Here is a 67463-nt window from a genome sequence, read left to right on the forward strand (position 1 = left end):
AAAAAACCGAAAAGCACGTTTAGAGTTTTCAAAAGATCACAATAGTTAGACAAAAGAATAGCGGAGAAAAATATTGTCGTCAGATCAGTAACGGATCCAGGAAAGGGAGGGGGTATGCACCTTCCCTCCCCTCAAAACTTAAAAGTTCTAAAAATATCTTAGAAATTGAGGACCCTTTTTTAGAAGATGCAAATATGGTACAAAATACAAAAATGTTTCAACATTCCCAAACCCCCTCCCCCTACTACCACCACCACCAAAAGTTCCTGGATCAGTCACTTGGGTCAGATGAGTCCAAGTTTACATAAATGGTTTAGTTGGTAAACGAAATGTTCGAATGCCTGTTGGTAAACGATTAAAACCAATGTACACTAAAGGAACCTTAAAACATGGAAATGGCAAAAGCTTGATGGTTTGGGGGCGCTTTTTTGGAATTTCTGGATTGAGACCACTATGTCGCATTAAAGGAGAATGTATAATAATAATATACATTGAAGGAATAATTTATAATATAATAATAAATACAAATATAATATAAAATTCTGTAGCACCACATTATACCTTTTGTAGAAGAAAACATGCCTCTGTGGACATTCCAATAGAATAATAATTTAAAACACACGTCAAAACTAGTTAAAGTATCAAAAGCTCAAATCAAATAAAGTTGATGTAATACAATGACCTGTGCCATATCCTGACTTAAATCCTATTAAAGATTTATGGAAACAGCTTGATGACAAAGTACATTTGCGTGGCAATGCAGAAGAATTGTACCTGGTCACAGATAAAACAAAAATAAAGTTTAAATTGAGAAATTTATAAATTCTATGCCTCATAGATGTTTTGAGGTTATTGAAAACAGTGGATATGCTATCAATTATTGATCTTATACGCTTTTGCTGATGTATTATTGATTTATTTAATATATTTGTGTACCTTTAAAGTATCTATAATGATTGCATTTGATTGATATGAAGTATTGTTAGAAATTCCTTTAGCTTTGGAGTTTTTAAATAATATCTTTTTTTTTTTATTTTCTCCAGGATTTTTTCTTGTATTCAGGTGTTTTAATATATTCAACTTACATAAAATAGTTACTTAGAATATGTTTTACTTAAATCAATACTTTTTTGTTTTAAAACTAAAATGGTAAAGGGCCTAATATTATGTTTTTATACATTTCAACAAATGTTCCCTTGGTTATGGAGGACACTGTATATCTAAACAAAAAATTGTCTTATATCAAGTATTGTTTTCAAATCTCCATGAATGCTGAATATGAGTTTCATAACTCTTATTCTAAAAACTCAGCTCCCATTACTTTTGTTGATGTATCAATATTTGAAAAAATTAAATGAAGTATAGAGGTTTTAGTTTCTGTAGAAACTAAAAAACCTTCAAAAGGTTTTCAAAAACATTTGTATAATTGGGATCCACAGACATACAAAATGCCGAGCCGTTGGTATCAGAACATCCTTGAAGCTTTAAAAACCAGGGTGCTGGAATCACAAAATTTTCTTAACTTTTGCGTAGCTCACGGAAACCGTACCCTTAACATACCCCATGTTAAGGGTACTTTAGTCCACTTTTTTCCAACTTTTAGTTTTAACGATCAATTTTCCTCTATTCAAAATATTTTTTCAATTTTTTTAATACAAATTATTGATAAAGATTTAATTCAACCTTTAATTCAAGCTAATTGATTTATAAAAAAGAATAAAAACAGATATACTTTTTAGTTTTTTAATTGACTTAATGTTACCCTGGGGTCAATGTTTCTTTAAGCCATGTATACTTGTTGTGCTGTTTTGTTTCATTTACTTACAAACTACTTAAAAAGTATTTATAATACCTCCGAAATATTAAAACAAATACTTAAAATTTTTTTTGGAAATATCTCCATATTGTTAAAATAAATGTCCTTCAATCTATGTAAAGTAAAATAAAAAAATTGAAATAATACAAAAAACTCTGTATATTGTATTAATTATTGTTTTTGTTCTGTTATAATTAAAACAATAACTAAATTGGTAGGTTGGTAACTAAATTGGTAGGTAAATAACTACTCTATTTAAATATTTAATGTTTATTAATAATTAGAAAGGGTGTGTGTGAGAGGTGTATCCTCATCCTTCTACCCTCGAACGAAGGAGATTTTCAAGTTATAGTTGGTTTTTTTGAGGAACATAATCGGCTTGTAGGTTATTTGTAACATTTCAGTCGGTTGAATTTTAGTTCTGAGGACTTTTTTTGTTGTTGTAGCCAGTTGGTACTTTTTTAGGATTCATCTTCTCCTTCCTTATCATATTCGTTGAACTGCCTCTGGTTGCACTAGAGGTATCCCATTTAACTTTTTTTCGTTTCGTTTAGGATAATTTTGACTGGTATAGCATCTGATTCTTGTGAGTCAGGAGAGACTACTTTTCCTGGTTGAACATTTAATTTCTTTTTGCGCTTTAACATTGAAGGTCCAAGGTCTGCGCGATTGTTATTCAAATGACTGATTAATGTTACAGAAATAAGACTTCGATCAAAAGATGATTGATCTTGAAATGGCAATCAACTAATGAGCGGTTCTTACCGCTCATTAATTGATTGCCACTGCAATTAAATAATGAGCGGTAACAAGGAAAAATTCCACACCTAGAAACTAACAAAGGAAACAAAGTAACAAGGAAAAATTCCACACCTCATTAATTGATTGCCACTGCAATTAATTAATGCAAGGTAACAAGGAAAAATTCCACACCTTGCAAAACCTAATATCACATTTTCACTAGAAGTGTTTTTTATTAGTTGCAGCAATTATTTTAAAAATGATGGAAAGTGTCCTTTTGAAAGTATGGATTTTTTACTTGCAGGTGATTCTTTCCACAAAGTAAAAACGGTTTTCCACTTACTTACTGGTCTAAAATAGGCAACTTACTGGTCTAAAATAGGCAACATCTAGAGGCTGTGTCAAAAGTGATGAATTACGTGGTAAACACATAAATACTATGTTATTTACTTGACACACTTTTAAAACATTCTGACTGATGTGTGATAACAAATTATCCCTAGTTAAAAGTCCTATAGGATCCTTTAAGAATTTGGAACAAAAAAACTTTTAGATTTAAACCCCATTTAATGAAAAAACCCCATTTAATGAAAAAAAGTTAAAAAGTATTTATTGTTATCAAAGTTTTTGGCTTGGTATCCCCAATAAAAACTTTTTTTCCAGATGTGTTTTCAGAATAGAAAGCAGGTCAGCAGTAAATCACTGCTCAAATGTGAAAAAACGCGCTACTTTTAGGACGTTTGAACAAGAGAAGCAAGAAAATCAAGTTTTCTTTTGTGGAATATAGTAAGAGCTTAAGCCATAAAGTAACTCAGTGTTACGGTATTAAGTATATATTATACTATACTTACTAGAAACTAGTAACTAGTATACTTACCTAATATACATATCTAGTATACTTACCTAGTATTACTTAACTAGTATACTTACCTAGTATTACTTAACTAGTATACTTACCTAGTACTACTTAACTAGTATACTTACTAGTAACTAGTATAGTATAGTATATATTTAATACTATAAGTATTATATACTTCTGCGTTATGTTACACAAGAGTAATGGTAGAGCGGGGCATAACGGGAAAGTTATTCATGAAACCTTAGTTAATCTCTCAGCTAAAAATAATTTTTTCTAAAAATTTTTTCAAAATTTTGATATTACTGTGTTTCATTATTAAAAAAAAATTTATTTTCAGAAATAGAAAGGAGCTAGTTGAGCAATTTAAACTAAATCTAACAGAATCTCATGAACGATCTCATGAACAGATCTCATGAACGATCTCATGAACGATCTCATGAACGATCTCATGAACAGATCTCATGAACGATCTCATGAACAGATCTCATGAACAGATCTCATGAACGATCTCATGAACAGATCTCATGAACAGACCTCATGAACAGATCTCATGAACGATCTCATGAACAGATCTCATGAACAGATCTCATGAACAGATCTCATGAACGATCTCATGAACAGATCTCATGAACAGATCTCATGAACGATCTCATGAACAGATCTCATGAACAGATCTCAAGAACGATCTCATGAACAGATCTCATGAACAGATCTCATGAACGATCTCATGAACAGATCTCATGAACGATCTCATGAACGATCTCATGAACGATCTCATGAACAGATCTCATGAACGATCTCATGAACAGATCTCATGAACAGATCTCATGAACGATCTCATGAACAGATCTCATGAACAGACCTCATGAACAGATCTCATGAACGATCTCAAGAACGATCTCATGAACAGATCTCATGAACAGATCTCATGAACGATCTCATGAACAGATCTCATGAACGATCTCATGAACGATCTCATGAACGATCTCATGAACAGATCTCATGAACGATCTCATGAACGATCTCATGAACGGTGCGTCGGATTTTCATAATTTACACTAAATCTAACAGATCTCATGAACGGTGCGTCGGATTTTCATAATTTTTCACTATTTCAAAGATAATTTAACGTACTAAAAAATTTGTTGAAAAAAAAGTTTTTTTTTGTTTAAAATTTTTGCGAAGATATTGCCTCAAGTTTGCGGAGCTTCTCAAACTGCCCCAGCGGGGTAAGTTGAGCAATAGGGTGAGGTATATTAAGCAATCAACAAATAAATGAATATGCATGGTACGAAACTTGGGTGAATCATCAATAAAACTTTTACAAACATTAAGCGTAGGTATGACTTATAAACTTTTTATTTTATACACTTTAATGACGTAATTATGAGAAGAGAAAAATGAAATAGAAAAAGAAAGTGTCATGAAATATAAAAATATTATTTTATGCAATTACCTTGAACTTTGAAGTCCTATTACAAAATTACTAATTTTAAAAATCTATATGAATAATATATCACTAAATTATTTCTTCCAAAGTTGTTTCTTTGTGTTCGATAGTTCAGTTTTATTTATTTTTTCAAAGCTGCTCAATTTACCCCTAATTGCCTAGGTGACACATTAGTTACAGCAGCTTGCAAAAGTTCAGAAACACTAACATTTTTTCAGCTTTTAATGCATAACTTTTCGCAAAATTCATAAATAAGCTGAAATTTTTACTAAATGTGCTCTATATTAATTCAATTTAAAATACAAACCACAAAAGTTGTAAAATTGAACGGGAAACTATCATTTAATTTTTTTTTTGAAAAAGCTTCCGTGCAAAAGTTTAGAAACAACTGAATTTGATTACTATTTATTTCAAAAAAGCTGAAGCTTTTACTAAAATTCACAAAGTAACAATTTTTTTAGCAATAAAATAGTTTTAATAAAACGCTTAGCATTTGGTGGCATATCCATTTGTTTTTAAAACAGTATCACAGCGACGAGGCATCGAATTTACTAATTTCATGGAAACATCCTGAGGAATATTATACCAACATTCTTTAATCGATGCAAATAAATGGTCTTTGTTGGTTGTTTTTCACCAACTAATTACCGGTCGTTGTACTCCCAAAGATGCTCAATAGGATTGGGATCTGGGCTCTGTAAGGCCATTCAAGAACTTTGATTTTTTGTGGTTTAACATATTCTTTAACAGATCTGACACAATGCTTTGGATCATTATCTTGTTGTAAGATCCATTTGCGAATCATTTTATGCAACATTCTTTATGATGTCAAATAAACTCTCTTGTCCATAAGACCTTCTATGTGATGAATGGGATCCACATTGTCATGTCAAACATCCCCAAACCATAACATTTCCTCGTCCGTGTTTAACAGTGGGTAACTGATATTTTGGATTAAATCTGTCTCTTATTGAGCGCCTAACATACCTGATTCTGTCACTACTGAATAGCATAAACTTTGATTCATAAAAAAAAAAAAGACTTTTGACCAGTCATTAACTGACCAACTAATATGATTTTTTGAAAATTTTATTCTGATTTTTAAATTTCTTGCAGATATTAGCGGTTTCTTAACTGAACGACGGCCATACAGATTATTTTGTCGTAACCGATGTTTAGTTAAATTGACGCTACGGTTTGTGCCATGAAACTAATTCATAAGTGAATTAAATTCGACAGCAGACTTGCGAGGATTATTTTTGGAATACCTTACTAATAAATCAAACTTTTTAGTTGTAACTTTAGGTTAGAGCGAGGTTTGCTTTCAATAGTTTTGAGCAGGCGAAATTTTTTCATGATGTGACTTATTCCTGGTTTAGAAAGATTGTAAAGTTCAGAAATCTGCCAGTAAGTCATTTTATTTCCCACAGCATTTTATAATTAATTCCTTTATTTTCTTTGAAACTTCCTTAGCTTTTCCCATGCTTTTAAAATATTGCTAAGTAATTGAATTATAAAATTTTTACCAATATTTTGGCAATCAGTTATACTTCACTGCCTTTAAAATATCTCAAAGTAATTAAATTATTTAATTTCACAAATGTTTTAACCTAAAATTTTACAAAAACATGATTTAATTGCTGGGTTTGATATTGTTTATGGTGGGTGTGGGTCTAATCTTCTATCAAAAAAAAAAAAATTATGCGTAGTTGCATTCGCATTATAAAAAATCAGCAGTAGAAAACATGTTTTAGAAAATAATGTTTCAACTTTAGACCACTATAAAAACTGAAGCCAAAAGATTTGAAAAAAATATTAACAGAAAATACGTTCATAAAAGTGTAGACTGCCATATAAACAAAAAATTTACGTGCGATCTTTACTTACTCTCTAGAAAAAATAATTATTTTTTAAAAAAGATAAAAATTCTGATTTTCTTCATAATATATACATATATTTAGATAAATAATAAATACTTTACAACATAAAAAAACTACTATGTTAGTGATAGAATAAATTGAATCAAAAACATTCAAGTTATTTCCTACGAAGAAGTATTCAAGATAACGTTAGCTTTATCAAAGTCGCTTACGGATACAGCGAAATATGATCTTTGGTTGATTGGAATAAGTGGTGCGATTTGTCATAAAATATGATCTTCCTCGTAGTTAAATATTTGCTCTATTACTGGCCATTTTGAACAGTTTTTGTCACATGCTGCACGATACACTTATGCTATCCCCATCAATTTGAACAGTGAGAAAAATTATTAAATTAAATAACTACTTTTGAATAAAACAATGTTTAAATGTTGTATTTTAGAAGACACCTAACAAAAAATCTACCTTTGTAACTATACCAGGGTACAATATGCTACTATGTTCAGAAGCCACCGAACTGTATTTCTTATACGCAAGTGTTTCATCAATAATAAAATGTACCAAAATAAACAAATGCGCTGATAATAGAAACAATTCACTGATACTAAAAAGTAATAATGAATTCACTGATACAAAAAAATAAGTAAATATTAAAATCAGAGAGTTCTCTGTTGTTGTCATTTAACTATCTGTCAGTATTATATTTTAAATACTGTTATAATATATTATATTATAACATTCACCTGTTCTTGTATTGCCATTCAAAATTCACTTTCGTTATCTTCATTGTTATTTTCAATATTTCATCGTAGTTGTAATAATTGTCTTTATTATTCAGTTCTTCTTTGTTAATCAGCTGATTGCTTGCTGTTTTTCCAGTTCTTTCAATGATCATTCGTTATACTTTTTAGACCATCTTGAAAAAAAAGATTTAATCTGCTGCGAATTAGCACATTGGCGGGGATCTAAATCTTCACGAAGTAAATTCTTCATCTTGGCTAGACTCATTTTCTTAACTGTCTGTCGGCCTTCCATGAAGTATTTATACAGCAAGAAACCTTGAGAATAAGAAAATCAAAAAGTCCTTTGTACTGCTAGAGCCCACCCAACTTCTTAAAATGAAGAAATGATAGGATACTATTCACATGCAGTTTTGAGAGTCACATTAGATATAGTATGCACGTCTCTTGATATCGGCAAATGCAATTGTAAAGATGATTTCATTTTTGAAACAAACGACTTTTTAACTTTATCCATTGCCGATGTTATCTGCGAATAGTGGTGAGTACCAGATGGCATGTGCGTGTCAAACTTGATATTGTCAATAAATGATGCACAACAACCGCTCTCTTGACAGAAAATTAGATTTCATAGTTATCTGTTTTCTCTTGCTTTTGTATTTTTATATTTTTCTCGCTTATAAGACGTTTATCTGTTGGACTATATAAAAGAATGATTTGATAGTCAGATACAAAAGTAATGGCATTATATAGTTGTTCGACACCTTGGCTAATATCAAAGTATCTCCACAATTTCATGTATTCGGCAAAATACTGTATTGAACGATACGAACTTCTTGATTAATTCTCAATTCTTTCTTACCAATAATAATCAGGAAAAGAAAATTGTAATAGCAGACAAAGTTTTCTTATTTGCAATGTGTTTATTTTCTTTGTTATACAAAATTTTATGATTTTTAAATATTTTATTCATTTTTCAAACTATTTTTTATAGAGGCTAAGTTATGATTGCACTTAAATTTTTTTGTATAAGGCGTTAACATTTTTATGAGCATATTTCCAGTTAAGGTTTTTTCAAATCTTTAGCTTCAGTTTTTAAAGCGATTTAAAGTTGGAATAGTTTTTTCCAAAATGTGTTTTACACGGCTGACTTTTTAAGATGCCAATCCAACCTCGCGCAATTTTAGCTTTTTAAATAAAGATTAGACCCACAGCTATGTTCTGATGTAAAAAAATCCATGTTGTTATGTTGGCTTCAATAGTTATGGGTTCCTAAAGTTCGTACTTTTCGCAATTTTTGAACTTTTACGCTATGATTTCTAGACAACGAAAAACTTTTTTTTATCTTTATTTTTTTTTAAAAGTGAAACTTGTGGCTGGCTATCATAAAGAAGTTGACAAAACTTATTAAAGTAAATAGTATTCCAATTATAGCTTCATAAAGTATGACATAATGCAAAATTAGCAAACTGACTAAAATTCGTCCAATTTTTTAAGTCCCATCATTGCCGAACGACAAATATTTAGACCAAAATATTTTAGATTTATCATTGCATCTATTATACAAAGTAAATATGTGTAGAAGAACTAAATCGGTGACAGTATTCGCAACTGCCTGATTCTTAAAGATAATGGCTCTTAAGTAATTAGTAATAAAAAAATGTATAAGCATCTAAAAGGAAAGTAGCAAAAAAATTTTTTTTACTTTTTTAGTCCTTAATAGAAAAAGTGTCCGTGCATCTTACACAACTGCTTTTCAGCAATTTTTTTTACGTGTTAATATTCTAATACCCTAACTTTCATCCGTTAGATGTTTTTTCATTTTATCCGTAGTTTTTGAGATATTATAGTTGCCTAATTTACGCCAATGCTCAACTAGCCCCAGCTCTTCCCTACTAAAAAGGGTTAAAAGTACCAAAATACATATAGGGGGTCATCCATAAATAAAGTCACACTTTAGGGGAGGGTCCAAGGTTAATGGTTTTTTGACGACTCGTACGGAACTTGTTACTAAAGAGTTACAATTTGTGACGAGGGGCACAAGGGGCTTAAAAACGGCCAAAAATTGCGTGACGTAATTTTTGGACAACCCCTAACAGTAATTTAAAAAAACTAACAAACATAATTTTCATAATTCATTAAAAACAATTTTATTCTTTGCTGACTCGCCTCTCCAAACGCCCTGGCTTCGCAGCGGCTGCCTATCCTGGACAGGGGTAAAGACGGACCTGTCGATAGATAGGCAAAGCAACCTTAACGGTCTCTAAAAAATATATATTTTTAGCTTTGTTTTGAAGTCTTAAATAAAAAGTTTGCTTAAAATTAAATTACGGGACACAACTTCATTAAAATTGTGTTTGTGTAGGTTTTATGAAGATATTTACCTTAATAACATATTAAGCATTACGGTTACTCTTCGCAACTTTCCTTACCAGGGAAAACATTGCAAGTAACGAGTTTAACTAGTTTTAAAACCTTTGGTAATTTTAAAACTGGTAAAACAAGAATCCTCAAACATTCTACATAAATTATACATGTTTTACACATGCTTCTTACAATTGCCGCATTAAAATATATCTTTACACTCTTGAATCAAATATTTATTATATACAACATAATAAATTATATATATAAAATCTTGAATCAAGTATTTAATATATGTAATGAATTCAAGAGTGTATAGATGTTTTTTGATGCGGTAATTTTGTCTCACTGTGCAAAAGCATGAATATTTTACGTGTTATGACTTAAAGAAAATTCTTTTTCAACTCTTTAATCAAACATTTATTATATATAGTATAGTAAGTTGTCTATAAAAAACCTTAAATCAAATATTTATAATATAATAAATATTTAATTCTAGAGTGTAAAAATATTTTTGATGCGGTACTTTTGTCTCGCAGTGCAAAGCATGAATATTTTATTTGAGATGTTTCAAAAAGTATTTTTTCACTCATGGATCAAATATTAATTATATATTTAAATAAGCTGTACCCCTAATTTAATTTTAAACAAACTTTTTAGTTTAGATTTCAAAGTAAAGTTAAAAAAAAGTTATTTAGAGACCGTTAAAATTGCTTCGTCTCAAGAATCTAGATGTTTTTAAACATAATGTAAGTATAAAGTTAATAAAACAATAAATCTTATTAAAAAGTTTAATTCAACTTTATATTTAGATTAAAAAAGAATTTAAACATGTCTTTATTTTTTGAAAAAAAAGAAACTTCATCGATCGACAATGGAACACTCTCTCTATATAAAATAACCGCAATGCATTGACGTGATTACGTCAAGAATAACATTTGTTAGCTATAAAAACAATTTGCAACATGCGCAGTGGGCCAGGTGGTGGACAAAACCTAAAAAATAAATGTTTATTACATTCAAAACCATATAACAAAACATATTTGTAATACTCTCGGTAAAATTTTAAAAATTGTTTTGAGTATAATAGTATCTTTTAAAATCACAAAAATCAATTGCGGTTTCATGTATAATGAAAAATTTTTTTTTTTTAAAAAAGCGTGAAATTTTTTTTTATGTAGTTTTTAATATTTTATGACCTAGTTTATATATTTAAAATATTTAACACTATAGCTTTTCGAAAAAAAAAATAAAGTAAAGATCAGCCTTTATAATACACTTATAATCTGGCTTTAAAATAACGTGGTAAATTTTTAACATTTAATACTTTTATTTTGTATAAAAAGTGTCACATAATTTAGGGAACCTACGAGAACCTATATTGAATGCTTGAACTTGTAAATGTAATATGTATACAACCTATTTGAACTATATACATTGCCCCTAACTTCCCCTTTTGGGTTTCTTTAACATTTTAAAATAATGACTTGTAGCTTATGTTATTTGCTTGAAATCAACTTTTATTTCTCGTAAACAAAAACACATGTTATTTTGTTTGTTATTTTATTCAATACAAATTGCACTGTTAACCTAACATTTTTTTTATATAGTTATAATATAAGAATTGGTGATGTTTACGGACTTATACAACAAAATAAACTAGTTTTTATGATATACCATTCTTTTCATTGAAATTAACTGTTCTAGTTTCTGCAGATATTAAACTAGAGGATTCTGAGTAAAAAACTTTATAAACTACAATGTAAAAAGTTGATAGCTGCAAATAATAATAATACTCATTTTGAGAGAAGTAATGAAAACTGGCTAGCTCAAGATTTTCAATACACCTACAGTCCATTAAATGCTACATCATCAGTTAATGAAGTTGGGAAACCATGTGGCTCTTTTGAAAAAGTAACAAAAGAAAAAGAATAAGCTTAACAATGTTTTTTATATTTAGCCATAAATTACTTCAACATGCAACATGCAATATGCAACATGCAACAAAATTGAAACTAATAAGTGAGTTTAAGTACAAAACTGGCACAAAAATTATCATTATTTAAAATAAATACCTATTAAACCTGCTTAGATATATTCATTCGGTGAAGCTTTAGCATTCATAATTAATAGCGATATATCAAAATCAACATACTAGCTTCTAAGAAATGGTGCTGGAAAAACGGCTGCCACATATATCCTTTGTATAATAGTATAGTATCTTCAAAAGCTAAATGCTATTCCAAGAACATTCAAATGGATGGCTATTCAGTACAAATACCGCTAAAAGATTTTCTAAAACACACTCTTAAAAAGCTATGTGGTATACAAAGCATAATGCTAAGGAATTAACTAAACTGACGTTTAGATGCAAGGCTGGTTTTAATGTTGCTACAGGATATAGTGTTTACAAACAGGTAAGTTAAAATGAAAATAGTGACGAATAAAGAGTGCCTGTTGATTATTTGCATAGTACATTTAGAACTTAGTAGACTTTATGATAATAAAAACGTTGTAATATTATTCATCCAGAATGTTCGGCTAATAGATTTAAAATGAAAAAATACATTTTTATATACAAAGATTATAAATAATCTACAGACTTTTTCAAAACGTCGTGGGCATATAATAATATTAATAATAGAGTTTCAAATCTATATGTTCATTTATATTCTCTATATATTTCTATAAATTTATCTATATATTTCAAATCTATTATACAATATCGATAATAGAGTTTCAAATCTAGTGATAAATTTTCATTTTTTCTGAAGTGCGCATTTTTATTTTTAAAGTTTGTTGCATCAATTTTTTTTCAGTTTATTCCACCAGAAGAGTTTGTTATTCAGTTCCACAATATTAGGAAGTTATAGGATTTGAAACTAAAAAATTGCATATCCGCGCTTTTAAAGTTTTATCAAGTTTGTTAAATAATTTTTAGAATTAGCAACTATTTAACTAAAATTTATAATAAAAGTAAATATATCTTAATACAAAGCGATTCTTTGGACATATAAAGGGTTTTAGTAAAAAAAGAAAGATCAAAATAATTTTGTCCACCATATGTCTAATATCCGGCCCACTGTGCATGATTTAAATGCTATTGAAATAGAACAAAGTTTTTTAAAATAATTTTGCTCATTTCGCAACTATTATATCAAGAAATAATTTAATCTAAATGAGATTGAAGGAGTTGTACTCAGGGCCCTGGTTGTACTGCATTATTGTGCAACTTTTCTGCTTTGTAAAACAGCAGATAAGTTGAAAATCAAGACGTCTTTCGTTGCTACCTAATACAAGTCAAGAAAAAAGAAACAAATATTTATGCAAGAAAATATATTTGTATTCAAGATTTTAAATTCAAATATTTTAAAATTTATTTGTAGTTCAGAATTATTTATCTAAAACAAGTTTGCAAAAAAAAAAACAGCCAATTCAAGTTCTATTGATTTTTGACAATTTAAATAGTGTTTGTAAAATGCGATAGTTCTTTATTTGCTGTATTTCTCTTTTATATTACAAAAGAATATTTTTAAAATTTAGTTTTCATCTTCAAGGCTTAGTTAAACTTTTCCGTTAAGCATTGACGGTATGTTAAATAAATGTTCAACAAAAGTTATGGCTCCGTTAAGTGCTATTCTAATTAATCCCATTCCAGTACTTTTACGAAAAAGTTGCACACTGGATTTAAAAAAATACAGACATTTTAATAAATAGGTCAGTGCAATCTAAAATTACCCTTGTTGATTCGTATTTTTCCTTAATACATTTTGGCAATGTTTCTCTTACAATTTATTTTGTTCTTGTTAATAGCATACGCATTTGAGAATGCAAAAATCAGTCACTATAATTCTAGTGACGTGATTTTAAAACATAATGTCATATTTTCAAATAAAAAGTCAAAATCTTGTAAATACATAAAAACACTTGGAACTGACTCTTCCCTTTTTATTATAGTTAAAATTTGTTTTTTTTCAACCCTTTGTATTTGACTCCCAATATTTAAGTTTGGTTGCAGCAGGTTCTAAATATTTTAGAAGAGCTGTAAAAAGGTCGTATTACTCAAAGCCAGTACAAGATTTAAGACGTGCTTAACGATGTTTAAAATTGTCATCTGTAAATTTGAGTTCATTGGTTGTGTGATTGTAGCTCATAGTAATTTTTTTCATTTCCTTATTTTATTTCTTTATTTTTCTTTTTTTTTTTCTTTTTTTTTTTTTATCTATTACACTGTTTAATTTTTGGCTAATAAGCTCAACGAGAAATCGGTTTTTAATTATTGCTTGTTTTTATTATTTTTTTTTTTTTTCGGGGATTAGACATAAATTTCTGTTTTTGAGTTAATGTAGCATAATTGAAGCGCAATATTTTAATGTTATTTGTTAGCTCCACAGTAATATTTTCTTCGATGAAATCAATTTAATCAAAAAGTTTATCACAAGATATTTTATCACTTGGAAATATTTTCTTAAAATCTTTAAACTTATATTATTTGATTACTTCTTTAAAAAATTTTAAAGGCTTATTTGTTATTTTTATTGTAAATACAAAAGTCAAAATGCATTAAAGAGTCCAGTTACAAAAGTCCATTAAAGAACGTTTTTGTAAGTGACATCTTTATTGTTTTGAGAAAAATTAAAAAAAACTAATCACCCAGGGAAGTATTGATAAATGAGCAGTCTTTTTTATTTATATTAAAACAATTAGATTTGTACCTTTTACAATCAAGAATCCGAATATTGAAAAAGCACAATTTTGGAAAAAATGGACTCAGCATAAAAAATATTTTTTAGTCTTTTTTTCCATTGTTATATTAAAGATAAGAAAAATTAAGGCATACTGAAAGACGCAAATATAACTTATATAATTTATATATATTAAGCTTTTACCTTTGCGTCATTCATAATTTTTATAAAATATAATTTATGAATGACGCAAATATAACTAGAAGACTTAAAATAAAAAAGTGAAATGGCAAAAAACTTGAATTCGAAAAGAGTAAGTGAAATTTTTACTGAACCTAAGTTTTCAAAAAAGTTTCATTAGTTCAATTTATACGAGAAACTATCACTTGTTAAAAATTGCAGAGAATGGTTATTTCGTGCTGTGTATATGGTTGCACAAATCGGCAAAACTAAAACAAGGCGTGCTGTTTCACAGGTATGATGAAATATTTATGATGAAACATTTATAATAATAACTTTACTAATAATACACTTAAACTAAATGTTTATTACTGTTATTAATTATATAAGATATTATTAGGCATATTGTTAATTGTAAATTATTGGTTATATATAATGTATTTATTTATATTGTTTTGTGAATATTGTTTTATCATAATAACAGTTATAATAACAGTTGGCATTAGCTATAAATATCTCACTTGCATTGAAATCTGTTATAAATCATTATACAATTTATAATAGAATAATAGTTTCTTATATTTGTTTTATAACAGGTTTTAATACAAGTGACGTGTAAATGCAATACAATATACTGCACAGTTGTTTTTTAGCAAACGTTAAATTGAATGTTTACATATTTTATATAATTTTTAGATTTTTATTAAAAGATGAAAATAGAAGTTGTGGCTAGTAGTAGATCAAAATAGAAGTTGTGGCTAGTAGTAGATCAAAATAGAAGTTGTGGCTAGTAGTAGATCAAAATAGAAGTTGTGGCTCACTAAAAGAAGATAAGTTTGTTCCTAAAAAACATTATGTTTTTTAGTGAGCACTTTCTTGTAGAAAATTTTCTATTACACCCTGTATATGAAATAAAAAAGTTGCACGATTATGCTACATTGCAGGGTCTGTTGTTTGTGATTTGTTACACAGTATTGAGTGCACAATTTGTGCCCAAGCATTAACAACAACTGGAATTATGTCTTCAGTCAATGAACACCTTGGCTATGCTAATAAACTACCAATAAAGCATAAACACAGTTTTATTGTGCATAAAAATAAAGGAAAGTTGATTTTCATCATCAGGTGTTGTCAAAATTTTTGAAACTTGTGAAAAAGCTTTTAAAGTTAGCGTATGTGGCTCAAATTCAACTACAGTTATTCCTGAGCAGAACATCAATGTTCTTATTTTGAGTGTGGTTTTATGTAAACTTTCACCTTATGTAAAAAATTTTCCAACGCTGAATGTTCTCTTTGATCATGATCGTTGTTATGAGGACTTACATGTTGTTCAATTGATAAAAAGAATTTATGCTCAATTTTTAACCATTACACTCAAAACGTAAGGTCAAAAATATAAACGTGAACTTATTCAAGAATTAAAAGGAAGTCTCCAACAGAAATTAAAGAAAATATTTAAAAAACTATTTTAACAAATGCTTATTTTGTTAAAAAGTAGCTTTTTGTTGAAATGCTTTAAAAAATTGACAGGTTTTGATTCATGTCTACTTCTAATTTAATAAAATATAGAATAAAATAGTAGAAGCATTTTTTAATAATTTAAAGGTAGAATCAAAAACATAAAAAATTTTTGGATTCTTTTTTTACTATACTAATACTTCTCTATTTTATTTTAGGTTTTCTCTGTTAAAATATGTTTTTAATTTAGAAAATATTTTATGACTAAAAATTTGCTTTATTAATCATTAGTCAGCAGTTTAGGAAAATTAATTGAATTCAATACTCTCGGGTATTTAAATCAAGTGGATGGGAGTTTGGGAATAAACGGAAGTTTAAACCCAAACTCCCATCCTCTTGTACAAGTTTGAAACTAAATATTTTATAAACTAAAAGCAATTTTTTTCTTAAGTTTTTTTTTTTATTGAAATGATTTTATTATAATTTTTAATAGTTTTTTAAATAATCACAATATAAATTTATTATAAAATAATAAAAGTTAAAAAAAATTAAAAACTAAAATATTGAAACTAAAACTTGTGTTTATTTGTATTAAAAAATAAATGTGCCAAATATAAACAAACTACCAACTTAACAAACCTTAATAAAAAATATTTACAAAACATAAAAAAAAAAGAATTAATATTTTGTTAACAATTACTTTGCTTTTAAGATAAAATATCTTTTAAAATAAAAGTCCATATCTTTTAAAATAAAAGATATGGACCAGTTAAAAAAATTAGTAGCAAAATGATTGAATAGTGTTCCAAAAGATATTACTTAGAGTTTAGAGAATTCCATGCAGAAACATATCAACGAATTCAATTCGTTGATATGTTTCTGCATGGAATTCTCTAAACTCTAAGTAATATCTTTTGGAACACTATTCAATCATTTTGCTACTAATTTTTTCAACTGGTCCATATCTTTTATTTTAATTTACCAAGATTGTGGCTTAACCAAGACCACAAGCTCTCTAATTAAGATCTAGACTATTCGTCCCTTCAGTGTTACCTAGTTCTATCTACAAATGTAATAAATAAAATGCTCTATCTTCTATATAAAATAAATACAAAAATTATATATATATATATATATATATGTATATAAATAAATACAATGTCCTACCTGATATAATATATTATATTATATTAAATGAAACATTGTATTTATTTGTATAAAACTTTTATTTATATATTTATTTTATTTATATATATATATATATATATATATATATAATATATATATATATATATATATATATATATATATATATATAAATATATATATATTAGATAGAAGATTTTATTTATTACATTTCTAGATAAATCAAGGCATGATTTTAATGTTGTTTTCTTTAAAAAAAATTGCTTTCAAATCTTAGCAATATGGAGCATCACCTTGTTGGAAGACAGTTCCCATGTCTTTTGGGAAATTCCCAATAGAATGCATTTAAAAATTCTTCAATATGCCTAAATTTCTTTGAGAAGGTCAAAGCAAGTAGACGTCAATAATGTTACTTTTTAAATAAATTTAATTACTTAAAAAAAGGAAATTAAAATGTTGGTTAGCCTGCAATGCAAACAAAAAAGTTTATCTAAGTACATAGTCTACATTAAATTTACGTTTATACAACAACGTTTGAAAACCAATTTTTTTAAATAAAGATATTAAAATAAAGATGTATAAAAACAAATTCTGATATAATATTGAAACAAAGATGATGGTAATAGTAATATTGATGCTTTAGCGTTATGAGTTTACACTACTCTTTATTTTATTTATAATAGTTTATAATTTAGTAAAACATCAAAATTATGTATAAAAAAAGTTAGATTTAAATAACTTTCACAAAATTTAAAATAAAAATCTATAGAGTCTTGCTTTAAAAGAGTTCAAAGATCGCGCATTCACCACGTGAATGATGCATTCCATTCAATCGCAATACGGTTACTGAAGAACGCTTGTCGAGATAAAGAATGCTTGACATTTTCTTTTCCAATTCTTAGATTATGACCTCTTATTTCTGATGCTGGTCCGTTTGCTCGTAATGACGGTGCAAATTGTTGTGGTTTAAGCCATGTAATGAAGAACATTTAAATTAACTCTTCCGTCTCAATAGAATGCCGACCCCTGGTTTATACAATTTGTTAAATGCATTTTTTGTTATACTAAACTCTATTAAAAATAACTAGCTTTCACTGTAAATTTGGATTAGATCTAATGCTAAAGTAAAAAGGATTTTATTAATTTGAAATATGTTTATAATTTGAACGTGCAAGGTGTATACATTTTTGTGAACCCTTTAATCTTTTTTTTGTTTAAAGTAAGCCTTTGTAAATATAAACTCGAAATACGTTCATAAGTTAAAAGTTTTTTTTTACCTATACTTTTTACTTTTGTTCACTTTTTGTTTAGAGCATTTGTAATATTAAATGGTTTTATTTATTAATATGTTCATAAGTTAAAATTTGAATAAATTTTTTTTCTTCACATTTTACTTTTAATCACTTTTATGTTGTAAACTTTATTTAAAATAATGGTTTTTTTTCCAATTAAATTTGATTGTTAGGAAGGTTGGAGAGGGGGGTATCGAATGTTGACGTAATTTTATAGGAAGAATAACAAGATATCAAACTTCCGAGAATTTTTTGAATTCAAAATCAGCTATTTTAGGGGGTAAATTTACAATATAATAAATCGCGGTCGTTTGCATTGAATATTTTGTATATATAAATGTTATAAATCATATTTAGTTGTGCGGCATTCAGTTGCTCAAATAGAGCTATGAAAAACGATAATCTTTTCGTGGGAAAGTTTAAAAATATTTTGCTTAAATCTTATAACGGAGAACCAGCTTTTTATAGACGTTATTAAAATGACATTTTTGCTGCTTTCACATCCAAAAATCAAGCCAATTTATTCTTGAAGTTTATCAATAATAAACATAGCTCTATTAATTTTACAATAGAAAAAGAAGTTCAATTAATTCCACAAACAACTGTTTTTCATAAGAAAAAATTTCTCGGTACTTTACACAAACCTTTTTAGTTTTACTTCATTTTCATACAAAGTAAGTCTGGTTAAATGTTTAATTGATAGAGCTCATAAAATAAAAAACACTAGTCTTGGTTTTAGTCATGATATTAACAATCTTTTTAGAGTTCTCAAACGCAACCTGTATCCGTCTTGGTTGATCAAGAAAATCCATAGCTCTTATATTAACAACTCATTGTAAGGCATTCTAAATCGGTCACCGTAAGATTAACTTTCACTTTATTGAAAATTTCAAACTTTTATCTCGGCAAAAGATCCTTTTCCTATAGACTTCATATCATTTGTTGTCTAAAAATTTTAATGCCCAGGCTGTATATCCTGTTATAAATAGCGAATTTGCCATTTAAAGACACGAATAATCGAGCACCAAAAAAGGGATAAAAACTCGCACATTTATAAACATATTCATTCAAAAGAAAGCTGTTTTTAGAGTTTTAATCATACTAGATTTTCAATTTCGGATTCAACAACAAATTTATATTAAAACTCAAAGAAAGTATGTTCGTAGAGCGGGAAAAACTCATTGTTAATAAACAAGTGAACCATTCAAAAATGATACTTTAAATCTAGTTTCTTTTTACATTACCGGTTTAATTATTATTTTAAAAATATTTGTTAGATTTTTAATTGCGTTTTTATCGTATTTTTTATTATAAGGTCTTTATTAGTTCAACTTAATTTTACTAACTTGATTTAAGCATTTTAATATATTTCAAAAGAAACTTTGAATACAAATACTATTATGAAACTACATTATTAACAAGCATGTAAGCAAATACGCATTATCTTGAAGCTTTCCTTTTACACCAACATATATCTTAAAACATCTGAAAAATTTTTTCATAAATCATAAGTTTTTAAAAAAGAAGAATTGAAGCAATAAAAAGTGAAACGATCCTTTCTAAGATTGTCAAGGTGGTAATGACCTCCAATTGTTAATTAAGTTTGTCTGCAGCAACCATTAATATTTCAGATAAAGCTAAGAGCTACGTCGTTCACCAATAGTTTTTGCTTCAATTTGTTCTTAAACTCATTAAGAGTTGCAATTGTTTTTAGTTGTGTTTTAATAATTCAGGTCAGGTTTAGGATCGTTACAACTACCCCGCTACTGGTATGATGTAACCCAGTACTACCTGTCCCATGCCCAGCTGCTTTGTAGGGTTTGCTTTTTAAAGCAAAGGCTAAGAGAAACAAACTTCGACTTAAAAATCCCCTGCCTTGGGGCTCTTGATTGAGTAAAGGCTAGAGGTGGTGTCTCGATAAAAATACTCATCTAGATGTTAACCCCATCCAGCTACTGTCTTGTTGAAGGCTTCCTTGACAAAAACTTAAGAAGTAAACAGATTCTATCTGTTGACCAGCTTCTAACCCTTTTTTCATCTATTAGGCTGGTGTAGATGTATTTATATACATTGTTCCCGAACTCTGCAGTAGCTCTCAGAGAGGACGATTCCATCAACAGCTGTAAAATATCAGAGTAATAACATGTTCCATGTTGCGAATGGATGGTGTCTCTTTTTGTAATTTTGGTGTGGATTGTTGAGGCCACATTCGGGGCCCTCTGTTATGGCTTAGGGTTTATTAATAGTAATGAGGCAATCGCTTGGACTATTAGATAGTATATTAAGTACTTACTGTGTTTTGAGTCAAGTTCTTTAACCAATTTAAAAAATGACTAAAGTATCAAAAACTGTAAAACACAAAAAGCCATTGTCGTCACCAAGTTCTCTAAATTTATCATTCACAAATATTCGTGGTCTTCAAAGTAACTTTTCTTCTGTTGAGTCTTATCTTTTGCAAAGTTCACTTGACCTGGTTGCTCTTTATGAGACTAATTTGAGTTTAGCTGTCTCATTTTGTAATCTTCGAGTTGATGGTTATCTTCCTTTAATTCATAAAGACTCCAATAGTCACATTCTTGGTCTAGGCATTAAAGTTGTAAGAATTTAATCATTTGTCGAGAAACTAGGTTTGAATCCACAGACTATTTTTTTATGTGCTTTAGTTTAGCACCACTTCGCTCTATAAACTTTCTCTTTGTTCTATATGGCTCTCTTTCATCTCAAGACTGCACTGTTTTTGGTCTTATTTTTGATCAAATTGATCAAGCTCTTTTTCTTTATCCTTGAGCCAATATCTTTGTTGTTGGTACCTTTAACGCTCACCGCTATGAATGGCTTGGCTTGAGTGTCAGCGACTCTGCAGGCGTTAAGTTCTACAACTTTTGCCCTTCTCAGTTTCTAACACAAATAGTCAACTTTTTAACTTGCTTTATAGACAATCTGAATCATTTACCTTCTCTACTCAACTTGTGTCTTGTTTCTGATCCTAGTCAGTAATCAGTTTCCCAAAATTCACCCTTAGGTGCTTTGGATCATAGTTTGATCTCTCTAAAACTATTATCTCATTCTTCTTCTTTATCAGAATCTCCCTACCATCGCAACTCATACAAATAATTTAAAGCTGACTGGGACTCTTTCCGTGATTTTCTTCGTAATGGCCTTTGGGTTGAAATCTTTTGTCTTACTGCTGACAAATGTGCTTCTTTATATAACATCTTATATTCATGCTGAAATGGAAACTTTTATTCCCTCTTGATAATTCCGAGTCAAGCCTCACTCTTCTCCATGATTTTTTTCTCATTGTGCTGCTATGATTTTAAATCGTAACCATCACTTTCATATCTATCGCCCAAAAATATTTTAGAAAGCTGCTTCTGTTATCCCTATATTGAAAAATTCTGGAGAACGATATGACTCGTCTAACTATTGTCTCATTAGTCTTCTTCCAATCATAAGCAAGGATTTTGAGTCTTTAATTAACAAACATTTAATCTCTCATCTTGAATCTAATGACTTGAATTTCAATCTTCTTGCTCTACTGTTGATTTGTTGAACAGTAATAACCGATAGATTTTATCATGTGTTAGATAGGCGTGGAGAGATTAAGGCTATCGCTCTCAACATTTCTAAAGTCTTTGATAAAATTTGGTATGATGGTCTTTCTCAATAAGCTCTCTACTTACGGTGTACCAGGTAACATCTTTAAAATTATTGAATCCTTTCTTACCAATCGTAGCATAAAAGTTGTCCTCGATGGACAGCGCTCTTCTTTTTTGTAACATCAGGAGTTCCTCAAGGTTCTATATTTGGCCCAATACTTTTTTCAATTTACATTTACGATCACCCTGTAATTCTCACATCTGAGATGGCATTTTTCGCTGATGATATTACCATTTATTCTTGTCTTGATAAGAAGATAACATTCTCTGATTACTTGGAGGGGACATTGGAACTTGAAAAGGATCTCATTTCTGCTACAGAATGAGGCTCTAAGAGGCTGGTGAACTTTAACTCAGATAAAACTCAATTTTTTCATCCAATCGTAATGTTGCTTCTCTTTCTCTTTTCCATAAATAATATAATGGACGCTGTTCTAAAGAGCTAGCGTCTCTAGTGCCGTCGACTAAAGTTCATTTTTGTCTCACTCATCATTCAATTAAGTATCATTCTTTTACTGTGACTATTCCTAAATGCTCCAAAAATTCTTATTCATCTAGTTTTTTTTTCCACAAACATCAGTTCTTTGGAATTTGCTCCTTTCGTCTTGTTTCCTAAATCATATAATCTTTTAAGTCGTCTGTTAATCATTATCTTGCTTTGTATACTTTATATTTCCTCTTCAAACTGTAATAGTGGTTTCTCCAACTGTAATAGTGGTTGCTCGCAGCCTTGTTGGAAGTAAAGATGTTAAAAAACAAAATTGTTTATTTTAGCATTATTAGAGCTTAGGTGTGATTTTTTTTTTATGCTAAACTTGGACCTGTGCTTACAAATGCATGGTTTAACGAATTAGCAATTATTGCGTCGTTAACAATTTCACAATCATTTATAATTAGTTTTTTAGATAAACAATAATATTCATATCATTTCTGCCAATAACCTCTTTCATTATGTTCTAAGTTTTTTGTCATTTTTGTGTTTTAGTAATTGGCTACTATAGTAAAAAAAATTTTGAGTGCTTTACAATCGTCATAAAAAGACGATTATAGTTGTTGTAGTTTGTTTCATTTTCAAAAGTTCTTTTGTTAATGAACTTTTCATACAATCATTGCTTTTCTTTGGAAGATTTTTAGATTCCAGGTGTTATTTAGGGATTTTGTAGAGTTTGTTTTTATAAATTTAGTTGTAATCGGGAATGCTTTATTGTAGTGATATTTAAATATAAATGATAAAACTTATGATAAGCTTCATTAAAACTTTTAGTTTTCAAAACAAATTTCCATTTTGTCATCATAAAAAGCTAATAAATCTCACAAGAGAAGCGTCCTTAGTTAAATAAAGTTTATTATCGTTATTTTTTATAAACGGTATAAAATAAAGAATAATAAAAACATATAATGAAAATGTTATGATAAAAAAATCAAACAAAAAAAAATTTATTTAACTACTTTAATTTGATAAAAATTTAATTTAATTCTAAATTGAATTAAAAAAAGTTTCATTCATTTATGTGACGTTTTTAATTCTCTTCGGACGAGAGTGCATATTTCGCTATACTGAAACATTTTATAAGTGGATCGTTGCCATAAAAAACCTGAAACATTTATTCCTATTTATTTATAGAAACAATTATATTGAATGAAAGCATTTTTAAATTTAATGTCAGTGGTTATGATTTCAATAAACCTACAGCCTATGTGAGCAGCTGTGGCGTATTGGTTAGAGTTCTGGCTCAGGCTCAAAGGTCCGAGGTTCAACGCCGGCTCTAGCCCAATAAGCAACATTGGTACGGAAGGGAGGTTTGAATTTTTAATTAAATGCTCTCAAGCGGTACTCTGTGATAAGACCGTAAAGACTTATGGGAGCACCTAATTAATTAAAAAAAAAAATGTGCAGCAAAACCTAAATATAAAAATGGTTTATGCAGTTAATAAGGTTATTATTGAAAAACTTTTAATAAAGATATAAATGCGCATAGTGCTGAGCATGAAGCACAGAAGACATGCATTCTACACATCTAATAAAAAGCTAGCTAAAATATTTTTTACAATCAGACTGCAGTCCTATAGCCAGGTATATTTAAAAAAAGATTTAAGAAAATCTACGATTGTCCTACGACAATCAATTGATGAAATTATTTGTATTCAAAGGCTTATAAAATTTAACAAATAAATTTAAAACAAACAATGTAATATAAAAAAATAAACTTTATTATTTGTATATATATATATGTACGCAGCTAGACTCCCCCACACACCATAGTTTGGAACGGTAAAGGGGCCTCGATTAGGGTTAGACAAATTCAGGGGGTCAATATGCAAATGGAGGGTCTTTTTGCAATATATATATATATATATATATATATATATATATATATATATATATATATATATATATATATATATATATATATATATATATATATATACAGTCGTGTGACAATTTATAATGGCCACCGACAATTTTTTACATTCTCAAGTTTCTAAGTCTATTATTTTAATTTTTTTTTTGTGATTTATGTACTCAAAAGTAATTTTTAGTTAAGAAATCGGTACTTTTTTGACAAATAAAAAATATTTAACAAATTGGTAATAAATTTTATTATTTAAATATTTCTACAAATATATTCAAGATCAATATTTGTTGATTTCCTCTTTTGCCTCTATAATTGCAAGAACCCTTTTCGGCATACTTTTGATGCATTTTTCAGCCAGTTCCTTCAATTTTTTATTATGGTTCCAATGGTGAATAATTCTATTTATTAAATACACTTTATTTTTAATAGTTTCTTTAGATATTTGCATCTTTAGCAGCGCCCAAACATTTCCCATAGGATTTAGGTCACGAGACTTTCCTGGCTAATCAAGTAATGGAATATTCTGTCATAATAGACATTTTTAAATTGGTTTTGTCGTGTGACATGGTGACTTGTCCTGCATGAAGGTTTTTTTTTACCTGGATCAAACCATTCTGCCAATTGTGGCAACAATCTTTGTTCCAGGACTTTTTTATATTGTAACTGATTCATTATTCCTTCGATAGTATAAAGCCTTCCCACTCCCTTTCCACATATCACTGACCAGATCATCACAGAAGAGGGGTTTTTAACAGTTTGAATGATGAAGTCCAATAAGTACTTTTCCCTTTTTTCTCTTTTTACATATTAACCTTTTTTGTGAACACTTGGAAAGTTCTCTCGTTGCTAAAGCATACCTTAAAATATTATACAAGGATTGTTAAGTGAATCTTTAAAGTTTGATGTAAGAAAGCGGATATTTTAAAATCATTTAAGTTAATTTCACCAAATCATCTTTTGTTAAATTCTTATATTTTTTTGCTCACTTCAGTTTTTTTGCATCATTTTTGGTGTCAGTTTAGGTTTCTTAGCTAGACGTCGTGAAATGTAACCGAGATCGTGGAGGCGACGTTGAACCGTTCTCTTTGATATTTTGACTCCAGATTTGTTCAGCTTTTTAGTTATTTCATTGTTGGTAGCCTGTCTACTAAAGTACTACTATGAATTCAAATGTATTTAGAACGTCATAGTTATGTAATACAATAAATTTTCAATCCAACAACTCAGACCGTTGACCTTGCTCTTGCTTGTTGCATAAAAGGAGTAGAAGGTGCAATTTGTCTTCATTTTTGTATGACGAATATACTTCCTTCATTACTTTGATTGCACGCTCTGCACATTGATTACTTCTGGGAACTTGTAGTATTGATGGCTCTCGCTTCCAGCGATTTTTCAAAGAGCTTAAAGCTTTTTTGCGATGAGTTCAGTACTTTAACCAAGTTATTAAAGTTGTTTTCGTTGTACAGTTGGTCTTTAAACCAATGGTCTGCCCAGCCATACGATATAAATCAACATACTATCTGCAGAGCTGTCCTAGTTATAGGAATTAAAATGAAGGCCAAGATCACTAGTATAGCTCTGGAATTCCACCTTGCATTGCCGATGTTGGGTAATTGCTGAAATCTGATCAATGAAAAATATCCCTTTTCATCAAAAAATTGGAACACTCGAGTGAGATGAAATAAAAATTTCATTTTTCAGCCTGATGTTTCGAGAATTACTTCTATTCCGTTATCAAACTGTTTTTAGTTGTTCGTACTCCTTCAACAGTTGAGGTAGAAATGGATATTCGATGTTCGGCGATTTTTTTACTTCCAAGTTCTTAATCCGTTACCAAACGGAGGATTCTATCTAATACATGGTGTTGACAACTGATAAACTGATATCTTTTGATGCGTTTCTCTGTGAACATTCGTTGCAATATTACAACAACACTATTCTTTTTTCCAGTGTTAACTTTGATGGTATATGCAATAATCATCTGTATTGAATTCCAGGTGAAATTCATCGAGGGCTTTAGAAATTCCTTGAGCAATAGCTTTTCCCCTGCCATCTACCAAGCCCAGGAAATCCAATTTGATTTCTCTTCTTTCATTTTTAAGGACGACGACTTGATAATCGATTCCACTTGGCCTGTAGAGTATCCCACTGTTCCTTTGCTTTCCGCTTAGAGATATTACAATCGCTTGCCCTCAGAAGATAAACATGTTCCATCCACTTTAGTAATATCAAAAATTTCATCAAGGGGTTCGTAGCTTCCCCGCTTGACACATTTATCATAACATTTCAGTATTTTACCAAGCTTTTCTCGTATAACTTGATCAGATACATGAGGAAAATTCAGTTTATTCTTCCACAATTTGGTGACTTCTTTGGAAATTTCTGCTATTCGCTCTTTTCTTCCTTTGATTTTTGGTCCAAGGAAATCGTAACGTGCGATAATTTGCTTTTGGAGAGTCATTCTGCACTTTTCTTCCAGTGAGTATTCTTCCAAAGGGACCATTCTTCTTTTATGAGAGTCTTCATATTTTACAAGATTATTGGTCCAGACATCCTTGTTCTTCTGAATGCTACTATCGCTATGCTTGTACATCACCATGTATCGCTTCTGTAATAACTATAAACTTAGAAAGGCAGCTATATATACACAGTCTAAATTGTTCCAGAATGTTCTAAATTTTTCTAGTATATTCTAAATGGTTCTAGAATATTCTTAATTGTTCCAGAATGTTCTAAATTGTTCTAGAAAATTCTAAACTGTTCTAAAATATTCTTAATTGCTCCAGAATGTTCTAAATTGTTCCTGAATGTTCTAAAGTCGTCTAAAATATTCTGGAATTTTCCAAAATTTTCTAAAGTTCTAAACACTTCTAATCTATACAAGTTCTAAATGATTTTAAGCAAAGCCATACGTATTAGAAGTAGCAGTAACAAGATTAAAAAAATGACGATTTTAATTGCGAAGTGACCTTTTTTTACAACCTGGAGAAATTGAACATATTTTCAATGTTTTCTAAAAAAAGTTCATCGATTTATGACACAGAAAATTTTTTTTTTAAAAAAAGTCAAAAAGTCATAACCCTAATTAATAATATATTTATATATATATATATATATATATATATATATATATATATATATATATATATATATATATATATACAGGGCCGTACCAAGGGTGGGGCCGGCCGGGCCGCGGCCTGAGGCGCCAAAATTGGGAGGGCGCAAATTTTAATAAATTAAAAAAACAATAATCAGTTTATGAAACAAATTTTCACGGCGTTGCTGCTGTTGATAAGAACATTAATTAAAATTCCACCTCGACACAAACTCCTAAATATTAAAGCTCATTTACTGAACAAAAGAGCGTCCTTTAACACTAACATACCTTTGATAACTTTTGAACATTATGATTCTATTATGAATCGAACCAAAAAATTATCTGGTGCTGAATTTAAGAAGAAAAGAAAACAGCGCCAAGAAAGTGACGAGAAACTACAAAATTGTTTCAAAAAGTGGTTGATAACAAACTCAGTGGAAAAACAAATTATTTCAGAGGATATTTGTATTGAAGTTAATGACAGTTCAACAGATCCTATAATTGACTTAAGTTCAGATCATCATTTGGAATTAATTGAAGAGGAGATTTTCATCAGCCAAAGTTAAGAAGAATTTTGCACAACTGATTCAAAACCAACAAGGGAAAATGGAAATACCCAGCTTTCAGGCCCAGTTAAAATGGACGAGGATGAACTTCATTCAGAAATCTCAGAAATTTCAGTGGCCTCAGAAGAAAATTTTCAACACAGGGATCCAGCAACACAGCCTAAAATAACGGACAAAACAAGATGTTTTTTTATTGAGTATGGGCCAGAGCAAGACAGAAGAGAATTTTGAACACGCTGTGTAATTTTGAAAACAGAATGCGACACTTCAGCTCAAAATGGTATGAAAAAGTTTATTCCAATGGTGAAAAATTTGTTCGCACTTGGCTGCAGTACAGCAACAAAAAAGATTCTTTATTTTGTTTTTGCTGTTTGTTATTTTCAACAACAAAAACCAACAATTTCTCAGAAATTTACAAAGGGTTTTGTGACTGGAAAAAACTAAACCCAAGAATTCCTGACCATGAAAACAGCAATGAACACCAAAGATGCTATTCTGATTGGAAAACTCTTGAAAAAAACCTCAAGGAAGGAAAGACCCTGGATTCTGATCTGCAGAGAGTTATCAGTGGAGAGATGAAAAAGTGGAGAGACATCTTGAAAGTGATTGTTGATGCAATTTTGTTCTGTGCCAAGAACAATCTTGCCCTTCGGGGAACAACATAAGACATCGGTCAATAAAACAGTGGCATTTTTCTGAGCTTAATTGAGTTGATTAGCCATTATTATCCATTAGTGGCTGAACACATTGTGTCCGTTAAAGCAAAAAAAAACCACAACATCCTACTTTTCTCCTTGAATTCAAAATGAGCTGATTGAGTTACTTGGGCAGAAAGTCAGGAACGAAATTTTGTCAAACATCAAAGAAGCTAAATACTACTCTATGACTGCACTCCAGATGCCTCCCACAAAGAGCAGATGACTCAGATCATCAGGTATGTTCACATCAGTGATGAAGCCTGCACAATTAAGGAAAGCTTTGTGGACTTTATTGAATCTCACCAAAAAACCGGAAAAAAGTCTTGCAACAGAGATAACTGAAAAATTGGAGAAGGATGGTCTAACCATTTTCGAATGCCGGGGCCAAAGCTATGACAATGGAGCCAATATGTCTGGAAAATACAATAGCGTCAAAGTTCGCATCCATTCTCTTAATGAATCAGCAAGATTTTTTCCATGCGCAGTTCACACTTTAAATCTTGTTGCTGTTCATACTGCTGAGGTTTCCCCACTCATGATTACGTTTTTTGGAAAGGTTCAAGCCATCTTTAACTTTTTTTCAAGCTTCATGTCAAGATGGAAAAAACTGATGAAAAAGTTGGCCATCTCATTAAAGGGAAACAGTGACACAAGATGGTCTGCCAAAAAAGAAGCAATCACACCATTGCACAGACAAATCAAAGGCGTTCTTCAAGTTTTGGAATCCATTATCCACAATCCCATGACAAATGCTGTCAAAGTTAGCAGTGCAAAAGAACTTCTCATTCAAATTGATTTCAATTTTTTGTGTTTGTTGGGTTTCTGGTGTCAAATTCTTTCTCTAATTGACCGGGAAAACAAACTGCTTCAGTCAAAAACCATTTCAATTGACATTGCCGCAAAAAAAAATGAAAGGATTGAAGGCTTCCATTCAGAATCTTCGAGATGTTGAGGTGGACAACATTATCAAAGTCGCCACAGAAAAAACTAACCAGAGTGGAATTGACGGTTGCTTTCCAATCAAGAGGAAGTGCAAAGTGAAGCGGATGGCACTTTATGAAGCTGAAGATGACTCTCACCTTCTCACAGCAAAAACAGAATTCGGATCTCAGTGCAACCTTGTGTTTGACAGCATTGTTACACAAATTGAGTGGCAGTTTGAGGCTATGTCTGCTGTATCCTCTGATTTTGACTTCCTCAGTGGGCATTCACTCTCTAAAAGTTCAGTGGATGAACTCAACAAAAAAGCTTCAAATTTATCTCAAATTTACAAGGCAGATTTAGATTCTCCAATTTCCAGTCAGAAATGGCAAGCTTTAAATATCAAGCTGCCGCAATGATGGACAACTTTTAAAAATCTAGCCCGATCGACATTTTGCAGCTCATTCATAAATATTCTTTGACTGATGCTTATCCCAACATGGCAATTGCTATTCGTTTCTTCCTCACCATACCAGTCACAGTTGCTACGTGTGAGAGAAGTTTCAGTAAACTTAAGCTCATAAAAAACTTTATGAGGTCAACAATGGGCCAAGAAAGTTTGTCAAGTTTGGCTATAACTTCAATTGAAAATGAAGTGGCAAACAACATTGATTTTGATGTTGTCATTAGTGAATTTGCCTCAAGAAAAGCCAGAAAAGTGACATTGAACTAAAGTTTGTGCAACCTTAATGACAAATTTTACTTATAACTTGATATGATAAATTTTGTGATCAATAAATCGTTTTTTTCATTTAATTTTCTTATTTTTTTTTTTTTTTGTGGGGAGGGGGGCGCAATTTTCTTTTCTTGCCCGAAACGAAAAATTGGCTCGGTACGACCCTGTATATATATATATATATATATATATATATATATATATATATATATATATATATATATATATATATATATATATATATATATATATATATATATATATATATATATTTATATATTTATATATTTATATATATATATATATATATATATTTATATATTTATATATTTATATATTTATATATATATATATATATATATATATATATATATATATATATATATATTAAAATAGAAAAATATACCATAAAATCAAGTTATTTATTTTATTAATTTTTCTTGATTTGTTGTTTTTATTTAAAAAGTCATTTTTTTGAAATAAAAGTGTTTATAGTTATTTCATTATCTTGCTATTTCTAATATATATGTTTTGGTCAGGGCTGTCCTAAAAGATGGGGGATAGGGGTGTAGGGGATGTCCCACCCCCTAAAAGCTACTATTGCATTTCAGTAGGCAAGTTTTAAACTTGAGTTAGCAAATTTTTTTATGCAATACAATATTTCTAGGGGTTTTAATAATAAATTTACTAATAAGTATCTTTTATAAGTTACATGTATTATATGGGTTTGTATTAAATAATTACTTAAGAAAACAAGTGTACCCAATAAATCAATAATTTAATCATATTGTTAATTTTTAGATTTTTTTTTTCCATTGTAATGATGGACGGAACTTATTCAACTGTGTGCACAAATAACAAAGTTTGCAAGTCAGAAACGTTAAGTTCTTCATTACCGACTAAACATAGCTACTTTAGCGCAAAACGATTTTCATTTACGTTTTTAAATCAAACCGCATTTAATAAAATAACAGTTAAAAGCGAGCAACATTGTATTAAAAAGTGTATGTCTTCCTTAACCTGTTCATCTATGAATCTTGTAAGAAACTTAACTTCAGACACAACTAGTGTGGAATGTCATTTACTTACACAGCAAGCATATTCCAATAAAGGCGATCTTACATACCAGGAAAATTCTACCCATCTGACCGCAATGGTATGACTTCATTTTCAACTTATTTATTTTACTATTTTAAATAAAAAGATGTCAACATAATTTTTAGTGACTAAACAGAAAGCACTTTATTTAAAGAAATTGTATATAAAACGTATATAATAAATTATACTGACATAATATGCAGTTATAAACTTGTTATATATTATGCACTAGATACAGACATAATAGAAATATGACATAAATCATAGTTTTTTACAACAGTTAAAGTAAAATCATTACAAGAATCAAACCTCGCATCTATCTATCACGCCTGCAAATTTACTTCGCAGTTTTTAGAATAAATACAGGCGTATTGGGTTTTTGCGTATTAAAATGCTTTTCCATTTAATTTTTAGATGGCAAATTTTGACACCTAAAGTCGTTAATTTATATTGCAAAGATAAAATAATAAAAAGAAAAACTAGTATTCGATACTTTATTTCAAATGAGAACAGCTTTAAGTAACTTCCATCTCATAAGTTCGATCACTATATACATTCCAATCAACGCAACACAATATTACACATTTAACATCCCAATTACATATCAAAATATCACTAATTTAACATCCAAATAACACATCGCAATAACTTATCACAATATCACAAAAAGTTTAACAAAAAATAAACATAAAACGGGGCGTAGTGATAAGGCAAATATTATCTTCTTTTAGCCCCGGTCGTGTAAATTTTATTTATATAAAACAGCATTGTATTCTTTTTTTAATGACGAAATAAAATAAAATAAAAAACTAAAAAAAAACTAGTTTTATTAAGTTATTTTATAATTGAATTATGTTCAATCTTTAAATTCAATTTTTAAAAAGTTTTTTTTTTCAATTGACAACTTTATTCAAAAGTTATTTTTTATCATTTAGTGACGCGGTGCAAATTATCCATAAGTTTTATTTAACTCTCTCTCTCTCTCCGCCCCCCGCCCCCAGATATAGACAGACCCACACACACACACACACCCACACACACACACACCAACACACACACACACACACACACACACACACACACACACACACACATATATATATATATATATATATACACATAACTATACACACATATATATATCTATACACACACATATATATACACACATATATATATGTGTGCTACACCAGAACCCTCTATGCTGACGTACATGGAGATACAGACGCTACAGACAAAGCAGCAATTGTATCTATAAAGTTACTTTCTTATGTTGTTTTTAAAAGCGTTGATGGATTGAGCGTTCACTGCTTCTTGCGAAAGCGCATTCCATGGGGCGACAATTCTATTTGAAAAAAAGTTATATCGCTCCTAACAGTTTTTTACCATCTGACGTTCAAATTTATGATTATTGCCTCTAAGAATATACTTATCTTTACTTTTTGAAAATTTTTTCTGTACGAAAAAACTGACAAGCTCGAGTTTACGAGTGATTTTGAATTGCTCAATAAGATCTGCTCTTTTGCGGCGTTCTTCAAGAGTTGTTAAACCGAGCCGTTGGAGTCGATCTTCATAAGACAGATGTTTAATAGTCGACATTGTTTTTGTTGCTCGATGTTGGACTTGCTCGAGAATGGCAATGTCTGATTTTAAATGCGGTTACCAGGCTTGTACAGCAAACTCAAGAAGGGGCGAATGTAAGTGAGATACAGAGTGCGCCATAAATAAAAACTGCAACTCCGAAATGCTTTTTTGAGTCGCCCTAGCATTCTATTTGCTACTGATGCGGCTGACTCTATTTGCGGTCTGACATTAAGGTCATTCGAGACTATCGCACCAAGTTCTCTTTCGACTTCAGTTTTTTCGAAAGGACGACGGGTACCATCGACGTTAGACATTGAGCATGTGTACGTTACATCCGCGCCTAAAAGTTATGTTGCGAAACTACCATTTAGCAAAACCCCGCAACGCAGGGTAAGGGGCCTGAGTTGTAGGGGCCTAAATTTTTTCAAAAGTTGTGCAACAGTTTTTTAATAACTATACTTAGTTTAAAATTATTTTTCTCTCCTGGTGGTTCGGGCCTAAATAATATTTGGTGTGGAAGGGGGCAAAATTTGAAGTTCCGTCACTGAAAGAATTGAAGACAAAGAATTGAAAAAAAAGTAGACTTTCTCGACTGTAGTGTTATTAAAATAAAACAAATTTAAACAAATAAAAAGAACTTAAACAACATTTATTTGCTGTATCTTATTTTAATTGTTTTATTAACTTTAGACTGTAATGAACAAACATTAGGTATTCTCCGTTATCTGCTTTTAGTCTGCTCCTTGTTGCTTCGTATATGTCCCCACCAGCACTAAATAACCTTTCACTTTCTATTGATGACGGAGGTGCTGTAAGATATTTTAATTCCATCTTTTTTAGTTTTTCAAATTGCATTCCACATTTACTCCACCACAAAAATGGACAACCTGTATTTTCGAAAAAAGAGGCAGAGATAAATAGTTGTCAACTTCTTGAGTAATTGCAGACCTTACTGCTTGATTCTTAATTATGTCAGCAACTTCAAGATATATTAGTTCTCTTTCTGCCTCGGAACAACTTTCACTCTGCTTTTTACCAGTTCTCATAAAAGCTACATCTTTAAAACAATCATCAATGCTAATGAATCCAGTAGAGGCTGGATGAATCCAGTAGAGGCTGGAGCTTTTACTATTGGAACATCGAGTCAACAACATCTTGCGCTCCTTGCATTTCTTTCCATGCTTCTTCAATCCACTCTATAATAACATTTTCATATGCTTGTTGATAAAGTAATTTATATCGTGGATCCAAAAATGTTGATACACATAACATTTTATTAAGCAAAAATTTATCAAGTCTTTTAGTAACAGATTTTATTAGTTCATCAATCATTGTCATTATCCCAGCGTATTTATCAATTGATGAAGCTTTTTGTAATAAAACTTTTAATGCAAGAACAGATGGTATAACTTTTGCACAAATTTTGTCCCTCCTACCACATTTTTTTCTTAAGTTTCCAAATGGAGCAAGAATGTAAACAAGTTTTTCGACTATTCCCCATTGATAATTAGTATTGATTTCATCAAACTCTGCTGCATAAGTGGCCAAAGGAACTTTTTGTTCAAACGTTCTTTGTAGGATTTTAAATGAACTGTTCCAGCGAGTTGCAACATCTTGTTTTATTTTGTGAGGTCCAGTACTTAATTGCTGCTGAATTGATTTTAATTTTGCACATGCTATTGGTGAATGATTAAAATAGGTCGTTATTCCTCTGCATAAAGTTAAAATTTCCTTGATGGTTTTTTGGCTAAATATAGAGTCATGAATACATAGCTGTAAAGTATGGATAAAGCATGGAATGGATATCATTCCACTGTTTTTTACTGCAGCCTTCATATTGCTTGCATTATCGGTAATAATAAGATGAATTTTGCTTAACGGGATTTTAAAAGACTCTAAATCTTTTTATAAATAATCTTTTATATGAACACCTGTGTGATTTTTCGGAAAATGAATTACTCGAAGAACAGTAGTTTCTTGGGAAAATTTAGTTGGATCTTTCAATGTCCAGTAATGCTTAAGAATGCGATTTTCGCACTATCCGCTGTCCAAATATCTGTGTTCAGAGACAAATAGTTTGCCGCGGAGACTTTTATTTATATATCTTCAAACAGTTCATCATAAATGCTAGGGATTATGTTTTGGCTGAAATACGTTTTACATGGTAATTTGTAATTGGGGTAAGCATCTTTAATCAGTTCATTAAATCCCGTATCTTCAACAATATAAAATGCCTGAATATCCAAATTGATAAGTTTTCTTATTATTTTATGGATTCGAATAGATCTGTGGTCATCAATATTTCATAGTTTTTTTGTGTTTAAAGCCTGAAAAATGTTACTTTGTACTGTATTGGTGGTAGAAGCAACTGAGGTTTCAGAAATAGACGGAAATGATTGAACCTTTTTTTCCCCCGCAAGTACAAACTCTTTGGAGTGCTTTAAACGCAAATGTTTTACCATTGCTGTAGCTCCATAAGAATTTAAAGATATTCCTCCTCTCGTAACTAAACTATAACATAGTTTGCACTTGCTCATCTGAGGAGTCGTGCTTATTTCAAAAAACTTCCACGCTATACTTTTTTTATTCATAATTTTACTTTCAAATAAAATTTCTATATACATATATATATATATATATATATATATATATATATATATATATATATATATATATATATATATATATATATATATATATATATATATATATATGTATATAAATATATATATATATATATACATATATATATATATATATATATATATATATATATATATATATATATGTATATATATATATATATGTATATATATATATATATATATGTATATGCACACATATATATATATATATGTATGTATATACACACATATATATATATATATATATATATATATATATGTATATATATATATATGTATATATATATATATGTATATATATATATATATATGTATATACACACATATATATATATGTATGTATATACACACATATATATATATATATATATATATATATATATATATATATATATATATATATGTATATATATATATATATATATAAATATGTATATATATATATATATATATATATGTATAAATACATACATACATACATACATAAATACATACATACATACATACATACATACATACAGAAATACATAAATACATACATACATACATACATACATACATGCATACATACATACATACATACATACATAAATACATACATAAATACATACATACATACATACATACATACATACATACATACATACATACATACATACATACATACATACATACATACATACATACATACATACATACATACATACATACATGCATACATACATACATACATACATACATGCATACATACATACATGCATACATACATACATGCATACATACATACATACATACATACATACATACATACATACATACATACATACATACATACATACATGCATACATACATACATACATACATACATACATACATACATACATACATACATACATACATACATACATACATACATACATACATACATACATACATACATACATACATACATACATACATACATACATACATACATACATGCATACATACATGCATACATACATTTATTGATTTAATGATTGACAGATAAATTTTTTGATTGAATGATTGATAAATATGTAGATAGGTTTATTGATAGATTGTTAGATGTACGATATAGCTAAATTTAATTTTTTATTTCCGATTGGCGACGAAACACCAACAAAGCAACAAAATAATTCAGCAAAAGTCAATGGTCAACGCAGCATACATTGCTATGACTGCGCACGACATTGATTCTGATTTTCAAATGAAGCGTTTTTTGGTCACCTTACAACACTTTACAGCAAACATTGATCAAAAAAAGTTGCAAAAACATTAGATGGTTTTACTAAAGACCTAAACTTAGGTCAATATGTGTGCACAGCAATAACAAGCAATGATGGAGCAAATATGGTGAAGAAAGCCGGAATGGATTGTGTTATAAATGATGTGTTCTGGTGTGTTGATCATAAGATAAATTTGATAGTGCAAAGAGCTGCCTTTAAATGTGAGTTGTGGTGAGATTTGAGTGATAAGATGACAAGACTTATGGTTGGCTTTTTTAGTCATTCTCAGAAATTAAAAGATTTACAAATTGCCGAAGCATCGAAAATTCCAGATACCACAATTAAAAAACTAGTTCAAAGTTGCTCAACCAGATGGAATAGTGAGCTCCGTAAATTACAGTCAATCAATAAACTACAGCGTGCCATCAAAATTGTAGCAGAACAGATGTTTCACAAAAGCTAGTTAAAAAAATACCAAATGAATAGTAGATTGAACAATTGAGGACAGTAATTGAACTATTGAAAAAATTTGAAGAATTTTCTAACCTTGCAAGATCAGAGAACGAGATCCCAATAGTCAATGTCATTCCAAAACTTTTTGATCTGGAAAATGAATTGCCGTCAATATCATATGATCCACCCAATCCCATGACGAAAGAGGTTGCTGTTCATTACTTGTTGAAAATGGGTGAGAGGTTTCCCGAATGTGGAGCTACAGTTTTAGAATACGCATATACAAACACGTTGGATCCACGTTACAAAGGATCAGCATTGCATGGTATTAGGCAAAGGTACAACCTGACCGAGATATCCTCGAAGGAAGCTGTGTTTAACATGTGCAAGACCGAACTTAGAAACACCCCCTCATCTAAAACATTACAATCCCTCATTGATGACACACAATAACACAGACACAAATACAGCCTAAAGAAAACACAACAACTGGTTACATAAGAAGGTCTTGAAAAAGTTTGAAGGTCTAAACTTTTGGAAAAGTGGTCGATAACCCGGAAGGAAGGACTTCTTCAAGCTCTGGGCATATTTTGCACCATTGGTAAGGAAGAAGGGGTGAATTTTCTAGAAAAATGATCTTTATATGCGTTTTCACTAAAATTATAGCTGAATGGTCATTAAACAAAATAAAAAAATTAGTGAAATATTGTTTACAGATGTTGCAAGCATAAAAAGGAAAAAAACTGCAGACTTCTGAATGAATAAAGAATGCTACAAACTTGGAAAAAAATTTGCAAACTTACGTGGTTAAATGTTACATGCATTAGTTCTATGATTAAAAAATTATAATGTGACTTTATGAGATTTAAGATAAGTTGTTTTATTTTTTGATTGATTTATTCCTGAAAAAGAACATTGCATTTGTCCAGTAAGTTCTAGTTGATTGTGCACTAGGTTGCTTACTTTCACTTTTGTGTTTTTCAAAACGCTATAATGTAACAGAATATAACTACAATAAAAACTACAAAAGAATAGATTTAGGCTCTACCTTGCCCAAAACAGTTACAAAGTATAATTGTTTTTTAAAATTAACTAAATCCTTAAAAATAAAAAAATAGATGACATAATTGCTAATATCAGCAGATCCAAATCAAAATCATTTTTAAAAGGATGTATTATTATTTGTTTAAAAACTGAAATAAAAGTTAAAAAAATGGCTGTTTAGTTGTAACGTATTTATTTTGTACTGATGAAATTGAAATTCAGACGGAAATCATCTGTCTCTCAACATTTACATTATGAATATTCACAAAAAACTGCATTTGTTTAATCAGAGTATATTTGTTTTAATGCTCCAATGTTTAATCCAAATATACTTCACATAGACAACACTAAAATTGAAAACATCGACTTCTATATCAATAAACTCACAGATGATTCAAATGATAATACTTTAGGAAAAAATTGCACTTTTAAAAATAATACCAAAAGTGTCTCTAATATCATCCCAAATAATAGTGAAAGTACTGATGTACAAAGCACTTATAATGGTTTAAAAGGCATAACACATCTCTCATTAATAGAGAGCCTTTTGATAATGGTATTGTAAATATATCTTTTGTAACCGCGTGGCTCCAAAACGATGTGGTTTTAATTACATAAGTATAGAAAAAAACACATCTTGAAATCAAGTTTTGCCTTCTAATTTTGTTATGTTAAAAGTCAATTTGATATCGTTATGTTAAAACCATTTGGAAAATTTATAAAAAAATTAAAGTTTATTCCCATTTAATTTATTCTAAAAATTTTATTTGTGAATATTAGGGTTCCTTTTATAATTTTTGTAACTATAATTTTAAATTTGCTGAACTTTATTTTAGCTAGTCAGTATTTTTCGTTTCTTCTTTTTTATTGTTCAACGGGAATAATAATTCTGGTAAACTGTTTGTATTTCATCTCTTTTTTTAAACTTGTCTTAAAGGACTTCATATAGTTTTTTGTACACTTTCTGATCTTGGTAAACAATAGTATTTGAGTAGACCATTTGAAACATTTGATTTAAAATTACTGATGCATAAAGAAGAAGCACAATACAATAAAATACAATATAGTCGTTTTAAAAATCTAGCTAGAAAAAGTATAAATATTAAGACGTAGAATAAAAACTTGTTGATATTTTATCAAAATTAGAAGCTACCATTTTTGTTTTTTCCTTACATTGCAAACATAAGTGTGCGGACCACGTCAAATGAATTTGGCTGATGCGAATTTCAGATAGCAAAAATCATTGCAACATAGGGTCTAACACCAAATTTACACCAAACACTATCAACTTCAATTATTTCATCAGGTATTAGTTATCAAATTATGTAAGATTTTTTCTGATTTGGATACCTTATATTTAGATCAACTCTTCTTTTGCATGAAATAGAATCAAATGCGCCCGCAGCATCTTTAAACTTTTTTGTCCGTCCCAAGATCCGTCTTAGCTTTACGTGTCTGAAATAAAATTTTACGTATCAAAAATTTATACAGTGCTCTTCTCTTCTTAAGGGTTTTTTTAAGCGTTTTGATTGTTGTTTAATTGCTCAACTCTTTCAAATTTTTTTATTCTTTGCAGAGCATTAAATTTTTATTCTTTGCAGAGGCAAACTTTTCATCTTATAGTGCAGCCATAGTCATATTCCTTCAGACATCTGGTTTTCATAAAAACTTACATATTCTCTTTTTTCCCCTCCTGTATTTTTTTATCTTTAATTATTTCATTTAAGTCTTCTCTGATCGTTCATTATTATTTGAGGAAACATGAAGAGTAGCACTCTCCTTGCGGAGAGTAATACAACTTTTAACATTTCCCTCAATTAGTTGAAGAAAAGATAATACCTTGTCACACATAATATTACTCTCCATAAGGAATTCAACTTGCTTTTGAGTCCAGTTTGCTTTATTGAAGCTCCAATTTAGTTTATTTCATCCAAGTTTATTTTATCCAGGCCCGGTTTATAGAGTGTGCGGCCTAGTTCTTCGAAACGATCCATTTAGAGAGCCCCTCCCCCCCTCCCCCCCCAAAAAAATAGTAATAATTCTAGAACTTCTTAAGCACGCGTGCTGCGACAAGGGATTTGTACACACTGCACAGTTCTTTTATCAATTGCCCAACCAATTGATATGTGGGGCTCGGGGCCCACCCAAACATAAAACAAAAATAAATAATAGTAGTGAATTCCTCTTTCGTACCTTTGCTCTCCTAACTCAATGCAAGCTTCTATTTCACATCTTTCTCCTCACGCAACCTATCTATAATCTTGAGTGTTTTTTTTTCTACTAATTTTCTTGGCCTTCGATTTTTTAGTTTACTTCACTTTGACATCGCAAATGGCGGACGCGTTTGTTTAAGAGTGAAATGGGAAAAAAGAGAAAAGGAAAAACGAAAGGAAAAATTTTAAAGAACAAAAAAGACAAGTTAAAAGTAAAGTAAAATAACAAAAATATTAAAAGGTATAAACGAACAATGAGATTAAAGAAAAAATAAAACTAGAAAATGAATAAAAAAAGTAACAAATAGATTTAGTAAAATAAAACAAAAATAATCAATTAATAGCGAAGTAACAAGTTAAAAATGAAGAAGTTCTAAAAATGTTCGAAAAAATAATAAAAAGAACTAGTTAAAATATAAATAATTTGCTACAAATTTTTTAAGCTTTTCTGTTTCCGCCAAGAAAAACAAATATAATTTATTTTATAGAGTTTTTGTATTTGCCTTTTCGTTATGTAGTTTTTGTTTTCGTTTTGTAGTTTTTGTGCTTGCCTTTTCTTTTGCGTAATGTTTATTATTATTTGTGCTGTTGTTGCATTTTGAATCCATTTATTTATTTCTTATTAGGGGAAGAATTATTGATTTTAATTATAGCCCCAACTAGAAAGTATGAATCTGGATATGAAAAAAAAGAAATGAAGAGCTTCAAAATTCTCAAAGAGGAGCTCTTGATAAGTTTCTTTTTGAAGAATCTCAAATTTCTACGCCTAATAATGATGAAATTGATAATAATTTAGTCAATGATGTTGAAAATCACTGATTATTGATGTCTCAGCAATTAATGGTTCTAAGAGAGACTTGACTATTGAGAAAGCCCCTATAGATAAATTTGGAAGATGATTCCTATCTTCATTCTACAGTAAAACTTTGCCTAATGGAGAACAGTGTGATATAGAATGGCTTGTGTATTCAAAAGAGCTTGATAAAGTGTTTTGCTTTTGTTGCAAAGTGTTAAAAAGGGGATTCAAATAGGTAAATTGTCGAATGATGATTTCGAGGATTGGTCTTATTTTACAAGTAGAGTAACAAAACATGAAATAAGTGTGGAGCATTAGAAGAACATGGCTACATGGTATGAGTTGCGATTAAGACTCAATCAGGGCCAAACTATTGATAAAACAGCACAACAAGTATTGGAGAAAGAGAAAGAGCATTGGAGAAATATATTAGTAAGAATTGTGTCAGTTGTTAAATTTCTTGCAAAAAGGAATCTAGCGTTTCATGGAAGCAAATAGAAATTATATGAAAGTAGCAATCGAAATTTTTTGGGTTTAATTGAGATGTTGGCTGAGTTTGACTATGTTATTTGAGATGTTGGCTGAGTTTGACCATGTAGTTCAAGAGCATGTTAGACGTATTACAAATGATGAACTTCTTTCTTTTTACCTCGAACATAACATTCAAAATGGGTTGATACTTGAGCTGGCTTCTAAGAGTAAATGTGAAATTATCAAGGAGATAAAAGAAGCTAAATATTTCTCTGTGATTCTTGATTGTACTCCTTATTGCAACCATGAAGAGCAAATTACTTTGATCTTAAGATATTTAGATGTCTCTTTAAATAATGTTGTTGTTTAAGAATCGTTTTTATCCTTTCTGAATGTCAAAGACACAAGAGGGCAAGAATTCTTTGATGTTTTTATTGTTAGGTAAAAAATTTGAAGAGTTAAGATACCACCGAGAAACCATCACATTGCTTGATGAAAGAAAGTTATTTAAAATGGATTGCTACTCGGTTAAATTTTCTCCATCAAGGCAATCTTCCCAATTCATCAAAGAATTGGAGGCTTTAGGTCTTGATATAGACAATGTAAGAGGTCGAGGTTTTGATAACGGATCAAGCATGAAAGGCAAACATCAAGGTGTGCAAAAAAGATTTTTAGATAAAAATCTTCAAGCATTCAATACTCCTTGTGGTTGTCATAGCCTAAATTTAGCATTGTGTGATATGGCCAAAACATGTGGTAAAGCTAAAGACTTTTTTGGAGTTATACAACGGTTTTACACAATTTTTGCAAATTCTACAAAGAGGTGGAGTATTTTGAAAAATAATGTTAAAAGATTGACTCTGAAGTCACTGTCATCTGCTCGTTGGGAGAGCCGTGTTGATAGTGTTCGAGCTATAAGATTTCAAATGGCTGATATTCGAGAAGCTTTTCTTGAACTTGTAGAAACTGATCGTGACTCAGGAGTTAGAAGTTAGGCAAAATCATTAGCAACCAATAAATTTGGGAACTTTGAGTTTTTTATAACAATAGTCATTTTGCATGATGTGTTAACTACTGTGAATATGATTAGCAAAAAATTGCAATCAAAGGATATGATCACTGATACTGCCATCATACAAATGAAAGGGTATATTTTTCATATTTCGTAAAGTATAGAAAAACTTCCGATGCCCTTGTTATAGCTAAAGAGATTGCGGCTGAAATGAAAATTGATTCTATTTTTCCTCAGAGACGAGAAATTTGCAAAAAAAAAACATTTTGATGAAAGTGCTAATGATGATCCACCACCATTACCATCTGAAGAGCAATTCAGAGTAACCTATTTCATTTTCATTGTTGACCAAGCAATTGTTTCATTAACGAGTGATGCGGAAGTTATCGGACAAAATAAAAACGTCAATAACTTATTTATACATAAAAAAACAAACTACTATTATATTTTTTTTAAATAAAGCATTTATCTTTTAATAAAAATATATTATTTTTTATATGAAAAAACACCACCATCTGCAATTGATCTCAATTTTGCTCTGACGCCTTTCATATGCGACTGTAAAAAGTTTAAATTAATTTCTTGTAGTTTTAATTTAATGCGATCGATCAAAACTTGCTCTGTTGAAGCTTGCTAATCTCCCTCGCAAACCTTCTGTGACAAATGTCCCCAAAAATATTCAATTGAATGTGCTTGAGGCACATTTGGGGGATTGGATTCTTAATCAACGTAATAGACATATTGGTCCATCCAATTTAGAGAATCTTTAGAATAATGAGAACTTGCTAAATCTGGCCAAAATAAATAGTTAAAGTCTCCATGATACTTGTGAATAAATGGAAGAAGTCGTTTTTCTAAACATTCATTAATATATATTGATGAATTGATCGCTACAGCCTTGGAAGTGCGAAACAATGGCTCGGACATACCACGGTCAGATATGGCTATCCACATTAATAATTTTTTTGGAAATTTCTCTTTTCCTATAAAACGAACACTTTCTGGGCATGTCTTTTTGTTGTTTGTGTAGTATTTAGAATTTCCAGGCGTATTGTCCCCTGCAAAACAAAAGTATTTTTCGCCATCGATGATTAGAAGCGATTTTGTGTTATAGAGTTGGTTAACTAGTTTCCTGCTTCTTTTCTTTGCCTTTATTTGTTGTTCTATAGTGTATTTTGGAGTCTTTTCACGTTTTCTATATTTAATATTCATTTTTTTTAACTGACGACCAATTGTCGATTGATTTACACCAAATTTAATACCTACTTTTCTCTGACAGACCCCTTTTCGATTGTTGACAAGTCTCGTTAATTCGGCTTTCTTTTCTCTAGTCCAGGATGTCGGACGACCAGGGTGCTTTCTATCAGAAAACGATTGAACAGTTTCAAGTCTTTTTAGGTAATCATATATTGTACTTCGAGCAAATTCTTTCTTTTCAAAATGATTTACGATTTTTTTTTTTTTATATTAGGTTTATTTACAAAAAACATTTTTAGTCGCTTTCGAAAAGATTCTCGTTCAGCTGCATTTAACCTCATTTTAAATAATTGTGTTTCAAATAATAAAGTTTATATTTTATAGAACGTTTATGCCTACGCATAAAACCACAAAAACTAATTGTTATGCTCAAATAATGAAATTAGGATTTGTCCGATAACTTCCGCATCACCCGTTAAATAAAATATTTGAACAGTATCAAAAGTATGGAAATTTTTCGGTTTTTTGTTCACATCGCATTTTTTAGAGGATAATAGTCTAAAAAGTCATTGTACAAATCTTCAGAATGTACTTACGAAGGATGGTCAATCTGGTATTGATTGAGATAAATTACATCTGGAGTTGAAATTGTTTAGAGAATTACTTACTCAAGAAAATATGGAACCCGTTGAGATTTTGAAAATTTTGAAGCAATTTGATTACTTACCTAATGCGATGATTGCTTATAGAATATTGTTGACTATTCCTGTTACAGTTGCATTTGTTACAGAATTGCACTTTTAAAAATGAAAATTTTATTTTATGCATTGAATGAAATTGATTTTTATATTTGTATGGTTATTTATAAAAGAAAAAATTAATTGAAGGGCCTCATTTTATATTTTGGCACAGGGCCCCTAATATCTATGAGACAGCCCTGTTTTTATCCTTTAGTTTTATTTCTCGGTAAATCTAAGGATCTTATCATTAAAATAATTGTTACATAGTTGAAGTTACTAAATAAGAAAAGTTAAAAAAATGTCCTGAAAATATTTTTTGTAAAAGTTACCAAATAAACTTACAATATTGCACTTAAACTCACTTCTTAAACGAATTTCAGTGACAAATAAAGTTACATACCTTTTGACTAATATCTCACATGCTATATCCTGAAAAACTAAAGTTCTGCTTTCTTTTTTTTTGGACATGAAATAATTTTTTTGTTGGATTGAACTCTAGTACTTCTACAATAAAAAAAACTCATATATATTTATTTAAACTCATATATATATATTTCTATTGATTGATTGAAAGGCAAATAAATTACATAAAAGTTAAAGTACAAGCTTCCTTGAAAATTTTAAAAGGTGAAAATATTGGAAAATATTTCTGACGCTCGACAGCTTCTGACACTAGGCAGCTGGTTGACTGGAAACTCATGAGTCATTTTATGAGTTTATTTTTCTTCTTGATCTATTTTCTGTACAACCTTTATTTTCAAATATATTTATTAATAAAACAAAAAGTGTAAAACTTATTTTAAATCATATTTATATTATATGAATGAAAATTTCAGAATTTATAAATAGCAGTGATCATTAAAATAAAAATAATCCTTAAAAAACGGTTAAAAATTTCTAAATGAGAGTAAACGATGACTGTTTTTTTAAAAAATGATAACAACGTTCTGCTTATAAATATAATTTATCCATTTTTCATCAAAGGCAAATTTCAACTAATAAAAAATAAATCACAAAAATTTAAAATTCAAATTTTCAAAGTTTTACACCAAGTTTTACGATCAATATTTTTGATATATATTTAGTCATTTTACATATAGAAGCCAAGTTTAGATTGGGCACAAAGCACTTTTTTGGGACACCCAACTGTATATACATGAGATATACAGTGGCTGCAACAAGAACTTTGAAGTGAGAGGATTAAGATTGACCAGTTGCAGTAAGAGAGGATTTTATATGTATTTTGAAGGTTAGTGGTATGTTGTTAAAATTAAATAAGTTTGAACCATTTAAAAAAATACATTTTTTGAGAAAAAATCTGTTTCGTAATATGGACATACTACAAAATAGATTTTTCGCAAAAAAATAATCTAATTTAATCTTCGAATATTAGCTTTTTGTAACTTGAATTAGAAATAAATTTATTTGAAAAATCAATTATATGGATTTGATGAAACTCAATTGATATGTAATCTGAAAGCGAATTAATCTAAAGTGTTTAGTTGGTTGATGAAATCAAGTGTTTGCTTGATTTAGTCAAATTTTGATTCAAAACATATGTTAGCTGTTGCAGGATTCAAAACAAATGTTCAGTTGTTGCTTAACTCAAAACAGCTTTAGAATTATGTTTGGAACATATCTTACCTGCTTTTAAAATTGTGTTTGCAACATATCTTACCTGCTTTTAAAAGAGATTCTTCACCCGGTTTTAGCTTGTTAAACATTTTATGCAACATGTCAACTTCTACAAATTACTAGGGGTCATGTAGCCGGTTTTTATCTATTTATTGTAATTAATATCAAATCTTACACTTTATATGAAAGTATAAAGTTTGCTACTGATTATCTGTATAAAAACTTTATGTACCCTTCATATTTTGTTTGTGTTCAACAATTATTGATGATTAAAGTTTTTATAAAACTATTATTGTGTTTGTATATATGGTGGGTGCTGCTAGGTGCTGCTGGGTGCAAATTCATAAAATTTTTTAAAGTAAAATACCAAAGTATTATTTTTCTTTATAGAATACTGGATGCGAAAATGATATATGTATGAACAATGCAACTTGTATACCTAACTACATGTTTGATGCCGCATCTTGTAAATGCAGTTCAACACTTATGAGTGGAACATATTGTGAAGAAGGTAACTAAACATAATGATGTTTTATTAAACTTTTCTTTAGAAACGTGTTTTTTTGCATCGCGTTTTTTATATATACAAATTTTATTTTATAAATATTTCCAGTTATTTTTTCGAAAACTAATGTTTTTGAATGAAACTGAATATTTTATATTCTTTTTAAAGTATTCTTTCAATTTTTACTAAAGTAGTTGTTTTTAATTAATCTTGTCAATTTTTTTACAAATAAATTTAAAAATGACGCTCATTATTAAAAATATTTTATACCAACTATAATCAACTAAATCACACTGTTTCAGTTTAAAATATTTTAAGTTTAATTAAATTAATGTTCGTAAGGTAATTCTCAACATAGTGTTAAATTGAAATTACTTAGAAAAAGGGTCCATACTAAAAACAATTTCGTTTGTTTTTACTCTCTAATACAAGACTTAAAATGATAAACAAATAACACTTAACGGTAGTTCAACCATTTCATACAAATAAAGATTGCTATTTAAAACCATCTTTCCTTCCTAAACTTACAACTTTACGAAAGATTGAAAGCATCAATGTTGGTAACAATTTGCATGTATGTATTAAACTATACCATTAAGGAAATTCGATACCTCTTCCCAATGGTTTTGTCAAAACAATAGCTGACATGAAGTTTTTAAATTAATAGAATACTAGAATGTTATACATAATTGGAGAGAACTTCAATACATATTTTCAATCCGAAATATTTTTAGTACTGAGTTTTCGATACATGGATTTGTTAAATAAACGGTGACCAAATTAAGAGTTTTGCATAATATAAAATGTCGTCACTTTGTCAATTCCAATTAAAACTCTTGCAACTTAGTATTAAAAGAAAAGTCTAAGTATATATCAAGTATATATATAAGACGTATCAAGGCGTTAGAGGGGTGTCTACAACACCCTCTAATATAATTAAGTAGATTTTTTTAAAAGAAAATGTTACCTTTTTATTGAAATTTTTATTAAAATGATTAAGGTACCTTGGGTTGGGTGGGTAGAAGTCTACTTGGCATCGGATGGTGATAGTTGCGGACTCCCACCCAATATTATTGTAGAATCTTTTTATTTTCATGTATAAATGCATTCCATGTAGCGTCAATAGAAAGAATTTTTTAGGGATAAAAAATGCATACAAATAGCATAAAGAAGACGCAAGGGGAAATTTCTCAAACAAAATAAATATGTAAAAAAAAAAAAACAACTAATAAATATGTAAACTATATATAAAAAAACTATATAGAAGTATAAACATATATATATATATATATATATATATATATATATATATATATATATATATATATATATATATATATATATATATATATATATATATACATATATATATATATATATATATATATATATATATATATATATTTATATATATATTGTTAGTTGAGGCTAACAACTTACACTGAACTACTTTAAACAGTTTGCAATAAATGTGCTGTTAAAAATAAGGACTAAACATTATTATTAAAGACTCATTACAAAGTTCAATAAAATGTTTGGAGTTTGCAAATATTGAAAAATTACTTGCCCGAGTTTGTGATCTGTTAACAAGATGCGTTAACGGAGTTTTATTAGTTATAAGACTATATTGCTTTGCAACTAAATATTTATTTACTACTGAATAACAACAATTCAATTTGTAAATAATTTTTAATTTTGTCTTATGATATAAGTTTTGTATATAATTAAGAACATATCATATATCATAAGAACATATCATATATTAAAAAAACAAGTTCACCCCTCGGTTTGTTTGGGGTTGGTTTTGCCGAAAATATATACCTATCTAGGGCATCCTAGTAAGGTAATAAAAATTGGCAGGCGGCAAGAAAAAAAGGGAATAAACAGTATTAAATAGTTTTTAAAAATGAACCGACATTCATTGGCTAAAAAGCATTACGCTTAATCAACAACAAAGGTTTCAAATCAAATCAAATCAAATCAAATTTATTCTGAATAAAGATCTTACATCAAGGATATTTACAAATAGTAATGATACTAATCTCAAGTAAACACCTATCAAATAAAATTATCAACAACAGTAAAGTCAATAAAAACGTTTGCAACTAGGAAAAAAAATACACAAAATAAAACTTCAACTATTCTACTTTTTAAATATCATCTAAGTTGATATAAAGTTCTACTTTTTAAATGTAAAGTTGCTAGAATGTTCTAAAAAGTTGAAGTTAAGTCTAAGTTGCTATAATGTTCTAAAAACTAAGACCAATAAACACGTTAGCATAACACTAACGCAAAACTCAAAAAAATGTGGCACAAAATTTGGCCGAAAAAAAATATTTCCATAAAAGCCAGAATTACTCGTACTTAAATTAGAGCACTGCAATGCACTAATTTAAGTACGAGTAATTTTTTAATAATCAGGTTACAAAATTTCTTTTTTAAATTTATAAATCAGGTTACAAAATTTTATCATTTGTGACCACAGGGGAAACAAAATTTTGCAAAAATATTTTCAGTCATAACCTTACAGTGGACTGTAACCTTACAGTGCACTGTAGGGTTATGACTGAAAATATTTTTGCAAAATTTTGTTTTCCCTGTGGTCACAAATGATGAAATTTTGTAACCTGACTATTTATAAATTATTTTTAAAACTAGTTCTAAAAAAAGTTCTTACGCCAAGACTTGGTGCGTCAAGCGTAATGTGCATGTGTCAGGTGAAATGTGTAGTAAGTCAGGTGAAATCTTCTTAAGAAGGATTTTATTAAAAAACGTCTAAAAAATTCCTTCATTTCAATTTTTGTTTAAAAAAGTTTTTTTTTACATTGAAAAAAACTAATTTTTATTTAAAAGCTTTAAATTCTTTAAACTTTTGAAATTCTTTTGAGAATCAACTTGATATACTTTTAGAGAGAAATACTTTTAGTAATAAATGACACAACGTTGTCAGGTATGGGAACTTTTTTATGATTTGAACAAATTAAATGTGATTTTCTTATTTAGTAATAAAATGTGCATTTTTTCTAACTACATGCCAAAAGTTTATTTTTTTGTCATAACAAAATGTCAAAATGTTCTTTCTGTCAAGATCTTCTTCAAACTAACAAGATATCTTCACTTTATATAAAAATACTCAGGAAATTCACCTCAGAAACTTCACTTTATATAAAAATAATTCAGGAAAGGTTTAACTAAACCTAGTGAAAACATGGCAGAATATGACTGCTCTTTATTTTTATTTTAGACATCACAAAAGAATTACTATTAACTAAATGAACCAACAAGCTGAAAAGTTCAGCTCTAGCTTCACTTAAGCTGTTCAAACATAAAATTTGTTTTTAATGTCCTGACCATTTAGAAACAAAAAAACATTATATTCGCACAACTGCTATTATTATATTTTATAATAATGAACAATCAGTTTAAAATGGATTCGAAAAGATGAAGTAGATGCGTTGAAAAATCGACACAACAAAGTATAAACTTATTTTATCATATTTATGATAAATATTTAGTGTTTGCTATAGATGCACTATTGTTTTGACTTTTGATATTTAATTTTTGATTGGCTTTGATTATTTTTTTATGCTTATACTATTTATATATTATAGATATACTCAGTGCTCAAAGTGGAGAAAAAAAGTAACAGGATGATATACGGAATTTAAAAACACTATGCCGCCTAACCATTGTTATATATAGAGGTTTATGAAAAGGTGGCGGGATGGCAACCCGCCGCATCCCTCTTCATTTGAAGCACTGGATATACTTATATATATTATATTTTTTTCAATTTATACCATTTGTTCAAATATTTGCTTTAATACTTGGAAAATATTAGTTTTCATCATTAACACATTAACACATGTCCATGGTAGTACCGCGCTCAACTTGTTTCTCAAGAAAATATAAAAAAAATAAAAATCGTAAAAACTGGTTTACTGTTCTGCGGACTTGTCAACAGTCCGGCTGTGCATTTAAGTAGGCGGTTGGTAAGAAAATTATTTTGGTAGATAAGTCGTATGATTTAGAATCTATCAAAAGAGTTTTATAACCAACCGATATAGTTAACACCGTCTTCTACAATATCAAGGGTTTTATCACTCACAAAGATTCCTTTTTGGGACTTAACAGTGAACAATCCGTCAGATTCGCTCATTAATAATTTAGTGAACATCGGTCAAAGTATAAGCAAGAAAAAAATCATTTAGAATTTAAGCCAAAATTATAAAGCTGCAAAATCAATTTGAATGATAAACATTTTTAGAGAGCTGTTAGCAAAATCTAAGTTATTAGAGATTTGGCATGAGAAAATCGTAAGTTTATATTGAACATTTGAATCATTAAATCGTATTATCTCAAGAAACTTGAAATTTAGATATTTAAAAATTTAGAGCATGTTTGTTAAAGATTATCTTAGGCTGTTTTGCTAAAAGTTGTATTTTTTTATTTTTGAAAAAATCAAAGAACATGTTTTAATGTGGAATGGGAAAATGCTCCTTTATGGTACTAAAACGCAAAAACTAAAAAAAACTAATATATAGTAGGAAAACATAAAGCTGAGCAAGTACCCAAGTACCAAGAGCAAGTACCCTAGAAAGTTTCTCCAAACTTAATTTCTGATATTACGCAATTGGTTGCTAATAAAAAGACTTTAAATACTTTTTCAATGCAAAAAATTTTTTAAAAGATTTCTATGAAATTGAGAGTTTAAAGAGTCTATAGTTTGTGGTACTAATGCTATAGAAATAAGACTCATTGCATTCTCTTAGATAGCTCGACACAAAGCTTAAAAGGTCAACAAAGAACACTGGGAACCTAAACTTAATAAACTTTTAGACTTTTTAGATCTTTTGCATATGCAGAACTATTTAACAGTGAGAATGATGCCTCTTGTAAAGAGTTTTGCAATGACTAAGCTCATAGTCTTAATAACATTTTATTTATCTTCTATTAGATTCGTCGCTGAAAAAATGAATGTTGCAACAGAAATGAATAATAATTCCATTGTTGATATGGTCAGTCATAGCGATAAAATCAGTGATAGCAAAAAAGACTCAACATTAGAAAAATTAGAAAATTATGAAACTACCTTGATATTTGTTATGCTGCCATTGCCACTGTCAGAATTGGTCATTCGTGTCATTACTGTCATTGACTGCTACTGTTGCTACCATTAATGGTTTACTGAAAGATATTGATCCGATGGCGATCACAAATAATACCGAATATGTATTATAACTTATATTTTTAAGATCTTAACCGTTTTTACATTAAATTATCACTTATATTTTCTATATTTTTATATCTCAAAAACATCAACAACAAAACGCTATTTATACAAAAATTTCGTTCAATAACAAAAAAACATTTAGTAAACACTATTTCTCAAATAGTCGCCATAGAACTGTTATTTAGTTCGCTATAGCCATATTAGCACGATTTACTGGTTATAGCTATCGTGGCATTGGAATGTTGTTGTTTTTTTTACTGATTCGGGTTCTTCCAATAATTCTTCCCCTCCCCCTCCTTTGATAGACTCCAGTCTATCAAACATTTTCAATTATCAAACTCAAGAAGACGCAATCTTGTAATTGATCGTATAAATTTTTACTTTTTTGCCCATTTTAACTTTCACAACTCCTACACGTCCATCTTTACCTTCAAAGACTTCCGTAATTCTATCAAGCGGCTAATGTCCTCTGGGTGTATCTGGAGAAATTACTAACACAATGTTATCTGTTTTTATTTCGCGTTTTTCTTGATTCTATTTATATCTTTTAGATAAAGATGAAAGCCATTCTCGCATCCACCGTTTCCAAACCGTTGGCAACAAATGGTTTCAACTTTCGACTTTGATTTTTATCCACCATAAAACATTAAGACTATTACACCATGTAGCTATGTCCATAGTTTCCCGCTTCGATGCTTTGACAATCTTCTCTGCACCTCGTCAACAGAAGACAGCTCCAAGTAACTCAAGTCTTGATATACTATTAGATTGCAATTGACTTTCTCGGGCTTTTGACATTATTATCATACAGGTTACTTCTCCTGAGTCATAAAAACATTGTTGATAAACAACAGCAACGTAAGCTTTACAAAACGCATCCGTAAAAACGTGGGTTGACCTTTTTGTAACAGTTGAAGTTTTTTGTAAACGTCTGGGAATGTTTATTTTTGGGAGATCTTTTAGTTCATAAAACCATTAAACGGCATTATTTGCAATCTTATCCCAAATTGCATCATCCCACTCAATTCCATTAATCCACAATTTTTGCAAAATTATTTTGATTCGAATGATATATGTTGCTAAAAAACCCAATAAATTGAACAAATTTTTAAAAATGTTTCTGCTATATCACAAGCTCAAGCCACTGGGTATTTTCGAAATCTTAGCAAAACTGTCGTAAGGTCTTGTTGAAGTTTTGGACATTAATAAATAACATCATTAATTGATTTACCATTATATTTTGCAGATCCATCAAGCACAATTCTGACTTTTGTAGTTGGTTTATCAGGACAGAGAATTGGAAAATGTGGTAAGTACCGGCAATCTCCAAGATTCCTTTTAATGATTTTCTCCAAGTATCCTTTCTCTTGACACTGCTTTATAATATAATTGTACTCTTCTCCAAGTCTTTTGCTTTTCTTTAGGCGTTTTTCCGTGTTTTGTAGTCTGTTTAACGCCATTGTATAACTATTTTCCAGCTGTCTATTATCTTCCCATGGTAATTTTAGCTCATATCTTCCGTTCTCTGTTTTTAGCGAATTAGTTATTATATTAAGGCCGGTAGAGTCTTCTGGGCTTGTTATTGTTTTTCTAAATTACATCTCTTTGTCGCCTTCAATTTCCCATAACTTTTTAATGGTGTAGTTTGCATCTTCTATTTCCTTACTACAATATTTAAGGATTCGATTTTTCTTAGATGTTTCCAACTTTTTGACTCATTTGCCCTATTAACTGCTGTTAAGTTTTCAGTTACATTATTAACTGTAAAAACTTCCACTGTAATTTTTGTTTCTCCATTCAACGATTCCAACTGGAATTTCTCTGGCATTGTTTCAAAAGAATCATTTTTCCATTTATCATGTTTACTTTTTCGGTTTTACTTTGCAGCGAAAACTCAGCCGCTACATCAGAATTCAAATACGTTTTGGTACTTCCATTGTCAAGCAATGCGTTTACCACAACTTTTTATTTCCATTACAAACAATAACTGGCACCATTCTAAGAGATATGCAGTTCATGACGTGTTTTGAATAAAATTGAATGTTCGACGTGTGAAAATTTTCTATTATCGTGTCTTTTTCTTTGAAGTTTTCAAAAATTGTGTCATTTAGATGTCTTCTCTTGTGAATCAAACGATTATAAGTGTCTGTACAGCCATCAATCCCACAAACTCGTGTGTTCCTGCATTCTTTTGACGAATGGTTTGAATTCAAATACCTGAAGCAGAGTTTATTTTTCTTAGCTGTCTCCCAACTTTCTTTAATATTTTTATTTTGAAACGTTGGATACTCCCATATTTTATGATTGTTTTTGCAAACAGAATATTTTGTATCAAATTTATTTTCTTTTTTTGATTACTGTTACAAAAGTAAGAATTTCCTTCATGTGCTTTGCTACCAATAGTTTTTTTAAACCATGTAGACAGTTCAACAGTAAACTTTTTTAGAGATTCAACATTTTTGTTTAATCTGTTTTCATACACCCATTGTTTGTACCTTATTAACATTATCTCTGGAACTTTTTTTTGCAGTCGATGGTACAATGCCCCATCATCAAGTTCTTCTGTTCTATTTGCTTCTTTTAAGTTTGTTACTGCCACATCTAACAAATCCGCAAACTTTTTTTACGTCTCTTGGATTATTTTCCCTCATAGATTTAAAGTTGCTCAATTTACCCAAATACATAAGGACTTGATACCAGTTTTACTTTTTGAGTACTTAGGGGTCGTCCATAAAAACGTCACGCAGTTTTTGACATTTTTAGACCCCACCCCCCCCCCTCTTCCCTCCTCATCAACGCAGTTTGTTGACTTCCCCTAAAATTACTCAACTTTGTACTATTTACAATTACAACAATTTGTTACCCCCCAACCCTAAAAAAATTTTTATGTTTTTTTAAGGAGAGGGAGGGGGTGTACAAAATTTTACAAAATACAAAACCATTTTAAATATAACAATGTCTATAATTTTCTGAGCTTTTTTGAGTTATTTAATTAGTAATTTTCAGTCTGTTTAATGTTTTTTTTTTCCCCCAATAATTCCGTAATAGAATCTATAGAGTTAAAAATGTTTAATACTGTCTACTTCAACGTCAGACTTTCTAAACATCTTCTTTGCAGCGGTTATTTTTTTCTTTGTACATTTAATCATAATTGGTCTTTTACCATCTACAATGCACTTTGATTTATCACATACTGATTTCATAACAATTTGACACATAGAGCATTATTTAAGTTTTGCAGCTTTGCAAATGGTTTTGTCTGAATTGCATTTTTCTTTGCATCTATAGAACAACTCTGTCTCTTCTCTCTTTTTTCTTTCATTGTGTTCTTTCTCCTGCGCTTTTTTCTCCTTTAAGCTGTTAACAGACTCTACAAGTTTTAGCACATCTTTACCTTCCATGGAGCCATGGACTTGGGTTACTCTTGTAGTTGCTTTTTGTACATCATTACTTTTTGTCGACTTGGGTTACATGTAAATCTGTTATTATTTGTCTGTAGTGACAAACATTTTTTTTTCCAGCTTGAAGCTTTCTCTTTCCAATTAATTTTGGCTATTTTTTTGTTTCATAGATATAGAAAAACTTATTTTGCTAATTAGAACTGATTAATTATTAGTGAAGCAGCTGATAATCACACTGTTGTATCTTGTTGAGGTGTTTTTTTTTATATAACTTTTTTTTTCGAACTTTCTCTACTAGCATTGCAGCTTGTTGGAACTAATATATTTGCATAAATGCAACGTTTAAGCTTTCATTACTAATAGCGACCTTTATTCCAGCTTTTCGTATTGACACTGGTGTGGCTTCTCCCACATACTTGAAAGAGATAACGTATAAGTCTCCCTATTAATTGTTTGATGTTGACTAAACAAATTTTCTTTTGCATACTGTTCATGAATTGATTTGATCGAGAAGCTGGGAAATATCCCAGTAGTATTAATTCCTTGATTATCAAATATTAAACGGCAGAAGCATTTTTTACCTAAATAATAATTTAAGCAGTAAAAACGTGTCTGAAATTTCTAATATAAATTACATGTGTTGTCTTAAACTTTGTATTATTTACAATTACAACAGTTACAACAATTTTGTTACAATTACAACAATTTTGTACCCCCCCCCCCAACCCTAAAATTTTTTTATGTTGTTTTAAGGAGGGGGGGGGGGGGTGTACAAAGTTTTACAAAATACAAATACATTTTAAATATAACAATGTCTATAATTTTCTGAGCTTTATTGAGTTATTTAATTAGTAATTTTCAGTCTGTTTAATGTATTCCCCCCCCCCCCAATAATTCCGTGTAAAATTGTGTAAATTAACATCGCTATCCTTAACATTATACCAATTTTAAAAACCTATTGATCCGTTATATAATACATGCAAAATATTATATATATAACATATAATACGCAACAAAACGTTATGTTATATTATACATGCAAAAATATTTATTTATAAATACAATTTTCTATCGACTTGCATTGTTAGCGTGGCCGAGTGGGTTCCGCTTCAGGCTAGTAAACCGAGGGTTCCAGGTTTACTAGCCATAAAGGTTTTTAATTAGTCCACAAAGGTTGTTTTTTTGTTGCTGCACACTTTTGTGCACTAACTAAATAAAGCTCGTCCATATAAAAACAAAGCGCAGCACTGCACATAGACTGTTACTGTTGTAACAGTCCGTTAACAGGCTGTAACTACTCCGTTAACGGAGTGTACTAATCGACTACTACATCGAATAAGAAAGATTTAGACGTAGTTGATTTTGCAACCAGCACGTAGATACATCAACTGAGAGTTTTGGTTTGGTCAGATACTCTTTTAATTAAAAGAAAGTCTTCTCTAGATTTAAATTAAGAATATTTAAATAAATAAAAATATTGGGTCGCAAAATCGAGACCCCCTTCCCCCTCGTAACAAATTGTCACAAAATCGCCTACTCCCTCCCCCTAAAGCGGGACGTTTATTTATTTATGGAAGACCCCTTAACCATTGATAACATCACTTTTTTGCTTCCACTTTAAGTTCTTTTTCCATCTTATGTTGTTTTAAGCTTGATTTCAAACTTCCATTGCGCATTATCATTTACATGTTCGATAATTTCCGCAAATTCGTCATTTAGTTTTTCAATTTCTTTATTGAGTTTTCCTACATTTTCTTCTGATTCCAGAAATTCGTATTTCTTTAATAATTCATCCATTATCTCGAGAGCTTTGTTTTGAGTCTTTATTAATTGATTACTCAATTTGCGTAATTCGTTTTTACAAGTGGGTTCATCGTCTCCAAGTTGCTGAATAATTTGATGTTTAGTTCGCGTAAACGAAGACTTTAGAATTATTATCTTTATGTTCAATGTAGATACTTCATTTTGAACCGTTAACTGATCTTTTATTTGGTTATTTATTTTTTTATTTTTTATTTTTATCATTCTTCCGTGTTGAAGAAACTACCCTCTACTACCAATTATGATCCGATGGCGATCACAAATAATACCGAATATGGATTATAACTTATATTTTTTAGATCTTATCCGTTTTTACATTAAATTATTACTTATATTTTCTGTGTTTTTATATCTCAAAAACACAACAACAAAACACTATTTATACAAAAATTTCGTTCAATAACAAAAAACATTTAGAAAACACTATTTTTCAAATAATCGCCATAGAATTGTTATTTAGTTCGTTATAGCCATATTGGCGCTAATTACTGGTTATAGCTATCGTGGTATTGCAATGTTGTTGTTTTTTTATGCGGATTCAGTTTTCTTCAGATCAGATATTGTGAAAGCAGGGAAACTTGTTGAAGATAATAAAAACCTCATATGTTATACATTAATGAGCCTCCATTCTTTCATACTGTGGAAAAACTAGACGAGCCAACTTCTTATGAAAACGGATGATGTTATTATAAGAATTAATAAACTTACACCAATTTCCCTTCTGGAGCATCTAGTTAATATTTAAAGTTCCACAAATAATAAACTTTGATGCTTTCAGCATTAAAGAACTTATTGATTGGAACTTATTGAGAGCTTCTTTAAGTATGAGATACCCAGTCTCTTTGTTAAACCTTATAAAACGTTGGTATGCATATGTTTAAAAAAAAAAAAATTTTTTATTTATGTTTACACAATAATCGTTATATACCTTGATCCTATAACTATAGTAAAATTATCAAAACAGGGGCGGCGAGAGCCCGAACCATTTTTATGCGATTCTGGCCCAGAAATCCTGGGGAGTCAATGATAATTTTATCTGTTATATTACTTGTAATTTCTTTTAATTTTATAAAATTTTAACTTGTTGTAATAATTGACTAAAACTTTTCAAAAGTTAAACATTTAAAAAAGAGTAATTTTTTAAAAAATCAAAATTTTAAACCCCTTTCCCAGAACCTTAACATTAATTTTTTTTTTTAATTAAGAATGTAGGTAAGTGTGTATATGACTTTTTGTAAGAGTTATAAATATATATATTACATATTAGGATAATTTATTTTACTTAAAATTAAACATATATTTGAACCAATTTTCTAAAACATAAACAAACTTTCTAACAAGGCTAGACGGTCAAAATCAGTAAGTTAACTTAAAATATACTTTTTGGCCACATCTGCCCCAAACGTCAGAGCAACAAGTTGATACAATATATATGTTTTTAATATTGCCAACAAAATTTATATTCATTAATAAACTTTAAATTTCATACAATAACTATTTAGCGTTTAAAAATTGACAATATAAACCCCTCAATTCGAGAGAGTTTTTAATTCTATGAGGCCATAATTTTTGAAGAGAATAATGTATGTACAAGTATACACCTCAAATGCTCAAATGTGCTAACACCAATGTAAGAAAAAGAAAAAAGAAATAAAATAAGAATAAAGAGGTGAGTGTGTGCATAAGACTTTTTATTACAAGAGTTGTAAGTATATATATTTAGAAAATTTATTTCACTTAAAATTAAACATATATTTAAGCAAGTTTTTTTGAAATATAACAAGTAGATATAAGTATATATATGAAAAAAATTTATTTCATTTAATATTTTTAGAAAAAAAAGTTGTGTCAATGGTCTATCTTAGAGGAAATGGGAGAGATTCTAATATTTATTTAGTATTAAGAGATGCAAATTTTAAAACAAGGCTTCCCAGTACTGCATACTCTCTAACATTTAGTGGCACGGCTTCTGATAATTATATTACACATATGTTTGCTTACTTTTTACCCCCAGATAATGGAATGTATTACTTCCATATGACTTGCACATGGTATGGCTTGATGTATATTTCTACACCCGGAAAACAAAACAGAAGGGTGCTTGTGTGGGGCACAGGGTATTTTTATAAGTATTTTTGCTTAAATAAATTTTTACTAAAGTGTATTATACAACATTTATAAGAAAGATAATATCAGTTTATTTTGAGATTTTGTATACAAAAATTTAGAACAAATTCAAAGTCGGTATACATGGAAAAAAGCAGTAAAAGATTGATTGAGATTGTCACTGGTGGTCAGCTAGATAATGGCCAGTCTCCTATTATACTAGGTGTAACTTTACCCAACAACACAAAGTATTCACCTATTCCTCACAGCTTTTTTGATTCTCTATTGTTAACTAAATTTCGTTAAACTGTTATTAAAAGTCTAATTTTGTATCAATATTTTTTTTATTTGTAATTTTAATTATTTTAAATGCTTTTAATATAAGTTGCAATAAATCATACTAAAGACAAGAATATATTTGTAAATAACTTTTTTGATAAATTAAGATACATTAAACAAAATAGTTGTTATAATTGCATTTTATTACAAAAAAATTTAATCATTGTTTGTGATGGTTTTATTTTACGGTTGTATAGAGCCATACGAATGTTTCATTTACATTAAAAAACTTTTAAAAAATTTACTTTTCGGTTGTAAAAAGCACAATAATCAGTCAATTCTGAAAACTAAAGAGAATTACACATCCTGATCTTTTTGTGTGTGTGTGTGTAGTTTTATTGTATATTCTAAACGCTCTAATGGTTTTGAAAATTGAAAATCTTTCTAATCTCAATTCTAATAATAACATTTACTACTATAAACAATTATATACTACTACTACTACTACTACTACTACTACTACTACTACTACTACTACTACTACTACTACTACTACTACTACTACTACTACTACTACTACTACTACTACTACTACTACTACTACTACTACTACTACTACTACTACTACTACTACTATAACCGTTGCGGATGAGCCCTCGCGTTGCGAAATTTGAATTAGAGACAAGAGGTGCGTAAAAACGATATTTTAGACAATATTTTTTTTAAATGCTGCAAAAATAAATCTATTTTTATTTCAAAAAATTTTTCAACTTGAATTATTGGTCCGCTCGTAAAAATAGCTTTTTTATACATGTTTTTTCTACTTGCGCAGCATGAGGGCCAAACACGATTCCCCTTTCTATGACTTAATTTCGCTAACAAACACCAATTGTTTCTTAAAACCAAGTAAATTTCCCCTGAAAATACCATAGTTCCACCAGTTTTTATATTTTCGTCTTAAAAATTTTTTCTACTACTCGTATTTTTTTTCCCCGCGTATTAACCTGAGTAAAGTTACTGAAATGTGTTTAATCGGGTAGGTTTTGTAAAAACCTTTCAATAGTGTATAAATAAACAGAGAAATTGATGTTCTTTCTGTTTCTGCATTTACGCGCACAAGTAGATGAAGTTTTTAATGAAGTTTTCAAATTCTGTTTTATTACTAGATAAATTAACTTAGGTTTTTTTTAATTATTGAATTTTACTTAACACAATTATTTACCTAAATTTTTTGCATTAGGTAGCATGGGGGCGCACATTTTTTGCAATGCTCATAAATAAAATTTTTTGACATATTCTTGTTTTTAAGTCTGAAGTGACTATTTTTAACATATCGAACAACCATATTTAGCTATGATTAATTCTCATATTAAAAGTTGTCTTTTAATTTATTAGTTTAAAATAAGTCTATAAACGTAACAGTTTAAAAGCATGGGTGCTCAATGGCCAATCATCATTATCATCACCACCGTCATTTATCGGCTGCAAACAGGGTGAGTGTAAAGTCGGCAACAACTTTTTTAATACTTTCCGTGCTTGATCAGACTTGCATGACTTTGCGACGTACCTGATCTCTTTTGCTGTTGGTGGCGTTTTACTGTTTATCACTTTGCAGATTATATTGGAGATAAAATGTTTTCGGTTTACCTAACAACTTGACTCTATGACGGTTTTCTGGAGTCCACAGTACGTATTGGATAATAAGATTATTTGAGTCTTTTGTAGTGCAGTGTTTTAAGAAACAATTGTTAAATATGAAGCCTGAGCTGTTGCAGTTTATCATTTCACGTATTAACTGAATGTTGGCTTTTAATTATTTTTATACTAAGTATTATTTTGTAACTGTTAGGATTGGTTGGCATGCTGCTTCAAAAATATGGGTTTTGAACAGGATGGATACAGTTCTGACTGCTGAACACTATTAACCGTTAAGTTAAATTAGCGCCTTCTTGAAATTCACAAATACAACCTATTCTATAGGTGATTGTATGCGGTACAAAGTGCTTTTTTATAAGGTTTTTGGCAGCAACAGACTGATTCTTCTATAATTTTTTGTAAGAATTTTCTCCGATATTTTTTCATTTGAGAACTTGATTGTCTTTCTTTGAAAGCGAAACTATGAAGTTATATAGCTCCACTACCGCACAGATATCTAAAATTTTAGTAACAAATAATTGGATGGCTTACAAACTGCCTTAAAAAGTACCCCATTGCGTAATTTTTGTTCAATATAGGCAAATAGGCAGCGTTATTGACAACCTTTACTGAGGTGTTTGCTTGAAGCGAGCGCAATTAAGACAGTAAATAATTTAATCTCTCTATTTATCATTTTGTCTAATTTTTTCTTATAATTTCTAATTGTCTTAAAACATTTATTTTAATTAAAATATGGAGGCATTAACAACTTGCAACTGCGTTACCCGTGAAGTGTATTATTGGCTATATATGTATGTATGTATGTATGTATGTATGTATGTATGTATGTATGTATGTATGTATGTATGTATGTATGTATGTATGTATGTGTGTTTGTACATATGTATGTATGTATGTATATATATATATATATATATATATATATATATATATATATATATATATATATATATGCAGTATAGCTTGAGCAGATAATCACTCGTCATCATTAAAAAAAAAAGTTTTTGCAAACAAAAACAAACGTGTCGGTTAATTTTGAATGCAGATGGATATGCGTACGAGTCAAATTTAAAAAGCCTATTTTTTTTTTCTTTGTAATTTATTTTGTGCAACAAATTTTAGGAAAGGATAGTAATGTTTTTATATGAGTTTTTATAATTTGTGACGTACTAATAATCTTTCAAAGCTTTTAGCTCTTTCAGATTTATGGTATTCTGTAATCGCAATTTGCTTTGCATTTGATAAAGGAATTTACACAGTCTCGAAACAGCTTTGTTTAATATTATGTATAAAAATATATTTGCAAAACTAACATTTTGTTACATTTATTCAATTGAAATAAATATTTCTTTTGTTGCCATAAAACTCTTTTATTCTTTATTTCTCTTGCTTTTGACTCGTCCAATTGTGTCTTTTAGTCATGAGATGATCTTTAAGTCTATCACAATCCTAATTGTTATGTAAACTTGGTTTGTGTTAATAAATACTTTATAAACAAAAACCTACTTGCAACAAACAGGACAATATAATTTTCGGCAATTATCGGAAGGTTCATTATTTAACTAGCAGTAAGCAACTCGTAATAAGGATTATTAGTAAATAAATCAATAATAACAATTAATTTGATTTATTATCTGAAAAATATAATAAAATACAAATTTTAGTTTACGACATAAACAATACATTTCATACATTCAATTATTAAATCAGTAAAAAGCAAAAAGTCAGTAAAAAGCATAAAATCAGTAAAAAGCAAAAGCTTATTAAAAAAAAACAACCCCGAAATACCTATAAACTTAGTAGTAACATAAAGGGTTCCATTAATGATCCCTTTGTTAACAAACCCTTAATAAAAAGAGAAAGAAACAGACAGCGTTTTCAATGGCACAGCTACGTTAAAAAAAGTTAAATAACATACAAAATATTATGATTTATTAAAGAACTTATTATGAGCATAATAAAAGTAATTTGACAATGACGAAATCAACATAGTGTTGTTATAACATGTCGTTATAATAATATAATATAATAACATAGTAGCACAAAATAGCTATAAAACAATACCATAAAAACTGATTTGTAATGATACCAATAAACAAAATTATTTTTACCTCAATTATGCGGAATTCTAGTTTCTTTTCAACTGTTGACTAATGATTAATACAGTAAATTTCAAATGATATAAATTTACTAAATTAAAATCATGTTTCAACAGTAGGCGAATTTATAAAGCAATGAAAAAATCAACTAAAAAAAAGGAAGAACATAATTAGACAATGTTTGAATTAATAAAACTAAAAAAAAAAAAAAAAAAAAAAAAAAGGTCACTATGAAAAGTAAATAAAATATATAGCAACTAATATTATAACTATGATAACTCTTTAAAAAGTAAGTTCTGATAATTCTTAAATTTATTGATTGTGATATCTAAAAAAATTGAAAAAAAATTTGAGGAATAAAAAGAAAAGTATAGTAAAAAATAGATATCCAGTTAACAATATGTTGGGGGAATATCTTGATCTAGCCTAAGATCTACACATTAAAAAATTAAGATCTACACATTAAAAAACTTGACCACATATTCCAAAACATGGCGGCCCATGATTCATAGCTTGAACTACATTAGCTGTAAATGAAACAAGAGAAAGACAGGCATTATTATTTCTTTATAATATTCCACTGGTATAATATTATTATTTCTTGGCATTTTTATTTCTTTCTAATATAGGAATTAGTATAATAATAGGTATTATCATAATTTCTATTATTCCAATATAAAAAATTTATATTAGAGTTATGATCTTTTTAGCTCCCTGTAGTAAATATATCTTTTAAAACTTGTGGAAACGATAAACGTGGAGGCAAAACTACCTTACCATTATGGCAACATAAAAAAAGTGTTTCATCAAAATATTTTTTATCTGGCAGGTTCACTTCTCTTAAATAGTTTTAATCTATAATTGTATTGCTTTTTGTCTAGCAACATTTCGAACAGTCTAGCAAAGTAGTATACTAATTATTATGTCTAGCAACATTTCTTCCTTGTCTAGAAAAAAATTATTTATTTTGTAGATGAATAATTTCATCTCGCCTAGCTCTATCTATTTCATTTTGACAAGGAGATTATTAACATGCCTAATCACATTATTCTCATTTCCACGAATAACTTCTTCAAGCCTAATATCATCCATTTCAATTTCACTAATTCTATTGAACATTTAACCAGTAGTATTACTTCTACTGCTTTATTACTACTACTACAGTAGTAACAAATAAACGTAAAAAAAAACGTTAGTAAAAAAACCCTGTTTTTTATAGTTGTTTTGATATAATAATTTATTTTTGTACAAAAAAAAACAACATCTGCAAACATAATAAAGACATGAACAAACTATTTCTGCCTTATGCCTTCCACGCAGTTTAAAACTATTAAATTTTTACATGAAAATAATATGTAGTAAATAAAAAATTCACTTTTGTTTTAAGACACCTAAATAATGAAAAAACTATTTACAAAACATTTATATTGTTTTTTCTTTCAGTTCGCATTTTTACGATCAATGATTGTAAACCAAACTTTTTTACAAGACCCTCTAGTTCTGGTTTCTTCAACATTAACGCAAACTTGTCTTTCATAATTGGCTCATTTGAATATATTACATTAGATAAATGTGTATAAATAAGCCTCCTATCTTCTTTAGTGAATTCTTTTCGACTTCTTTAAAAAAATGTCTCAGCACTATCTGGAGAAGGTGGAATATAATCATCATAGTCAAAATCTTCAGATTTATCTACGTCCTTTGCAGCATAAAACAAACTTTCACCATTGTTACTATTTTCAGCGCCGTAAATTTCTTCTTTTTTTTTCCTAAGTGGATATACTTTTTTTTGAATTTCTTGTGAAATAGGGGAGCTTAATGGACAAGAAATTTCATTTACAAAATCAACATTGTCAATATTAGGTTCTGTTTCTGATACTTCTTGATTTGGCATTTGTGTGAGTTTTTTTCGTTTGATTGCATATCGAACTTTAGCTACTTTATATAGACCCCTACTTTATATAGACCCCTTGTTTATTTCATTTAGCTACTTTATATAGACCCCTTGTTTATTTCATTTTCAAACAAATTCAAAGGTATGTTTTTCTTTTCTATTTTTGTACCCTGTTCATCTGTTAATGATCTTTGAATTAAACACAGTTGATTACTTGTACTTGACGCAGCATTATATTTGTCAAATATGGCATAATTGCTCTAGCCAGTTTCAAACTGTGACATAAATGATTTTTTTGGTAACATTAGCGGGCATCTTCTTTTTCTCCTCTCTTGCTAAAAGTATCACATTTTACAGTCATTTGTTACTTACATGTTTTTTATGAATTGAACACACTTTCTTTAGCTCTCCAAATCATCCCAGCAGGCCAAATCTCCTTTAATCCATTGATTAACCTTTGAGTCAGAAACGCTAACAATGAACCAACAAGGTTAAGAAGTGTCAGATTACTATCCATTTGAAAAATTTTTGTGGGCGAAGGTGTGCGTGTCTAAATTTCTCTGGTTTAACACTAATAAGCAAATTTTTATCATTTCTAACATATTGATATCAGGCAAAGCTTTGTCTGCTAGTGCAAGAACAACTATTTGTTTATCGAAATGCTTATAAAAGTCATTTAACATAGCCACGTCGCATCTTGGAGCAGAAGCTATTACTCTAATTTTTAGGAACCATGGGGCATACATAAAAGTTATGAAGCTGGCATAATTAAACTTTTTTTTATTGCATTGTACCATGCTGCAAGAATCTAAGTTTCTGAAAAATTCTGCCTAGGAAGAATTAACTTAGCCTTAATAACTTGCGGCAATAACTTGCGGTAATCACTTCTGGCAAAGGTTTCATTATGAATTGCACAAGTCATATAAGTTCAAGCTTTTTTGGGTTTTTCCATCAAAATTATACCAGAAGCTAGAGTATTACATTCAAAGGTAGATACATTATCAAGCCTATTTACCTCATTAAAAATTTCTGGTCAGATTTTTTTAAATTTAATAAAAATTGATTTTTGTGAACATTTAGTATCGCCAAACAAAACTTCTAAGAAATATGAAATCTGGAATTCATATATATATATATATATATATATATATATATATATATATATATATATATATATATATATATATAAATATATATGTTTTGCTTTTCAACTGATCTATGATTTCATTTGAAATAAAACCACTTTTGTCTAACAATATCAGACATGATTAAGTGTAATTATAAGTAGTATCTGGCATACCGAAAATTATTATATGATAAAATTTTAATTTGATTTATGAGTTACACAAAAAAAGTTAAAAAAAAACTTAAGAGCAAAAAAACATATGTAGTTAATTTTTCATATGTAATATTAAAAATTATTAGAGCCCCTGTTTCTAATGGTAGGAAGCTTTCTATCTGGTAGACCATTAATGGAGTATTTCAGGAGATAAAGAATTGTAATTGGATTGGTAGAACAACAAAAAATTTTTCTTTTAATTCCTTTTATTTTAGTTATTATTTCAATTATCTGGAGAATTAAAACTAATCTACATTTATACAAAGTTTATTTATGCAGTATACTAGGCAGTGAAACAAAATTTGACAATGACTGGTTTGAAAGTTTGACAATGGTTTGAAAATTT

At 29.3% G+C, this 67463-nt stretch overlaps 1 protein-coding gene and 1 long non-coding RNA gene across 3 annotated transcripts; both read left to right on the forward strand.

Moving 5' to 3' along the window:
* The first annotated feature begins 10463 nt into the window (after window positions 1-10463).
* Window positions 10464-60311, forward strand: LOC101240928 (uncharacterized). 2 transcript variants are annotated; one of them, XM_065813056.1, is made up of 5 exons: window positions 10464-10599; window positions 31450-31804; window positions 47175-47295; window positions 59579-59861; window positions 59973-60311. In XM_065813056.1, the coding sequence occupies exons 1-5, from the start codon at window positions 10583-10585 to the stop codon at window positions 60154-60156; spliced, it is 960 nt and encodes a 319-aa protein (XP_065669128.1). In that variant the 5' UTR covers window positions 10464-10582; the 3' UTR covers window positions 60157-60311. The 2 variants fall into 2 exon arrangements, with proteins under 2 accessions (XP_065669128.1, XP_065669129.1); XM_065813057.1 differs by lacking the exon at window positions 10464-10599 and adding an exon at window positions 11137-11155.
* LOC136088682 (uncharacterized) lies at window positions 50371-52521 on the forward strand. The gene is made up of 2 exons (XR_010642395.1): window positions 50371-50765; window positions 50901-52521. It is a non-coding gene; the product is annotated as an uncharacterized LOC136088682 (long non-coding RNA).
* Window positions 60312-67463: the final 7152 nt, after the last annotated feature.

The sequence above is a fragment of the Hydra vulgaris genome, chromosome 12 (assembly GCF_038396675.1).
Source record: "Hydra vulgaris chromosome 12, alternate assembly HydraT2T_AEP".
NCBI lineage: Eukaryota > Metazoa > Cnidaria > Hydrozoa > Anthoathecata > Hydridae > Hydra > Hydra vulgaris.

Bases quoted from the DNA above. Each gene is read 5' to 3' on its own strand.
- LOC101240928 (XM_065813056.1), top strand. The intron at 47,296-59,578 runs GTAACTAAACAT...TAATATTTTTAG, and splicing joins TGGAACATATTGTGAAGAAG to AAAAAAAAGTTGTGTCAATG. The intron at 59,862-59,972 runs GTATTTTTATAA...ACAAAAATTTAG, and splicing joins GTGCTTGTGTGGGGCACAGG to AACAAATTCAAAGTCGGTAT.